The 70015-nt window shown below is 51.3% G+C and overlaps 2 protein-coding genes and 1 pseudogene across 3 annotated transcripts; 1 reads left to right on the top strand and 2 right to left on the bottom strand.

The window, feature by feature from the left end:
- Positions 1 to 4501: 4501 nt before the first annotated feature.
- LOC118576972 lies at positions 4502 to 4645 on the top strand (annotated as a pseudogene).
- A 4506-nt stretch (positions 4646 to 9151) lies between these two features.
- Fgf4 (fibroblast growth factor 4) lies at positions 9152 to 10567 on the bottom strand. The gene is made up of 3 exons (XM_036182556.1): positions 10240 to 10567; positions 9783 to 9886; positions 9152 to 9328 (listed from the first exon to the last, which is right to left on the bottom strand). Exons 1-3 carry the CDS (start codon positions 10565 to 10567, stop codon positions 9152 to 9154), a joined length of 609 nt encoding a protein of 202 aa, XP_036038449.1.
- Positions 10568 to 32103: 21536 nt separating this feature from the next.
- On the bottom strand, positions 32104 to 38113 carry Fgf3 (fibroblast growth factor 3). Of its 2 annotated transcripts, XM_036202422.1 has the most exons (4): positions 38052 to 38113; positions 37217 to 37549; positions 35312 to 35415; positions 32104 to 33249 (listed from the first exon to the last, which is right to left on the bottom strand). In XM_036202422.1, exons 2-4 carry the CDS (start codon positions 37434 to 37436, stop codon positions 32827 to 32829), a joined length of 747 nt encoding a protein of 248 aa, XP_036058315.1. In that variant the 5' UTR covers positions 37437 to 37549; positions 38052 to 38113; the 3' UTR covers positions 32104 to 32826. The 2 variants fall into 2 exon arrangements, with proteins under 2 accessions (XP_036058315.1, XP_036058323.1); XM_036202430.1 differs by lacking the exon at positions 38052 to 38113 and having other exon boundaries at positions 37217 to 37586.
- Positions 38114 to 70015: the final 31902 nt, after the last annotated feature.

The raw sequence follows: 70015 nt of genomic DNA, 5'->3' as shown, positions 1-70015 counted from the left end.
CCTGTTTTCATGGCTGGCAGGCTGGCCTGGGTGGAAGTGTTGAGGGTCCTGCTCTGCTCCCTCCATCTTCACACGTGTGCCCTCCACTCTGCACTTCCCAGCTATGGATGTGACAGGGTACCAAGCCCTGGTGGTTGGAGGAGAGGCCAGTGGGTGACTTTGCATCTGACAATGTCCTCACACTGCACATGAGAAGGTTTTGTTATAGAAAGACTGTGTCTCCAAATACTGGAGGCCTAACCCACCGTGGCTCAGAATGCAGTAAGATGGGTCACTAATATGGGACCCGATTCCACAGAGCTGCTGTTCTTACAGCTAGAGATCAGGGTATAGACATAAAGAAAAGGAACATGTTCAGACACAGGGAGAAGATACAGTCTGGGAGTTGCAGAGCAAGGAGCCAGCCCCAAGGCAGGTAGCACAGCTGTGAACTTCCAGCCCGAGGACATGTGTCATCGGAAGGTGGCCATGGCTACTAACGTCGCTGCTGTGGAGCTCTCTCTGCCTGAGTGGCCTGAATCTTCCTCCAAATGCCTTTCCTTTCTTTTTCTTATTTTATTTTGAGACAGACTTACCATGTAGCCCTGGCTGGCCTGGAACTCACCGTGTAGACCAGTGTAGCCTTAAATTCTTAGAGATCATGTTGATTCTGTTTCCCAAATTCTGGGATTAACGGTGTGCCCTCCCAGCTTTTTTTTTTTTTTTTTTTAAACAAGATCCCGTTTAGCCCAGGCTACTCAATTTGTAGCTAAAGATGACCTTGGACTGCTCATCCCTCTGCTGTCAATACTCTCACACATACATTTAAAAAAAAAAAAAAAACTAGCCTGGTGTGAAGTGCACACCTTTAATCTCAGCACTCAGGAGGCAGAGGCAGGTGGATCTCTGTGAGCCCTAGGCTAGCCTGGTCTACACAGTGAGTTAGAGATCAGCCAGGGATACCAGAGTAAGACCCTGTCTCAAAACCAATCAGTCAATCAGTTAATACTCAATTGATCAAGAAAACTTAGTAGCTTAAAAAGTACAAGAGTAGGGTTGGGGATTTAGCAAGCACAAGGCCCTGGGTTCGATCCTCAGCTCAAAAAAAAAAAAAACAACAACAACAACAAGAGTAGGGCTGGGTTGTAGTAGCCAAGTGAGTGACAGGGTGCAAGCCTGGCCTGGAAGAGGCTCTCTCTGAATTAGATCCTGTCTTAGTTTTAATGGTCAATTTGACAGAGCCTACAGTCACCTGAGAGTCTCAGCTGAGGAAGTCAGAGCACCACGTCTGTTGGGGATTGTCTTAATTGTTAATTGATGTAGGGGGACCCAGCCCACTGTGGGTGGCACCATTCCCTGGACAAGTGATCCCTGACTAGTTTTTGTTTGTTGTTTTTGTCTCATGTAGTCCTGGTTTTCCTGGAACTCACAGTGATCCACCTGCCTCTGCATCCCCCATGCTGGGACGAAAAGTGTGGGCCACAGGGCCTGGTGATCCTGGGCTATAAAAGAAAGCTAGCAAAGCATGAGCCTGAGGCAGAGTGGGCAGGCAGCACCCTCTGTGATTCCTGCTAAATTTCCCTGGCTGTGAGTGAGTTTTTTGTTGGAAGTGATACTGTATGGAAAAGCAAGCAGGCTTGCCTTCAAACTTGTGCCTTGAGTTCCTGTCCTGACTTCTTGTCTCTTATGGACTGGACTTAGACTTGGAAGCAGAATATAAATGCTTTTGTCTCCTAAGCTGCCTTCGGTCAGGTAGTCTAATAACAGCAACAGAAAGAAAATGAGGACAGGTCCTTTGTACAGAGAAAATAGAAATAAAAGCATCACCAGATATCAAGGTAGCAACCCTGGTCTGTGTGCCCTCTGCCACTCACTCACATCACCCTGGTCTTTGTGCCTCTGCCACTCACTCACATCACCCTGGTCTGTGTGCCTCTGCCACTCACTCACATCACCCTGGTCTGTGTGCCTCTGCCACACATTCACATTACCCTGGTCTGTGTGCCCTCTGCCACTCACATCACCCTGATTTTGGGTATCTGGGTGTGTCCCTCAGGGAAGGGACTCTGTCTATTGAGTTTGTCACTTATGAGGTTGCTGGGAGTCTCTTCCTCCTAGGGCCACTCTGCAAGTGCCTGGGTGACTTGCTCCTGTCTGCTTTGGATTGCTTATGGCCAGGGTGAGAAAGACCACCACTCTGCAGGGTGGCCCTGCTTCTCCCTGAGCAGGTGCTGTATTCCCAGGAGCCAAGTGCTTTCCAAAGCTCCTACTTCCTGGCACTGGGACACTGAGGTAGGGAGACCAGGAGGTAAAAGCCAGCCTGGGCAACACAGTGAGATCCTGCCTCAAACATGCAAATGAGCAAGCAAAACGTTCTATTTCTACCCCATCCACAAAAATAGAGCCCCATGGACAAACTCAAGCTCAAGCAGTGAGAAAACATACAGTCAGGAGTGGTGGTGTACGCAAGCCCTTGGAAGGCAGAGGCAGGCCATCGATGGCCTCTGAGGTCAAGGCCAGCTGGGATAACCCTGTCAAAAAAGGCAAAACAGGGGGGGAATGGAATTTGATCTGCGAAACTAATGGCTGCGAAGTTCTACCATTGTCTCCGTGAGAGCATCCCTCTGTTTCTTTGTCCCATCTTATCTTCAGCACCTGGACTGGCCTTCCCCCAGCAACTGAAGTCTCTTGGGCCAGTGGTCCTTTTCCAGGTTATTGGAGCTCTGTCTTGCCCCAGCCATGTCCAGCAGGCTGAAGAGTGCAGTGTTTGGGACAATGGAAAGCCCATTGTCTAGGAAGGCCAGGGGACCTGGAGGAGGAGGAAGGGCCCAAGTACCCTCCTTCTGCGTTCTCCAGGAAAAAGGGACTTGGAAAAACTGGCCTGGGTGTAAGTGGCTTTCCTCTGCCAGCTCTGGAGCCTGGAAAGTAATGAATACCCCTCTGAAGTCCCTCTTTGCTCTCAGGATCCAGTAGGAGCTGGTAGCCATCTGAGGACCCCCAGTGACTGAGGGGGTCCTCACTTTGGCCCTTGATACTGTGGGGGTCCCCTCAGGACACAGGCTGATTCTGCTTCTGTCAGAAGATTTAGGGCCAGCAAACCTGCATACTCCACTTGTCCCCGGAACAACCATGATCAGCATTGGGCTAACACAGGACAGCTAACCAGGAGCCCAAGCCAGAAAGATTCCATGGAATAGAACCCCCCAAAGTTCCCTTTATAATTTTGTTGTTGTTTTTCGAGACAGGGTTTCTCTGCATAACAGTCCTGGCTGTCCTGGAACTTGCTTTGTAGACCAGGCTGACCTAGAACTCACTGAGACCCTCCTGCCTCTGCCTCCCAAGTGTTGGAATTAAAGGCGTGCACCACCACCGCCCGGCTCCTTTTTTCATTTTTAATTGTTGGTCTTTAATACAAGGTCTGGTGTAGCCCAGACTAGCCTTGAAGTTACTATGTAGCCCTGGCTGACCTTGAACTCCTGATCTTCCTGCCTCTGGCATCTGAGTGAAGGGATTACAGGTGCTCACAACCACACTTGACAAGCTCAGGCTGGCCACCAACTCACTGTATAGGAAGATGACCTTGAGCTCCTAGCCTCTACTTCCCTACTGCTGGATTTCTGGTTTGTTTGGTTTTTAAGGCAGGGCTTGACCGTAACCTGGGCTGTCAGGCTCAATGAGGGCTCTTAATGGAGCACTCACCTCCTGGTACTGCGATGCATGCCTCTACTTCCTCTTGGGACAACATAGGACCTTGGGTGTCCAATCCTGTAGTGGCTCAGAACACTGAAGGTGGCCTGCCTCAGAAGTCACACAGAGACATTTCTGCCAATGCTGACATGAAATGGAGGTGCACAGATGATACCTCTCAGTGAGAGGACAGCAGAGGTGGCAGCTGACAGAGCTGTGCCTGACCCTGTCCTATCCAGGACTCCAGCGAACCTGGAGCACATACATGCAGGCTGTTCAGAAAGGGATGCTCTGGGCTTGGCCAGCTGTCCAGGGCCTCTGACTGCTTTCCATGCTATGAGTGGTCCTTTAAAGGAATGAGGCCACCTGCCAGGTGCCATCTCCCTCCTGAGTCACATGCTTTCCAAACTCCTCTAGGGATGGAAGTGAAGGTGGAACAGCTCTGGCTGACCACACCCTGCGGTGTGTCGCCCCCGCCCATCACTCAGGTGCTAGTGTAGTCTGGCTCATGTGGAACCCTGACTGGGTAGCACCATGCAGTTATTCAAGGCAGCTTCAGGTGGCCCACAGCTCAGTGTGCCAGCCGGCTTCCCTCATAGCCATTGTCACCAAAAAAATCTCTATTTGGCCACAATAACTCTTTTGTTGCAGTTGTTGTTGTTGTTGTTGTTTTAGAGACAGAGTTTCTCTATGTAACAGTCCTGGCTGTCCTGGAACTCACTCTGTGAACTAGGGTGGCCTCGAACTCGGAGATTTGCCTGCCTCTGCCTACCAAGTGCTGGGATTAAAGGCGTGTGCCACCACCGCCCAGCCCACAATAACTCTTTCACACATGAAGTTTCCCTGAAGAAAGGGGTCAGGGGAGCTCCAGATTCATCCACTGCACTCCAGATGCGCTGAACTGTGCAATTCCCCCCAAGTGTGAGAATCTGGACCTTATAACTTGTGGTAATGAGGACTGTGCAAGCTCTCCCCTTACATTAAAAAACCAAAGATCGCCAGGCGTGGTGGTGCATGGCTTTACTCCTAGCATTCAGGAGACAGAGGCAGGCAGATCTTCGGGAGTTTAAGGCTAGTCTGGTCTACATAGTGAGACCCTATCTCAAGTAAAACAAGCAAACTCGAAAACAACCCAAAAGCCCTAAAAAAATCAGGCAGTGAAATGACCCAGTAGACAGGCAGCTGCCAAATCTGATGGTCTGAGTGTGATGGGGGGTAAGAACTAAACTTTGTTCTGGTTTTGGCTTTTCGAGACAAAATTTCTCTGTGTATCCCTGACTGCCTGAAATTCGCTCTGTGCATCTGCCTGCCGCTGCCTCCCAGGTGCTGGAATTAGTGGTGTGGGCCACCATTGCCCGGCTAAGAACCAACATAAACAAACAAAACAGGGTTTCACTTGGTTGTCCTGTAACTCAGTATGTGGACCAGGCTGACTTCAAGCTCAGAGATCCTTCTGCCTCTGAATACTGTGATTAAAGGTATGAGCCAGATGCCTGACCAAGAACTGCCTTTTTTTTTTTTCTTTCTGAGAAAAGGTTTATGTGTTACCCTGGTCTGGAACTTGCTTTGTAGACCAGGCTAGCCTTGAACTCACAGAGATATGTGCATCCGCCTGCCTCTGCCTCCCAAGTACTGGGATCAAAGGTGTGCACCACCTTTGACTTTCTAAATTGACTTTTCTAAATTGTTCTCTCCATGCACATATCCTACCCTGAAGCCCATGTACAACAAACACAAGAAAAATCTCAAAACTAAAACAAAGACTCACTTGGCTCCACTCATTACCTGCCACAGAAGCACTGATACTCCTTCCTCTATTGTTAACGGGCCTTGACCCCCCAACTCCCTTAATTCCTCTGTGCTGGAGGTTGCCAATCCAAAATCACCAGTAGGCCAACAATGGGCTGCCACTGGCAACCCAGGTCACCTTGATTGGCTAGAACAGCCTTGCTGAGGACCCCAGGAGCCAGCAGGACAGGTGTGGACACTCAAAACCCCAGCTGTTTCTATGTGCCAACAGCACCTGCACCATTCTCTTGGGGTGCTGTAATGAAGGTGGCTTAGGGCCTCAGTATGTGGCATCAGCCTGGAGGCTGGGAGTCTGAACTGGCTAGGTGGACCCTCCAGAGTTGGGTAGGACCATGCCTTTCTGCTTGAGGTATTTCTCTGGCGTTTGCCTTGTGCCTGGCCTCCTTTGCATGAGGACAAGCCTGCCCTAGTCATTTATTATTACTACCACCACCACCTACAACTACTGTTATTATTGAGATAGGCTCTTACATAGCCCAGGCTAGCCCCAAACTCACAGTGTAGTGGAAGATTGCCTTGAATCTAGGATCCTTCTGTTTTCATCTCTCAATTGCTGGGATTGTGGCTGTGCATCACCACACCCTGTTCATGTATGCTGGGACCCAAGGCAAGTACTCTGCACCCACGGAGCTAAACCTCCAGCCTCAACTTTCTTTTTTCCCCCTCCTTTTTTGGAGACAGGTTTCTCTGTGTAGCCCTAGTTGTCCTGGAACTCTCTCTGTTGACCAAGCTGGCCTTGAACTGAGACCTTTCTGCCTCCCGAGTGCTTGGGTCAACAGGTGTGCACCACCACCGCCCAGCTCCTACTTGACTTTTTAGAGACAGTAGCTCAGACTCCATTGTGGACTAGGGTTCCATCTTAAAAATAAGGCAAAACACTCTCTGGTTTTAGCCAGATGTGGTGGTGCAAACCTGTAGCCTCAGAGCTAAAGGGGATGAAGCAAGATTTTGCCGGTCAGACCATGCTACCATACCCTGTGAAATCCCATCCCCCCCCCAAGAAATGAACAAAACTTTACTAAAACAGGGGAGATCTGTGGCCTGCTATCTTTTATGACTTGTAACTTGACTCTACCTCCTCACTGAGAACAGTTAGATGAACTGAAGTCAAACTCACATGTATGTAGTCTCTTCTGCCCCAGTTTGCTTTGGTAAGCATGTACTCACCAGGGCTGTGGACAGACTCACAGACCCAGGTTAGTGACCAGGTAGGCAGCAATAGAGCCCCACTGAGGGGATACCTTTGCCTCCTGGTCTGTTTTCAAGGCCACATTTGTGTGTACACAGCTAGCTAAAATCTGTCTCCCTGCTCCTATCCTGCTCAATTGCAAATAGAAAAAGATGAAGCGGACACAGGGGCTTCAAGACACATTTGCCACTTTAATATCTTTCCCGATCATTCCCATCAGTCTCTCGGGGCTCTCTATACATGATTGAATGTTTTTCTCGGATCAAGCATCCAGTGTGCACAGCACATACTATTCTGGGTCGACACCTGTATTAACTACAGACCGACTCGTTAGTAACAGGGGCAGATACAGAAACCTTAAACCCATCCCACGACAAAATTCCGAAGGTACAGCCTTGTCCCTGGACACAGAAAAGGAAGCTGACTGAGGAAAGGGAACAGGTGGTCATGGAGGACCACAGCCTGCCTGAAGCAACATAGTTGCAGAGAATCCCATCCCGGCAGGGCAGGTGCCTGCTGCCCCCGGTAGCCTCATCACTTGGTTGACTCAAGCAGGAGGCCATCCTGGGCTACAGAACAAGACCCTATCTCATCCCTGCCCCTCCAAAAAAGAGGGAGGCTTAGCTCTGTTGGTTTCAATCCCCAGCATCTAACAGCACATGGCCGGGAATACCTTTAATTTCAGTGCTTTGGAAGTGGGGGCAGGAGGATCTGAAATTCAAGGTCATCCTCAGCAACATAGCAAGTTCAGGGCCAGCCTGGGCTATGAGACCCTGTTTTTAAAAAATAACAAAAGACCTCTCCCCCAACACTCTTAGAGTCTAGGGCTTGGCTTCAAAAACACACGATCTGTATTGTCCTGTAAGCTAAACAGCAAGGGAAGTTTGGGAAGTACTCCCAACTCAGCTTTGGGGCGTGGCCTCTTCCTTTTGGGGCTGTGGTGCAGAATAGTATTTTAAGTATCCGATTAGCATTCAAACAAAGAGTTTTTGAAAGGAATGTGAAAGACAAAAAAAATGCCAATCAGATTTTCCCCGTCTTGCTGTCTGTAGCCTCCCATAAAGTTAATTTGGGATGTGGCTCAGAAGCCTCCCAGCAGAGTCTTAACATCTTGGGGATAAGCATTCAGGGCATTCACTGCAGTGAGCTAAGGTCATTTTGTATAAACTCCAAAGAGTCATTCATTAAAATTAAATGTTCACCCTCACCTCAGCCAGCCCTTTTTTTAAATGCCGCCAACCCTGCCTCTTCCATCTTGGTCTCAGCGACAGGGGTTACATTCGTAAAATATATAAAGAAAAATACAAGGGTTACTTGACTTGGTGACCATATAGTGCACTCTGACAGCTGGCCGCGCATATTTTCACCATGAATACCCCTTACTAAAAGTAAATCATTGGGTAAAGATAGCTGGAACGTGACAAGAGTCGAGCGGGCGCACGATGTTACATGTGGCAGAGAAGCAGGCAGCCGCACCCGCCGGCAGTCTCCAGCTTGATCGCCAGGGGCTCAGGAACTCTGAGGTAGATGGGAATAGAATGCATTCACACTGGGACTGCACCAGAATGCAGACTCCTGCCGGCAGATTGCATTAGGGCTGGGAAGGACAGTTCACTCTCAAATTATGGAGTTCCATTACAAAGCTCTCCCAATTCAGGGAAGCCTGTTTTTCTATTTCTCAGTTTGATTTTCGCAAAATACATTCTGTTATATCCTGACAAGCCATCCTCTATCACAAAGTAGAATTTCATCCCTAGAGTCTTGAGTTGTGGCACACACACCTCCTTGTCCATGCCCAGGTTCCTTTCCAGGCAATTGAAAAGTTCCAATGGCTACAAGCCTTGTGCCCTGTTGGCCAGTCCAAAAAAGGCAAACAAGAGTTTATAAAGTTGTCTAAGGGTCTCTCCCATCCGGTAGGTCGAGGAAGATTGACTGCAAGAGAGTTCAAAGATCAGTCTTGGAGATCTAAAAACAGAGGCAGGAGGACTTCCAGGACGCACTTCTGTCCCTGGAGTAAACCGATCCGTTCGGGTTCATACCAAAGAGAGTCGAGGGAGCGGCTGCTTCAGGATGCTCCAGACTGGAAGGAGCAGAGTGCAGGGTCCTCTTCTCACTGGCTCAGAGGCCCTAGGCAGGCCTTTCCAGACACAGAGAGGCCCAGACACCCTTGGAATCTGATGTCACCGAGTTTTAAGACTCACACATGAAATAGCAGCACACCCTGGGCTCTGATAGTGAAGGAAGTCCATCCCACTGCACCAAAAAAGTCTGAGCTTCATTGGATCTGTTTTGTTCTTTTGGTCACTTCCCCCACCTCCCAGAAAATGAGAATACACAGAATTAAATAATTGGGCATCCGTATATACATATTTAAATAATTAATTTAAATATCTTACACCTGTTTTTGCAAACAATTCTCCATGGAGAGAAAGTGCTCCTCCTGAGGGGTAGAGTGTGCTTCCGAGGCTGAGGCAGGGCTCCGGAGGGTCACAGTCTAGGCAGGAAGTGGGTTACCTTCATGGTAGGTGACACTCTGTTCCCTTTCTTGGTCCGCCCGTTCTTACTGAGGGCCATGAACATGCCGGGGTACGCGTAGGATTCGTAGGCGTTGTAATTGTTGGGCAGAAGAATCTCTTTGAATTTACATTCGTCGGTAAAGAAAGGCTAGGAAAGAGGACATGGCGTGAGCAAGGGACCTGTTGCAGGCGGGGCCCAAGAGGTCTTTCTAGGCAGGGTGTCAAGTCTGTCTGTTCCAGGCTTCAAGGAGGTGATAAACTCAAGCTAGGCGGAGGAGCACAGCTCACCTGCCCTGTCCCTATCAATCTGCTTGCTATCTCCTGCTGCGAGTGAGTTCTGCTTGTTGGGACTCATCTCTGCTGGGCCCGCCTCTCTCCTAGGATGAGTAAGTACCCACATACGGCTGGCAGGAATAGGGTGGCAGTTCCTTTGGTCTACCTCTGGCTACTTTGGCTGAAAACCTTGAGACCTAGTAACTAGACACAAGTGCGTGCGTGTGGGTGGGGTGTGGGTTTTACAGTTCTGCTAGCCCTGCACACTGTCCCCAGCAGGTGCCCAGCCAGACTCCGCAGGTGCCCAGCCAGACCCCCCAGGTACTCACCACACCGAAGAGCTTGCCCCTGCTGCTCATGGCCACGAAGAATCGGCTGGCCACTCCGAAGATGCTCACCACGCCCCGCTGCACCGGGGAGAGCTCCAGAAGACCTGGAGGGCGAGACACAGGTCAGAAAAACGTAGGTGACTCTGTGCCCATACAGACCCCCACCTACAAGCCTCTGGAGATCTCGATGCTGGGGTGAGTGGGAGTGAAAAACCCAAGGTCTCCAGCGCAAGCACTAAGAGCCGGTAGCCCCCAAGTCTGGCGTCAATCTGGGCACTTGTCCCAGTCTCCCGTGGGTGCCGACGGGCGAAGGCGCTGGAATTCGGCACCGGGAGCCCAAGCTTCCGAAGGCGGGAGGCGGGGCCCGGCCAGCGGGTGCGCTCCTCGCGTCCAAAGGGACGGAGCTCTATCTAGTCCGCGCCCGGGTCCCCACCCTCCCGGCGCGCCCCACACTCACTGTCGCCGGTGTCCGCGTGCACGCCGCCGATGCGGCCGTCGGGCAGCACCTGCAGGTGGAATCCGATGCCTACGTTGCAGTAGAGCCGCCGCAGTCTTTTGAGGCCCAGTAGGTAGTCCCCTGCACCACTGCGGACAGCCGCCTGCGGGGGCTGCGCGGCCACAGGCAGGCGCGCCAGCGAGCGGGCCACCAGGCCGTCCCAGCCGCGCCCCAGTTCGGCCGGTCGCGTGCCGTTGGGTGCGGCGGCCCCTCGGCCCACCAAAGCCACCAGTAGGGCCAGCAGGACCCCGGGCAGCAGCGTCCCCGTTGCCGGCCCGCGCTTCGCCATCGCGGCCCGCGGGCCGTGCGTGCGCTCGAGCGGCGAGCCGTGAGTCCGGCGAATGCTGCGCGCCGGTCGAGGGTGCGGGAGCAAACGGACCGGTGGCGGTGGCGGGACAGTCCCCGCGCGCCCAGCCCCGCCGAGCAGCGGTATATATAGCCGGTGCCCCCTCCTACTCGCCGGCCCGCGGGGCGCTGGTCGCCTGGGAGCCGGGGCGCAGGCTGCCTGCCAATCACCGCCGGGGGAGGAGGCGCGGGCCGGGCGGTGGCTACTGTCACCTGGAGAGACCCCAGCCCCTTGCTCTTGGCTCCTCCCAGCACTGGAACCTGTTGGTCCCACCCCTCGGCTCTTTGCTCCCCAGGGCATCTCCCGTTTTCCTTCCTTGCGGCGGCGGGGGAGGGGGGGGACCCTTGGGGATCCGCCAGAATCTGGATCCTTTCTAGTGCGCCAAGAACTGGCCTGGGCTGAGGGTGGAAAGCAGCAAGCCAACTGCGGCTTGGCTATCAGGGGGTAAACTCCAAGTGTGGCACGATTCGGGGAAAGCAAGTCTAGAGTGGTCCCAGAAGCTTGGAAGTTTCTGGGTCTGCCAGGTGGAGGGATGAAGCCTGAGCAGCAACCACGGAGTAGGCGCTTCTAAGAGAAATGAGTTAAGGCCATCCGGGGACAGCACAGACCTGCGCTTCCCTCTCAGGCAAGGACAGACAACTGGCAGGGCATTAGGCTCTTGAAGCTATCAGCCGTCGTCCGTCCCCCCCCCCCCCCCCCCCCAGACTCCAGAACAAGGATTTTCAAGTGTGGAGACCCGACCTTCCCAACCCCGGAGCACTCCAACCCGTGAGGGCTCTGGAAGGGTCCCTTCCCCCACCAGCACCCCACCCCCCACTGTGGCCATTATGGCTTGATGGGGCGGACTGAGCAGAGCCTTGGTACTGCTCACCTAGGTGTGAATGTCTCTGTTCTGTGTTCTGTGGTATCTGAGGAGCCTGGAGCCAGCAGGTGACCCGGCCACAATGCAGGGGGCTCAAAGCCTGCTACACCCCTTACTGCAGAATCAGTACCTGCCACCAGAGCCTCCTCAGGGTGCTGTGACTTCCTCCTGCCCTTTCTCCTTGGGTTTACACCAATCATTCCTGGACCTTCCTCAGAACACCAAAGGGAATGGAGCAGGGTCCCAAGACCCAGAGGGGGCACACTCTATCTAGTCCTCAGTGGGGGTTACATGTCTCCAAATTCCTTGATGAGGCACTCTGACGCACCTGGCAGCCTGGGATCCCCGAGACCTCCGGTGGCTTGTGGAGTTCCTCCTGGTCTTTCAGAGGCGAGACAGACACACACACACACACACACACACACACACACACACACACACACACCCTGCTGGGACATATCCCTTCCCATCTATGGGTCCCTGATTTCCTTGTTGTAAAGTGTCATTTGGGTTGCAGGCCTTGATGGGGCACTCTTGGGTGCTCCTTTGGGGAGCAGGGACCCAGGCCTGAATCAGACTCTGCACTAAAGCTGCTGCTGTTGGCAGGCAGGTTCCCCCACCCCCAACTCAATTTGTGGATGCATCCCTGACTCTGTGACATTGCAGAGGGAGCGGCTGGCCACCACACTTTATGGGTGCTCTTGATAGCAGCGGGGGAGGGCTAGGATTGGGTACTATCATCCAACTGATCTGGGGTCTGGTTCCTGGCTGGGGCCCCACAGCCTACAGTAACTGCTGCAGGCCCCTTGTCCTCCATTTCCTCAGTGTCGGGAAGAATATGGGAACATGGGTAAGGATAAAAGCCCCATGGGCTGACCCCAGCCTGTCATCAGCTTCCAACCTTCTCCCTGGAAAGAAGATCCACAGATCTTCTGGCCCATGATTCCTCCTGCTTAGGCTGCCCTAGGATAGCAGTCTCTCAGGATACCTGCTTGCCTCCACTCACTCTACCTGCAGCCAATTCACACCTTTTAAGAATCTTTTTTGGGTCAGGATTGGCAGTCCATACCTTTAATACTGGCACTCAGGAGGCAGGGGCAGGTGCATCTCTGAGTTTGAGGCCAGCCTGGTCTATGTAGTGAGTTCCAAGCTGGCCTAGGCTATAGAATGAGACCTTGTCTCAAAAGGGAAAAAAAAAAAAATCACAACAAAAGTCTTCATTTATTATGTAGCTCTGCACTGCGGAGATTGTCACTATCGTGATGTGGTCACAGTCTGGGCCTACCTCCAGAGCTTGGGACACAGTAGGTGTTCAATGGCTACTGACTAAGCCAGGCCTGGAGCCTGTAACTGTGAGGCTCAGTGCTGAAACTTCTAAGTGCCTGGGACAGACAGGGTCAGGCGATTTTGGCTTAGCTGAGTTCAGGCCCTGAGCCCTTCTGCCTTGCCACACTCCTGAATGTCTAGTCTATCACCAACTTGGGACACAGGAAGATCCAGCAGCCACCAGCGCTGGGTTCAAGTCCAGCCTCTAGTCTGTTGATCACAAGTGACCCTTTTTTTTTTTTTTGCAGATTGTTCTCCATGTCCCAGTCTGCAAAATGCATGGAAGGAATGGTGGCAGCTGTGGGCTGTGGGTGTGACTCATTTGATAGCATGCTTATCTGCCATGCATGAAGCCCCAGATTCCAGCACTGAATAACTTGGGCATGGCATGGCATGGCGGCACTCACCTACAATCCCAGCTCTAGCAGGAAAATCAGAAGTTCAAGGTCATCCTCAGCTACAAAGAGGGTTGAGGACTAACGTGTGCTACAGAGTGCCAGCAGAGGCAGAAGGGGAGGGGGGCTTCGAGAAGAAGCTTAGCAAAGTCGGGTGGTGGTGGTGGGGAGCCTGGTCGACGACAGCATGTGTCAGTTTCTGAGGAAGAGCCAAGGCCTGTTGAGAGTCTACACAAAAATCACACTCCAGGAGGCTGTGAGTGGAGGCTGACAGGTGAGCAGGTGGGGCAAGGCCCAGAGTTGGAGCCTGCAGTCAAGGCCCAGGCGAATAACACTCAAGCGTGTGACCTTGCACGACCTACCCTTTAGAAAGTCCCAGTGTCATTCTCTTGAATAGCTACTTCTCCCTGGGAGCAGGGCTTCAGCTAGCAGCCAGTTCAGCTGTGAAGAGTTCAGCAGCTCCATCTTCATAAGAATAAGAATGCATGAACATTGGGTTCGAGGCCTGATGGGGGGAGGGGGCTGTCCTCTGGGCAGGGCCCAGGGTAAACTTTACAAATCACAGCTATGCTTTCCCAATTTAAATTCATCTTCTGGCCTCAGCAATCCCTTTATGCAGACGGGGCGGTGCGGGGAGCGGGAGGGCTGGCAGGTGGGTCTAACGAGCCTCAAAGAAGGTGATACTTCAGGCCCTCCCGAGCAAGGAGGAGGTCAGCTAATATTTCACTTTAAAAAAACAAAACAATGTAAAATTGGCTGAGCCTAGTAGCGCACACCTTTAATCCCAGAACTCAGCAGGCAGAGGCAGGAGGATCTCTGTGAGGCCAGCCTAGAATTTTAGGCTAGCTAAGGCTACATAGGGAGACCCTGACCTTTAAAAGAAAGAAAAAGAAGAAGAAGGAGAAGAAGGATTGCCCCCCTCCAGATAAAGACACATTGCACGATGTTCCTAAGCCTGCACCTAACTTCAAATCCAGGAATCCACACCGTGGAAGGAGAGAACCGACTTCATTGTGCTGCCTCATCACCGTCCGGCTCCACAGGGTTCTCACCTCCCCAGACTGAAACTATGTCCCCCTCAAATGCTGACTCATCCTCCCCCACCCCCTTACGCCCACATCCTGTGGAGCAAGGACTCTAGGGACTCCGGGGCGATCAGCCTAGCAGTGTGTGGCCCTTTGTGCCTGGCCTGGCTCACAGCTTGGAATTTATTCAACTTATTCAGCAGGTACAGCTGCAGTATGTGTCTGAATCCCCTACCTTTTGAAGACTGAATAATATTCCACTGCTCAGGTGGCCATATTTTGTTCCCCACTTTGGTCTGTCTGTGAACCCTTGGGCTTCTATCTTGGGGCTGCTATGACATGCTGTGCTATTACCCCCACCCATGTCCATATACTTATCTGACCCCGTTCAGCCCTTCCGCAGAATGCTGGGATACATGCTAATTCGACATTGATATTTTGGGGGGCACGCTGTCCTTTTCAGGCATTATCCTTAGCAAAATTGGGGGTTGAACCCATGATGTCATACTGTGAGGCAACACCCTGCCACTGAAGAACAGCCTCAGCTCATTTCAGATTTTTAAAAAAGATTTGTTTACTTTTATATGTATGAGTATTTTGCTTGTATGTATGTGTGTGTGTGTGTGTGTGTGTGTGTGTGCTACATGCATGCAATACCCATGAAGGTAGAAGAGGATGTCAGATCCCCTAGAACTGGAGGTACTGATAGTTGTGAGCTGCCATGTGGGTGCTGAGAACTGAACCCCAGTCTTCTATGAGAGCAGTAAGTTCTCTTAACCACTAAGCTGTTTCCTTAGCCCCTGTTTCAGATGTTGAAAAAAAAAAATTCCAGGCCTGGTGGTGCACACCTTTAATCCCAGTACTTGAAAGGCAGAGGCAGGTGGATCTCTGTGAGTTTGAGGCCAGCCTGGTCTGCACAGGGAGTTCCAGGTCGGCCAGGGCTACACAGTGAGACTGAGTCTTAAATTTTTAAATTACATTTATTTATTTGTTTGTTTGTTTATTGGTGTGTGGTGTGTGTGTATGTGTGGTACACATGTGCAGCATGCATGTGGAGGTCTGAGGACAATTTTTCAGAAGTTGGTTGGGTTTTAGGGATTGGACTCAGGTTGTCAGGCTCGGCAGCAAGTGCTCTTACCCACCAAGACATCTCTACAGTCCCTCGGGTGTTCTTCCCTCACACAGTCTCCATGTAGAACAGGCTGACATTGACTCATCACCTAAAGCCTTCAAGAACCCCAAGCCTGGCTAAGGACATTTTAAAAAGGCATCTTGGGGTTGGGGCTGTAGCTCAGTTAGTAGTGTTCTTGCCTAGCACACAGGAGGCCCTGGGTTCAATTCCCAGCACCCCATAAAGTTGGGTGTGGTGGTGCTAATATACGATCACAGTACTTAAAGAGGTGGAGGCAGGAGGATCTGGAGTTCAAGGTTAACCCTCTCTACGTGTGGAGCTTGAGGCCAGCCTGGGTTGCATGAGACTTTGTCTAAATAAACAAAATCACCATTATTTCTTGGCAACCACACTTCTAGGCTTATGGAGGTGTGTGTGTGTGTGTGTGTGTGTGTGTGTGTGTGTGTGTGTGTGTGTGTGTTTATTTCTCCGTGAAGTCCTCTCTGTCCTGGAAATCACTCTGTAGACAAGGTTGGCCTCACAGAGATCCACCTGCCTCTGCCTCCCAAGTACTGGGATTAAAGGAGTGCTCCACCACCTCCTGGTTGCTTATGGAGGTCTTGTGCCCAGAAATTGCCTTATGTTTCTTTGTTCTTTTTGCCCTGGAGCTGGTCCCACCAGGTCTGTGGATGGACTGCAGCAACTCCTGTGATTGTAGATCAGTAAAGCAGACACCCACCTCCCCCAAGCAGCTGTGTGGCTCCTGTACATGTTAGAAGCCCATGGCATCCAAGAGAAGGCCTCAGCTTCCTCACCTGTCAGATAGTGATGTGGAACCTGTCACTTTGGAGACTTCTCAGAGGTCTAAATGGGTCCATTTGTGCTTGGTTCTAGAAAATGCAGGCTATCAGAGACGCCAACATGCTGCTGCCTTGCCTGTGCGTGGTGTCTAGGCCATGTGGTCCACACTCTCCTCAACTGCCCTGGCCTCCTGCCTTGCTGGCTAGCAGCGGTTTCATGGCTCTCTGACCATCTGGGTTCTGATCTACCTTCAGTGTTGATTCCCTACAGGTTTAGGACCAGGCATCTTCCCCACAGGCTTAGGACCAGGTAACTGGTAAAGCCCTCTATTCTGGGTAAGTTCATGCCATTAGGTGTGGGTAGCTTAGCCAGACTGATCACTGCCTTTGCCTGGCCAAGCCCTGTCAGATGTCATCTTATTGTCTCCATGGCAGGGAAGAGTTCACTGCAGTGCACAACACTTGACAACCAGCTCAAGGTCACAGGTCACAGAGACAGCTAGTAACAGCACAAGATTCAGTTCTGCCCTTGGGTGCCTAAAGCAGGTTCCAGGCCACTCTGTTCCTGCCTCAGTTTCTCCTCCTGTACTAATGATGTTAACCATGTTTGCTACGTGGACAATAGGAGTTCCAACTGTGCAGGCCTGAGTAGGGGTCAAATTTCATGAGGTGACATGATCACCAGGAGCTACCTGCTCACTGGGAGGCCACAGATATGACACTCAGATCCCTCATCCCTCAGCAAATCAAAGACACTAAAGCCAGGAGAGACTCTGCAAGGCTCCAGAGCAGGACATCCTTCACTACCTCCCCACCTCCACTCTCAGAGAATAGTAGTAAGCAAGACCAGGAGAAAGCTGACTGAGATTTTCTGCCCAGTGCCCATCCCCATAAGTGGGACAAGTCTTTACTACAGAGTATCCATGCTGACAGTCCTGGGAAAGGCACACATCAGAAAGACCCGAGACTGAGAAAGAGTGGCCTTCAGGAAGTAGGTGCCCCAGGTGCCTGAGGAATGGGTGAGTGCCAGGCAGATGTAAGGATGGTGGGGAAGGTCTGTGAGGAGTGGAGGGTGGGTCTTTCCAAAGGAGATTCATAGCTTGAATCCCTGGTCTCCATTTACCCCATGGATGTTTCTGGAAGTGTTCCCAGGGCTCAGGTCCCCAACTAAGTCTCAGTGATGGAGGGCTAACACTCAGAAGGCTGAGGGCAGCAGAGTGAGGGAGTGGCTCCTCTCTCTCCTGCTTCTCCTCACAAGCTTAACAATCAAGCCTTGGTTTCTCCTGAAGATCCAAAGAGTCTCTTCCTGGTGTGGCACAGAATGGGAGAAGATGGAGTTTGGGCATGTGTGTGTTGTGGGGGGAGGCTAGGAGTGAGGACCTACCCACTCTTTTGCTCACAGCCCTGGCCGACCTCAGAGGAATTACATGGGGATGGGAAAAGGTCATTTTAAAGGTCAGACTTGTCCAGGGTGTGCCCTGCCCCCAGCCCTGGATGGACTGAGCCCAAGGAAGGTTCTAGACAAGGCTCTTACTGGGAATAACATCCTGCCCCACATGGCTCCTTTGCTTTTCTCTTTCTCAAAGGGGGAAGGAAAAAGGGCAGGAAAAAAACTCTTTACAGTTCCCTGTATGGCATGACTTCCTCAGCCTAGAGGAATATTCACAGGTTCCAGGGCAAGGAATGATGATCTTCCAAATTTGGCAGAGACTCTGAGCAGACAAGCCCTTCCCTGATGGGCTATGTGATTTGGGGAAGTCACTCACCCTCTCTGAGCCCCATTAGTTTTCTGTAAAGTTGGAGCTCTAATGTTGTTTCCTGGTGAAGTTTTAGGAAATCTGTCATGAGACAGGTTGGTCCCCATCAAACAGAGACCCCACAAATGTGACTCAGTGGGCTCTCTTCCCTCCTCTGCTTCCTTTCCTTCTTTGAATCAGAGTCTTGTGTCGTAGTTCAAACTGGCCTAGACGTCACATCAATTCTCCTGCCTCAGCCTTCCACCACACCAGGTCTCCCTTGTACCTTTCAAAATTGAAATGCAAATTTTATTGTAAATTATTACAAACCCCATAACCTCTAGCACATCTCAAACACTGAAACTGTGAAAGACAGTTCTTCCATAACTTCCATGATTCATCCAATTGTAGAGATGGAATTTGATGCAGTGATTTCTGGAACAAAGTCATCTCATTCACAGAGGCTGAGCAGATAGCATTAGCATTATAACTGTGCACCTGGGTCTGTATGCGCATGCCGTGTGTGTAATGCCCTTGCAGGCCACAAGAGGGCGTTGTACCCACTGGAACTGGAGTTACAGATGGTTGAGAGCCACCATGTGGGTGCTGGGAATTGATCCCAGGTCCTCTGCAAGTGCAGAAAGTGCTCTTAACCATTGAGCTATCTCTCTAGAACTTTGTTCTTTTGTTTGTTTGAGACAGGGTCTCACCATGTAGCTCTGGCTGTCCTGGAACTCACTCTGTAGACCAGACTGGCCTTGAACTCACAGAAATCCATCTGTTTCTGACTCTGTCTCTGCTGGGATTAAAGGCATGAGCCACTAAGCTTGGCTCTCTAGAACTTTTTAGTGTCTCATACACACACACACACACACACACACACACACGCACATAGACATGCACACACATGCACACACACACACACACAGACATGCACACACATGCCACACACACACACAGACACACACATACACACACACAGACACACAGAGACACAGACACACACACACACACACACACACACACACACACACACACACACACACCACAGTGCTTATGTGGAGGTCAGAGGACAACTTATGGGAGTCAGTTCTTGCATTCCACCATGTAGGTTTAAGGAATCAAACTCAGGTCACCAGACTTGGTAGAGAGTGCGTTTACTGGCTGAGCCATCTACCCACCCCTCTCTATTATCTATCTATCTGTCTATCTATAGAATCTCACTCTGTAGCCCAGGCTGGCCTTGAACTTTCAGAGATCTGCCTGCCTCTGCCTCCTGAGTGTTGGGATGGCAGGTGCAAGCCACCATTCCTATTTTGGTGGTGCTGTGGATGGAACCCAGCTCTTCTTGTGTTAGGGAGAGCTCCACAATCCCTCTTTTCATTTATCGACAGTGCAAAGACTCTCTCCCTCTCCCAGGTGGCAAAGGATGGGCCAGGCGCTCCTGGTTTTGCTCTTCTTGACTCTGGACTGTCTGTGCACACGCTTGTGTAGGATTCGTGAGAGAACACTAACTGTATCCACCACTCCTCCCTTGGGCCCTCCTGGCCCCGAGCAGAGGGAAGAAGGAGGTGGCTGGTGGCCCTGTTCAGGGACAGTACAGGACCCTTTCTGGGCTGCGTCTGTGGGTTCTGTACCAGGGTGTCTGCCAGCTGGAAGCTGCATGGAGACTTTTGTTCAGAATGACTCCCTGTCCTTCTGGCTGCAGTTGAGAGGGAGATGGACCTGAGGGCTGCACCGCTCATTCACCAGTCCACGGGGCTCTCTGCTCTGTCATTGTGTATGTTTGGGAGATACAGTCATTGAAAACAAAACAAAAGAAAAACCCGAAGGCTCTGGACTTCTGCTCCCCAAGATATTCGAGGTGCTCCCTGGCACAGGTCAAACCACACTCCAAAGCCACATCACTATCCAGGGCTGGGAGGGTCCTGTTGTTCCAGCATTCGGTGCCTCAGGGCCTTTGCACCTGAGCCCAGATCAACCTTTCTTTCTTTCTTTCTTTCTTTCTTTCTTTCTTTCTTTCTTTCTTTCTTTCTTTCTTTCTTTCTTTCCTTCCTTCCTTTCTTTCTTTCTTTTTTTTCAAGACAGGGTTTCTCTGTGTAGCTTTGTGCCTTTCCTGGAACACTCTTTGGAGACCAGGTTGGCCTCGAACTCACAGAGATCCACCTGCCTCTGCCTCCCAAATGCTGGGATTAAAAGTGTGAGCCCCCACCGCCGCCTGGCTCACCTTTCTTTTGTTAAGTAGAAGAAAGACGCTGAGAAAGAGAAGGTGGAGAAAAGGGAAGTCCTAGGCTCACAACCGTTGTCTCTAGAGCCCCTCAGGGTGCGTCCCAGTTCCCTCTCTTGACAGTAGAAGGTGTGGGCCCAGCTCAGCTGACTGCAGGTGGGGCCTAGGGAACTTTCCTTTCCTGGCTTCACTCCACCTTCACCTCTGGGGAAAGACTGGCCTGCCCTCGGGTCAAGCTCATCCCGGGGACCACAAAAGTCTACAAGAGCACTTGGGGGCAGGGTTGGGTTCAAAGTTCACAAGTGCTCTTCTGGGACAGGGTTGAGTGTTCAGTGTGGGAGCCGTGGAGTGGTTCAAGGTCACCTGCCTGCACCCTACTCTTGCCCCTATGACCCCAGGAGCATCCCCAAAGGCCCAGTATGTTCACAGGTCATGGGAGGAGGAAGGACTCCACCTGCTCCTCCACGGCCTCAGTTTACCTGGTGATCAGCCAGCTAGCTCAGAGATTCTCTGGATGAACAGTGGAATTTGCCCCAGTGATAGGTGCCACAAGACAAACCATCCCACTTGACTCGACCATACAGGGTAGAGTATCTCTGTTGGCCCATTGATGGGAACCCCATCTTCTCATGCATCCCCCTCACAGCTGTCAGTGGGCAGTGACTTGTCCCCCTTCAACAGAAGAGGTGAAGCTCAGTGGGAGGGCACCACTTAGCCAGTCTGGTATCTTGGAGGCAGGATTTGAGTAAATTTGGCAAAGTGGGGTCTTACTGAGCCACATGGGTTCTGGAAAAGCCCCTCTAGAGAGCTACAGAGATGGGTCCATAGTTAACTGCTCTGTGGCTCTTGCAGAAGATTGGAGTTAAATTCCCAGCACCTACATTAAATGACAGCTCACAACTGTAGTTTTGTCTGTCAGCTCACAAGGGACAGTCGCAGGAGCCTGTGGCTGACGCTCCAGGGACTCCAGCTATCTCTGCTGGACTCTGAGAGCACATGCACTCACACATCCACAGCCCTGCCCCCCACAGGTATTTAAAAAAAATCTGACCTGGTGCAGTGGCCTACACCTTTAATCCCAGCACCCAGGACGCAGAGGCAGGGGGATCTCTGTGGTTGCAGGCTAGCCTGGTCTACACAGTGAGACCCTGTCTGAGAGAAACAAACAAATAAACAAAAACCTTTTTTTTTTTTAAGAAAAAAAAGTGCTTCCAGAACTTGACACTGGCTCTCCCCAGGCCCTGGGCACCCCACTGCCCTGCCTCACTGGAGCCTCAGAGACTCAGGAGGCCTTGCTATGTGACAGACACTCTATTTCACACCTTGAGTAAGGCCCTGGCCTCTCTGTCCTCCTCAGGGAAGGGGTTACATTCTCACTCCCTCATAACCATAATTTAGAAAGAAGGGGAACCACCTATCCCTTCACCCCCAAACCTGGGGCCGCTAAGGACACCTGGCCCAGCCACCACTCTGAAGCCAGCTCCTTAGGTTCTGAGGACCTGGCCAGCCCTCCTAGGCTTCCCCTCTCTGACGTCAGCCTGTAGAGCTAGGGACACTGGCCCCATAAAGCAGTCCGAAGGCCATTCCTGGGCCCCTGGCCTGGGTGACAAGCAGCCTCTGCCTCCTGCTTGCTGACAGGCCACACGTCTGCTCTAAGCCTGCATGCGATGCCGTCTAAGCCAGGGCAGACCCGACTGCTATTTTGGGGTCTTCTTTCAACTATTTTGGCAAAGACCAAATGGCAGCCTCCTTTAAAATAGCTGCTCTGAGCCCAGGGGTCACCCCCCGGGAACCAGGTTGCCCAGGCCGGATGGCTTCCCAGCCACTCATTTGAGTTAAATGCAGACCCAGCATCTGGAGCTCTGAACGACTCATAGAAATCCTGACAGCAAAACCATTGCCAAACCGAAATAAAGCCTTGCTGGTCCCGACGGCTCTCAGAGGAGGCTCGGCCATACAGATGCTCGTGTCCTTGGGATATCACCGGGGCAGCTGGTGGAGGTGGCCAGAGTGTCAGGGAGACTTGCCTCTGGCCTCCAAGCTGATCACACATGTGTAGGTCCCTTGTGAACGTCTGTCTGTGGACAAATGTGTTCTGCTCAGAGATGGGCCAGGAACCCCTGAGATCAAAGAGTCCTAGAAAGAGCAAACCAGGCTCCCCCAATGCAATGTCAATCCAACTAAGGCTGTAGAATTTGCTAAGATGTCGACCACTGCAGACCTGGTCCTGAACACTGGCAATCTGTCCCCTAGGTTGCCTTCCTTTAGTGTAGGAGTGACATGGCTCATGATGCTCTGCTACCTTTCTTTATTTTCTGGCCCCTTCATGATCTGTCTACACATGTGGGACTGACCTAGGGCAGACATGAGCTCTTGGAGCCCTGCTTTAGTTCTGTGAGCTTCCAAGAGGCCCCCAGGACAGCCACCTACCCACAGGAGGCGTGGGATCATTTTCTTTTATGTCTTGGGCCTGCCATGGTATCAGGCCAAGAATCTGGGGAATATTTGACTGGAAGTTCACTTAGCCATTCAACAAACACTGGCTGCTCTTCTATTTATTTATTTTTAAAGGTTGATTTTATTATTTTTATTTATATGTATGTGTATGTTTGTATGTGTATATGTGCACAGGTGTTCAGGTGCCTGCACAGGCCAGAAGCTGTTGGATTCCCTGAAGCTGGAGTTACAGGTAATTGAGCTATTTGACCTTAGTGCCAGAACTCTTGGCCCTTTTAACCATGGAGCCTCCTCTCCAGCCTCCCACTGGCCCACTTTTTAAATTTAAACATAGGGTCTCACGCAGCCCAGGCTGGCCTCAAATTCACTATATAAGACATTGACCTTCTGATCCTTGTACCTCCATCTCCAGGGTGCTCAGATGAAAGATGTGTGTCTCTATGCCAGGCTTTGCCCACCTCGTATAGATTATAGAGGAGTTCTTGTAAGTGAACAGGGAAACTGAGGCTCACTGAGACTGGTCACAGGTAAGTTAAACTAACACAATGTCAGCCAATAAGATGCACAGGAAGGTCAACAGGCTCCCATCTGCAATCTCAGCCTCAGAAAGCCGAGGCAGAAGGATTACTGTGAGTTGGCCAGCCTGGGATACACAGTGAGACCCTGTCTCAAAACAAACAAAAAGACACATACTCTCCTCTCCTACCCAATGTGTCACCTGCAGACCCTCAGATGGACTCTGGGGCCCGAAAGGAGAACCCTGTTGGTGTTTATGTTCCTTTGCTCTGCAGGGATCAGGGAGGCAGCAAGAGCAGGTCAGCCATTAGCCACCAGGCAGCTTGCCAGGAGGAGGGTATGGGGTGGGCCTGTACCTAACCTCTAGCTCGGACCACAGTGGGGACAAAACACTGAGACCCTGGCCAGGCCTGTCTGCTTATTGCCAGGGCCTCTGCTAGGGCCTTCCCACCCCCAGGGCCTTTGCTGTTCCTGCCATGTCACTTGTTGAAGTTTGTATGATACAGTTTAAAGACATCTTCCAGTTTTACCTCTCTTGCTGATGTAGGGATGGTGTGGGCCACACTGCTCTGGCCTTCCCTCTCCACTGGGTTCATGGAGAGGGTGCTTAGGGGAGGGGAAGGAGCAGAGCAGGAGTGGGCATTTTGTGTGGCAGTGTGTAGGCCTACACCACTGTAGCAAGTCTTTTTCTGTCCCGCCAGCCAACTCCCAAATAATGACACAGGGACTTCTTATTAATTATGAAAGCTTGGCCTATAGCTTAGGCTTGTTTCTAACTAGCTCTTATAACTTAAATTAACCTACTTATATTCTATCACATGGCATTGCCTCTCTTCCATTTTGTGTCTCCTGGCTTCTCCTGTGTTCCTAGATTCCTCCTCTTCATTTCACTCTCTGCCTGGAAGTCCCGCCTATACATCCTGTCTAGCTTTTGATCATTCAGCTTTTTATTATACCAATCACAGCAGTACATTTTCACACAGTGTATAGATATCTCACAACATTCCCTCTTTTTGTCTAAATAAAAAGGAAAGGTTTTAATTCTAACATAGTAAAACTATATACAGTAAGAACAATCACTAGGTAAGAATTACATTTACAGCCGGGTGGTGGTGGTGCATGCCTTTAATCCCAGCACTCGGGAGGCAGAGGCAGGCAGATCTTTGTGAGTTCGAGGCCAGCCTGGTCTACCAAGTGAGATCCAGCAAAGGCACAATGCTACACAGAGAAACCCTGTCTTGAAAAACCAAAAAAAAAAAAAAAAAAAAAAAAAAAAAAAAAAATTACATTTACAAATGTCCCATCTATCTGTATTTGGCAAATTTAGAGAAAATATTTTATTATCTATCCTATCTTGGTGAGTCAAAAGTTTTGTATGTAATTTACTTTCTATTCTAACTTGTATTACTATCTTTTTAGACCTTAAAACATTTTTTTAGATAAACAACTTTATCTATTATGTCTCCAAATCTTGTATGCTTTATACCTCTTTTGTGAGTTTCTTTTCTGAATTTGATAACAAGGAAAACTTGTAACTGTAACTATCTAGTCTTTAACCCCATCAAAGACCTGAGATGGATATAATATTACCTGAGTAAACAGGAAGTACAGAGTAAACAATTTTCAAAACTACAGAAATGACAGAGATAGCATCTTTAGGGGACCCTGAGAAAATTGGGATAATGGTCAAGTCCTGGGAGAGCTAGCTGGATTATTTTTTGTTTAGTCTCTGTGTGATTGCAAAGTGTAGAACTTATCTGAAGTCTTGGCTGGATAGTCTGTGAGGCTGGACCATTTCAGCTAGCAGCTTTGCAGTTGTTCTGGATGCAGAATTTAGAAGAGACAGCAACAGAGGCATTCTGAGAGGCTGGATCACCTGGGCTACTTGTCTTCATTGGTATCTGGTGCTTTTTTTCCCCCCTGAAAATACATAAACTTTTAAAGGCAATATATACATCTGCATTAACACAAGTATGGAATGTGTGGTGTGCACAAGTCAGTTAAAGATGATTTTTTTGTTCTATGTTTGCGCAGGTAAAAGTCATCTGTTAACTTTTTAATTCTGTTTGGACTGTATGACCAAACTGTATTATAAATCTCCATCCATGCCATGTGAAAGGATGGCATGTAATAGTAAGTCATGAAGCTCTGAAGCCAACAAGATTTATCATGTCTCATCCAGCCTCAAAACTGTTCGCATAGTAGAGGGATCAGCGTATACATCACCTGTCCTGTAGTTTTTATTGGATTTTTTTTCATGTCTGTAGTCAAGATTTTCAGGAGGTCTCCCCCAATCAAATTGATCTTTATTAATTTTGAAGAGAACCATAACTTTTTGTTTCCTGTGGAAACAAAGGCATAACCTCTCCCCCAACACAACATATTTTCTGACTTCCATTTTGAAACTAAGACATTTTAAAAGTATATAGGTTGGTTTAATTTAGCAGTTTCCATAATCCAATGTCTCTCAGCAGCTACGGAATTTTATTTTTTTTTAAGCTAAGGACCGAACCCAGGGCCTTGTGCTTGCTAGGCAAGCGCTCTACCACTGAGCTAAATCCCCAACCCTTGTTTTGTTTTGTTTTCTGTTTTAATTGTCTGGAGAGACAGCTGTGGGTGCTGGGAACCAAACTCTTATATTTCTGGTTGTGAGCCAGCCTAGCCTTTAACAGCTGAGCCATCTCTCCAGCCCGAGACCCTGTTTTAAAAAAAAACAGAGGGGCTGGAGAGATGGCTCAGAGGTTAAGAGCACTGACTGCTCTTCCAGAGGTCCTGAGTTCAATTCCCAGCACCCATATGGTAGCTCACAACCATCTGTAATAAGATCTGGCATCCTTTTCTGTATACATAATAAATAAATCTTTAAACAAACAAACAAACAAAAAAACAGAAAGGGGCTGGAGAGACGGCTTATCAGTTAAGAGCACTTTAAAAAAATAGGGTGGGTGGTGGTGGCACACGCCTTTAATCCCAGCACTCCGGAGGCAGAGGCAGGTGGATCTCTGTGAGTTCGAGGCTAGCCTGGTCTACAGAGCTAGTCCAGGACAGGTATAGTGATATTTTATTTGTATTGAAATGTGATTTTATTTGTATGTTAATAAAGTTGCCTCGAGGTCAGAGCAAGCCAGAGCAGAAGCTGGTGCATGCCTTTAATCCCAGCACTTGGGAGGCAGAGCTAGGTAGATCTCTGTGTGTTCAAGGACATAGCCAGCATGGCCGACACACACCTTTAATCTCAATACCAACCATAGAAGACTTGGAGGTCTGTACAGACAGGCAGTGACGAGGAGGTCATGTGGCTGGGTTTACAACCAATGAGAAAACAGAACAGAAAGTCTATAAAAATGATAGGACACACAGCAGTAGGTCTCTGGCAGAGAGGAAGAACAGCAGAAGCAGTGAAGGGTAAGGTTTCCCGCTCTTGCTCTGACCTCATGGTTTTTAACTCTGCAATCGGTTCTGTGTTTCTTATTTAATAAGCCGGTTACATCTACAGACAGGCTCCAAAGCTACAGAGAAACCCTGTCTCGAAAAACCAAAAAAAAAAAAAAAAAAAAAAAAAAAAAAAAGATAAACAATAAATTAAAATAAACATAAGATAGGGCTTCCTGACTAGAAAGGCTGGCAGGCATTGGACCTGGACATTATATCTAGTCAGTCCAGGACCCTGGCATTATATCTAGGCCATCTGGAAAGCAGAGCCTTGCTAGGGGGGTTGTATTTGAAAGCCACTGTTGGTTGGTTGGTTTGAGACAGATCTTGCTTTGCAGTCCAGGCTGACCTCAAACTTGCCATCCTCCTGCCTCAGCCTTCTGAGTCTTGGGATGATAGGTTTGTATCACCATGCCTGACTAGACCCCTAGTTTTAATCCAGGGTCCTAGGCAGGAAACTGAGTGCCATGTGAGCCACTGTGAACCAGCAGGGTCTACACCCCACCGGTGGGCCTGACCACAACCCTCTCCTCCCCCACCCCGGGCAAACAGTTTCTTCACTCTGAGCCTTGGCTCCTCTTCTGTCATATGGGGGAAACTGAGGCAGTCAGTCATCATGGCATGGCATGGAAAATGTTTCCAGCCCCACTAACAGTCTCATCAGCCACATCAGCCACCTCACACTTTGTGGCAAGAGTGGACCCCTACCTGGCCTCCTGCCTACTCCACCTGCCTTACCAGGTCCTGCTTCTGTGGATACCCACCCAGGTAGTCAATCTTGCAGAGACCTCACCAGAGTCCCCATCTGGAAACAGTGGACCCCCACCCCCAGCCAGTCCCCACCTGAACCCATTTCCTGAGACCATTGCCACCTGCTGGCGAGTAGTGGTACTGCATGGGTTGGCCCTGACCCTACAGCAGTCACAGGAAGACCTGGGAGCCCGTGCAATTACCTCAGACCTATCCAGATGTAACTCAGGAAACTTTCAACTCAGCCAGGCCAGAGGGTTCACCTCTGTCATTCCAACACTCTGGAGGTGGAGGCAAGAGGATGGCCAAAATTCCAGATCAGCCTGGGTTAGAGTCCCAGCTACAGGTTCCCATCAAAATAACCTGCACAGTTCCCTTGCCTGAGGTGGGGCCTTGAAAAATTTGTGTTCAGCATGTTGCTCTGTCACTGATGCCCTTTCTAAAATATTTTCACCTGGAGAGGACCCCACCCTGGCCGGGACATGTGTGGGTGTCTGTGTGGACCTGTGCCTTGTCTCCTGGCAAAGATCTGGAGCAATCTCAGAATTCCACACAGCTCTGGCCTGTTTGTTATTTGTTTTCCTTTTTTTGTTTTGTTTTTGTGACAGGGTCTTTCTACACAGCCCTGGTTGTCCTGGACCTCACTATATAGACCAGGCCTGGAACTCACAGGGATCCTCCTGTTTCTGCCTCTCAACTATTAGGATTAAACGTGCGAACCACCACACCCAGCTAAGCTCTGGGGTTTTAAGAGCTGCAGGCTCTTGCAACTGGGCTCTATTGCCTTGTCTACCCTCTCCACACCACGCAGGTAGCAGGACAGACCTTGGAGTTCCCAGATCTTGGAACCAACCCCAGTATGTCTCTTACTGGCTGTGTGGCCTCAGGAAAACCACATCCCCTCTCTGAGAAGGTTTTCTCATCAGCAAAAGGCCTCCAGTGACAGAAAACAGCGGCTGAGTGTGTTCCACCTTTGTGCCCACTGTCCACGCTCGAGTGTCTAGATCATGTCACAAGTTCCAGGCTTGGGGGCATGGACTGCAAGTCCCAGGGGCTCAGTAATTAAACAGCCTAGTGTCTCACCTTGGTGGGCAAGTGGCAGAGGGTGGCCACAAGTGAGTAATCAGAGAAGGAAAATTGCAAGGCTCTATGGGAAAAATTCTAGGGCAGGAGTGGCCGTGGGAAGACACTCTCAGAAGTGAATGTTGAGATGGGGCCTATCTGGGGACAAGCAGAGGGTAGAGTGCCCTCGGCACATTCAAAGGAGCTTGGGAACAAAGTGTGGCTGGAGTGGTGAAGGTTAGCAAGGGCCAGGGTTCATGAGGCAAGGGTGAGAGGGCAGGGACCAAAGAGGTGCTGGTGCCCATCCTGGGGAGAAGAGGTGGCCTTGTTGTGAGCCCTAGGATGCAGCTGGATTGAAGTGTTTTCCCCACTTTATCTTCTCTCTCACCTCCCTCTGTCTCCCTCGGTGTGTGTGTGGTGTGTGTGTATGTGTGTGTGTGTGTGTGTGTGTGTGTGTGTGTGTGTGTGTGTGTGTGTGTGTATGTGTGTGTATATGTGTGTGTGTGTGTGTGTATGTATGTGTGTGTGTGTATGTGTGTGTATATGTGTGTGTGTATGTGTGTGTATATGTGTGTGTGTATGTGTGTGTATGTGAGTGTGTGTGTGTATATGTGTGTGTATGTGAGTGTGTGTGTGTGTGTGTGTGTGTGTGTGTGTGTGTGTGTGTGTGTGTGTGTGTGAAGCCAGCCATGAACTCCAGTGTCTCCCACTATCACTCCCCACTTACTTTTTTTTTTCAAATTAGGATAAGTTCCCTCTACATAGCCCTGGCAGGTCTAGAACTCTCTATGTAGGCTGGGCTAGCCTCGAACTCACAACTCACAGAGCTCCAACTGCCTCTGCCTTCTGAGTGGTGAGATCCACCTTAATTTTTGACACAGGTTCTCTGTGAACCTAGAGTTGAGTCCACTGATGCAGCCAGCCCAGGAGATGTTCCTGTCAGTCTCCTTAACATAGAACTGGGCTTACAGGGGGTACCACAGTGCTATGCTTTTACATGGATATTGGGGATTCGAACTCAGGTACTTAACCTTATACAGCAAGCACTTCACTCTCTGAGCCATCTCCCTGCTCCCCCCAATTCCTTTCTTACTTAGGTGTCCTGGAGCCCAGGCTGACCTCAGACTCACTGTGTAGATGAGGATGACCTTGGATTCTGATCCTCCTGCCTCCACCTCTTGAATGCTGGGCTCTCAGTTGCACACCCCCACACCCAGTTTACGTGGTGCTGAGGATGGAACCCAGCGCTGCTTCGCCCATGACAGGCAAACACTCTGCCCACTGAGCCGCATCTCAGCTCTGCTGCCCAGCCACTTCTGGAAAGAACACTGCAGCAGTCACAGCCCCCACATCACAGCACTTCAGGTGTCCACCTGCCAGGCCTCTGGTGGGCAGTTCAGTGACATTCAGCCATCCCTGCATCTATCTGCAGAACTTCCTCCTCTCCCCAAACCGGAGTTTTGTCTCTATCAAACACATCCCCTCCCCTCTCCCAACTACTCCTGGCTCCTTCATCCCATGTCGTTTCTGTAGATCTGACATCTTGAACACGTGGCCTGTGACCCGCTTATGTCACTCAGCATCAAGCCTTCATTCAGAATTTTCTTCCTATTTTAAGGCAGAGTAATATTCCACAGGCGTCTGGCTGCATTTTGTCTGTTTGGGGATGGAAACTCTGGTTGTGCCCCCTGGGGCCTCACTGAGTGATGCTGCTGTGAGTGCAGGGGTTTCAACCTGGGCTGGAGTCCTGCTCTCCTCACTCCTTTGTTTGTTACTCCCTGATGGTTACTCTGGGCCCAGCTTTGTGTTCTCACAGCCGCCACGCCACCGTGGTCCTCATGACAGCTGCGTCATTAAATGTCGACTCCTGACAGGTGTTTGACCTCTCAGGGAAAATCTCCAAGGAGACCTTACTCACAGAGCCTGAGTTCCCAGTAGGATGCAGGGGCAGGCATTGGGAAGGGGGGGGGTGTTCTTACCATCACCACCCGCCTCACCCCTGCCAATCTTCTTCTGGGGCTCTGACCTGCTCCAGTCTCCCCCCACGTGGAAGGAAACACAGCTTCCTCACATGCCCGTGCTACCCCTAGGCTGAGGCCTCTGATTCCTAGGAGTTAGGGTGACTTTGAACATGGGGCAGTATGGGATCTTCTTCCTTTTAGGGTCACCCAAGGCCAGGCAGCCAGGCCTGGTACTACTGTGCTGGGGGAGCTGGAGCAAATGTCACAGCTGCATTGGGGTGTGGTTCAGTGGCCTGTGTAGCATGTTCTAGACCCCAGATCCCATCCCTAGTGCCCCAAAACACACTCACCCCCCTCCCACAATCACAACCAATCAACAAACAAACAAAAAAAGAGAAACAAAATGTCACCAACCTGGTGGTGGCTTGAACACCAGAAATGTATTATGTCACAGGCCAAAGGCCAGAAGTCCAAGGTCATGAAGTGGGCAAGGCCAGCTCCTTCTGAGGGTTCAAGGCTCTCTTGCAGTGCCCCCTGAGCTGCTGGGGCTCTGGCAGCCTCCAGCTACTTAGCTGTGGAACCCTGACTCAGCCCCAGGTCCACACATATTCTCACCAGTGGATCTTTGTGTGCCTCCCCATGGGTCTCCTTTGGGTGTGTCCCCCATACCACCTATGGTCAGATCTCCCCACCAGGACCCTTCCCTGAGCCTGCACGGCTTCCTGTAAGCAACACACATCTAGTACAACCCCTCTTTGGAAAGGCTTTGTTGTGTCAACCGGGGTCAAGTGGTCAGGATACAAACTGAGCAGGGCATGAATGTACTCTTCCCTTCCTCCTAACCCAGGCCTGGTGTGAAGCCATTGGCCTCTCAAGGGCAGGGGTCAGCTGCAGAAGTGGCCCAGACTCCTTGGGGTCAGTTTTAAACAGTAGCTCACAGACACTCCCCATCCTCCCACCCAGTCCCAGGGTGGTGCCTGGCTGCTGAGGTGCCTGGCTCATCCTGGGAAAAGTAAGTCCTGTCACCACTGTCACCCTGGATGCCAGTTCAGTGAACAAGTCTGGGGCCTGGGGCCTGCTGAGGGGCTGGAGCTGTGCTGATGCTGGGGTCAGTTCCATAACAAACTTCTCACAGAGCTGAGCCTGGTGAGAGCCTGGAGCCCTGGAGGTGGGGAGCAAGAACAGAGGGAGGAAGGGACCTCTGCCTGAGGTGCTTCACCTGCTAAAAACAGTCCCCAGAGAGACACATCACTTCTAGGGTAGGATGTTTCCTCTCCATGGCCAAACTGATTGGATTCACAATCACTTAGGAGACACACCTCTGTGCTTGTCTGTGAGGGTTTCCAGAAAGGTTTAACTGAGGGGAGGCCAGCTCTGAATGTGGGTGGCACCATCCCATGGGCTGGGATCCCAGATTGAATACAAAGAGGAGAGAGTGAGCCGAGCACCAGCATTCCTCTCTCTGCCCCTTGACTGTGGATGCATGTGACCAGCTGCCTTGGGTCCTGTTGCCATGGCTTCCCCACCGTGATGGACTGTACCCTCGAACTATGAGGCTAAAAGGAGAAAGAGCCAAGCACCTCATCTCTCTCTCTGATGAGCCCCAGCAACCCTCTCTCTGCTTCCTGCTCCATGGACATGTGAGCAGGCTGCCGCAAGCTCCTGCCGCCACAGCCTCGGACTGCCCTCATCACCACACCTTCCCCTCACCTGAGGGACTGTGTTCTTCAGACTGTGAGCCAAAGTAAATCCCTTCTCCCATATGAAGTGTCTTGTCTGGTGTTTGGTCACATCAATGAGGAAATTAACACGAGGGAGAGGATCCTAAAACTGAGCAAACCTCTTTTCTCCTCTCCATCCACACAGACTATACACTTGGAAACACATTTCACCCATACACAGAAGCCGGGAAGTCAGAAGTCCAGGGTCAGTGTGTGTTGCATGCCTCGTACACACACATATCCTCTTGGAAATACAGCAACACTCTTCTACACACACTTGTGGATATTTGCAAACACAAGAACTCATGAATGCTTGCACATGCATGCATGCAGCACCTCAGCCCTTTCTCTGTACATAGCCTGCCTGACACATTGCAGTGAAGCCCACAGACCACTGCCTTCCCCACCCTCAGCAGAATGTCTCAGTCAGAGTCTGAAGGTATCCTCAGCCTGTATCCCAGCTGTTAAATAGCAAGACAGGGCGACACATTTAATGTTTGAATTACAGCCCCTTCCACTGCCCACTGCCTCAGGTTGCCAGGACTGCCTGTCGCTGGCTGGGCTCCACCAGGGCTTTGGGTCACCCCTGCAATAAAAGCTCCCTCCCATGTAATCCCACATACGTCTTGAACTTTGAGTCTTCCAGGAGCTTTGATTCAAGTCCCTCAGCTGCTGGCACTTGCTCTTTGAAAGCCACCAAAGACAAGCAAATTCTTGGTCCCCCAAGCAGCCAACCCAGTGATGAGGTGGGGAGGCCAGGCCTCCACGAGGATCCTGGGTGCCTGGAGGGGTTGACCTCAGAGAGTTCTTAGGGAGACCGTTCAGGCCACAGCTGATTCACCTGTCTCCAGATGGGTGCCTGGAGTGGCCCTAGGAGAGGAGGGTTCCATCTTGCCATGGTCTCCTGGGCTCTGCTTCTTCTGCCGCTGCTGCCGCCGTTGTCTGGGCTGGCTGCCCTCTCCTGGGGCTTGTGACTGGCTGCTCTGCAGCAGCCTCACCATCTCATGGTCCTTGTGGCCCAGCACTCGGGGCAGGAAGAGGGAGGACTTCTGTGTGCGGCGGGTCTTGAAGCCCCTGCGTGGCCGGCCCTTGCCATTCACAGACACGTACCAAGGTCTCTGGGCACCAGGCTGCCGCCGAGCCCCGAGCCCGCTGGGCCCTGTGCCATACAGGCGGGAGGCATACGTATTGTAGCCCAGCTCATGGATCCGCTCCACAAACTCACACTCTGCATTGTAGTGCTCCTGTGGGACAGAGGCCACAGATAACAGCAGTGGGGGCCGTGTTGTCAACAGGACCATACCTCCCCAGTGCCTCCTACTCTCTTGAGGCTGCCTGGACCAGCTGTCCACACCTGCCAATGTCTATGCAGCCTGGCCAGCCTACCTTTCCCAAGACTATGCCCTGCTCCAAGTGACTTCCCTCCAGTAACCCTCCTATGAGGATGAAGGGCAGCTTCCCCCTTTTGCTGTAGCATTGGACTGGGCTCAGTGCTTAGAGTGTGGTAGATAGAGCATGATGGAGGTGGTTGAATGGGTGTGTTGGTGAGTGGATGGATGGGTAATAGATGAGTGTTGGGTGAATAGATGTGTGGGTGGGTGGGTGGAGCATTGGTGGGTGGATGAGTGGGTGTGTGGGTGTGTGGGTGGATGGATGGGTGACTAGATAATTGGTACATAGGTGGATGGATGGATGGACAGATGATGGGTTGAGTGATTAGGTGGGTAGATGATAGATGTCTGGGTGGATAGATGGTTGGGTGGGTGGATAGATGGTTGGGTGGGTGGATGGGTGCATAGGTAGAAGGATGGATGAGTGGATAGATAGCTGGCTGAGTGGATGGATGGATAGATGGATAGATGGATGGGTGGATGGTAGACAATGGACAGACCGGCTGGAGGGCAGAGAAGCTACAGGCCAGTTATCCAATCCCAAGGCTGTTGCAGCTCCAGGTGGGAAGGGACCTGGCTTATGTGACAAGGTGCTGCTTCTGGCATTAGGCAGCAGGAGGTGAGGTGAGGTGTGTGTGAAAGACAGCAACTCAAGGAGCACACCTGAGGACTTGAGATGGATTGGATATGGGGCTAAGAGAGGAGGAGGTCCATCATGGCTCCTGGTTGACTCAGCTGGAATCAATGACTCAGCTGAGACCATGAGCAAGCATGAAGGGTGTGCTGATTTCAGTGTGTGTCGGGAGAAGGATCCTGCATTCTGCCTGCTCCTAGAGCACTGGAAGTTCTGGGCAGCTGTGATCTATGACTTAGGGAGATGGAGACTGATTGTGGGGTTGTCATTGGCCCATGGATGCAGCACATGGGCAAACACGCTAGGCACTCAGGGAGCCAAGGACAGGCCTGCAGGAGAAGCCTTAGAGGCCAGCTGGCAGCCGAAAGAAGCTGGGGCCTTATACCTAGGTCTGTCTGCAAGTTTATGAGACCATCTCTGATGGGGTCTCTGGAAAGTGCTGCTCCAGCTAGCTGGACCCCTGACCTCACCATCCCCTGCTCCCCTGAAGACAGGAAACCACAGTCATGTCTCCACCTCACTATGCTCTTCCCTGTGGGCAGGAAGATATGAACTGTCACTGAGAACACCTGAGACCTCAGCTCATAGGAGATTATCTGGGGGAGGGCCAGGTTCATATGTAAAATCAGCTGAGTTCACTTCCACTAGAGTGGGACAGGATCCAGGGTCCAAGAGGTGGGGAAATCCCCAGCCCAGCTCTGCAGCAGCTGGGACCCATTGCTCGGCCAAGGGTATGTGTCCATCACACCTCAGGAGTGTGGAGGCACCTGAACATCTGCTGCCAGGTGGCCCCAGGGAATGCCCTGTTTCCTCCCCCCAGTGCTGGGATGACCAGACAATACTTTGGCCAGTTTTGATACATGGGTGCTGGGGATCCCCTCAGGTCCTCAGGCTGACAGCCATTTCTCCAGCCCTTCAGTCCCCTCCTAAGTCAGACAGCTCTTGCCTTCCCAACCTGAGAAGCACCCATCTCTTCCTTCCACAGATGCAGGGCAGGATCCTCCCCTCCCTCAACTGCCCAGCTCTCTTGGGTTATCCACGTGCATGGAGGTCTGGGACCCTGCTGCTATACTCTCCTGTCTCCACTGGTGTGACTCAGAGAAAGAGACTGACTTCAGACACGTTGGACAGGCATTCAGAAGCCATGGGATCTGGACCACCTTGAGTCTGGCATGACCTAGGGCCAAGCATTCTACTGCTCATGTCCCTTCTGGCCCCCAACCAGATGTTCAAGCCAGATAGCTATTCCATCAGCACCTGCCCACTAGTGATGGGACTCACCGAAGCGTACAGCCGTCCTCTCTTGTTCATGGCCAGGTACCGCCCAGAGAAGAGCCCTTTGATGGCCACCACGCCCACTTCCACCGCAGTAATCTCCAGGATGCCTGGAAAGAGTCAGGAAGGGTCCATCACCTGCCCTACCTGAGCAGAACCTCAGCCTGTGCTAACACTCACCAACTTAGGAAGCTGGGACAGAAGGGCAGCCACGACCAAGCAAGCAGGTCATGGTGGAGGGGTTGGAAGTCCTGGTAGGAAGAAAGCATTAGACAGGAGGTGAAGAAGGGGACATTCGGCCACTGTGCCAAAGACCTTAGTCCTAACCCCAGAAGAAGACACAATGGGGCTGTTCTGCCCCTGTTAGGCACCTTGGGTGCCACACAGGCAGACAGACTCAGTCTGTATTCGGTGAGCTCTTGTGAATCGGCTTGTTCTAGCAAGCTGAGGCTGAGGACAAGTGACTTGTCCAAGGCCACACATAATGGTTCGGGGATCCAAACCCCGGGGGCAGATGAAGCTCCTGAGAGGAGGTGTCTGAGACTCCTGTGGAAGCCAGTGCTTAATGCAGTCCAGCCAGAGTGCTACCTCCCTCCACAGGCAAGGGATTCAAGTATGAGTGCTGAAAGGCAGTCTGGGGCAGAAGCGTCTAGGCGCAGAAGGAAGGTGCCCCCGGGCTCACCCAGGCCCAAGAGTAGGTACAAAAATTAACAGTCCCGAGCTCAGATGGCAGTAGCGGCCAAGACAGACCACCTGAGTTCAATACCCGGACCCACATGGTGAAAGTAGAGAACCATCTCCAGCAAGTGTCCAACGACCTCCATACATACATCATGGCACACAAATAAAATGTGAAACCAACTAAGCAAAAATCCTCCAGGCGCCTTTCCGTGAACAGGATAGTGCTTTTGGGAGGGGAGGCCAATGTCCGTTGGAATAGTGGGTCGAGGACTCACTCCCTTTCCAGGGAGCGCATCTCTGGCACCCGCCCCGGTACCCAGCATAGTCCAGATAACCAGGACCGGTTGAGGTTCTACCCTAGCCACGGTTTGGAGGGGTGCAGGGTGAGGCTTCTAGAGCTGGCGCCAGAAGAGCACTCGCCTGGGTGCCCCCAGGGGCGACTGTGAAAGTGCCCCTCGTCTGCATCTGGGGGCGCTCAGGACCAGGCAATTGGGGAGAGGCGGTGCGTGAGGAGCCCCGCGCGCTTCAGGCCAGGCAGGGGCTGGTCCCCAGGACGCCCCCGCGGGGCTGCGGCTTTAAAGGAGGAAGCTGCGGTTCCTGCAGCCGCCCGCGCCCCCCGCTCAGCTTCCTGCGCCCCGGGCGCGGTGAGCTCTGCACGGTTTCCCTCCCACGCGGCGCTCAACACTCCGGGTCGAGCTCGGCTCGCGTGTACAGCACCCACCGAGCCAAACCCTGCAGTAATCGGGAACCAGTGCTGGGTTTGGTCTAGCCGAGCGCGGGCCGAGAGTGCATGACAGCTGCACCCAAAACACGAGGGGACTCCTGTCCTGTCGCGCGCTCGCTTGCAGGGCTCAAGACGAGGGGCAAGCCCGTCGCCAGACTCTGCGACGCGGAAACTGAGCTCTGCCCAGGGGAGTGTCCTTGGAACATCGTTTAAGAGCAAGGAGGACGGCAGGGACTGGCCATGCTCCCCAGGGTCGTCAAAACAATAAAGAGGGCGATAAATCCTTGTCCAGCGGCTTTTCACTGAGAAATACAAATGTGTCAGAACCGTGGTCGCCTCCCGCGCAGTCCCTGGGGTAGCGTGATGGGCGAGGCATGTCGCTGGGATCCGTAGCTGGGACCGAGGCCTCGTCTTCGGACCAACCTCAGCTCTGCTCCCACCTGGGACTCAGCGACAGGGGGTCGAGCCCGCCAGACCCTCCCGCCCACCTCTGGCCGGACACTCACTGTAGGCGCTGTTCTCCAGGCTGCCGTTCACGCGGCCGCTCGGGTGCAGCTGGAGGTGGTACTTGGTGGCGCAGTAGAGCTTGCGGCGCCGGGGCGCCCCGCCGAGGTGCTCGTAGACTCCGCCGCGGCCGCCCGCATCGCGCCGCAGCCGCGTCCCGGGCCCCGTCGCGGGCCAGCCGGGTTCCAGCAAGCTAAGCAGCAGAAGCCAGATCAGGCCCATCCCGGCATCGCGCCCGCCGGCGGCGGCGGCGGCGGCGGCTGCGCCAGCGCGGGGCTCACGGAAGGCGCGGCGCTGGGAGCACACGCCCGTGAGGCAGGCTGTGCGGACTGCGGCTGGGAGGGAGAGAGGGGGAGAAGAGGACAGAGAAGAGGTGGGGGACAGAGGAGGGAGGAAGTCAAAGAGGGAGGGGAGACAAGGAGAGATGGGGAGAAAGTGGAGATGGAGAAAGGATCGGGTGCAGAGAGGAAAAGAGAAATGGGGAGAAGGTGCGGAGGGAGGAGAGGAAGGTGGAGAGGGAAGACTTCGAATTTTCACCCAGGAATTGGGGGGAGTGTTCCCTTGCCGCACACCGCTCTGAAGAAAGGGCACTTGGCAACAAAAGGCAGCCGTGGTCCCCGGCAGGGGCGCGGGGCTCAGGCCGGGCGTCGCCTGCTCGCAGCGCCCCGGCCAGCGCCGTCGGGCAGCCGTTCCTCCACCGCGCGCCCTGCGCCCCCTCCCGCCTCTGAAAGGTCCCCGCCCCGCCCCCGCCCCCAGACCAATTATGCCTCGGAAAATTATAGAGCGAGGCCTAAAGGCAGCCGCCCCAGGCCCTGTCACCCCCCCCTCCCGCCTTACATCAATCCTGGGTGCACAATGGGACCGCGGATGACTGATGTCTGCGCAAACAACTTGCGGGAAGTCTAGCTGACAAACGCTCCTGAAAGGCGGCGCCTAATCCAGAGCGATTGTGGAGGGCGGCGCGTGGGGAACCCCGGGTTGGGTCTGTGCAGGTCGCTGCCTCTCATATGAGCCGCTGAGCTGTCCTCAGCTGCCCAGTCTTGTGGCCCAAGGGCCCAAAGGACTCTTTGTGTTGTAGTTTCCTACCTGACTGGAAGGCACCAAGGAGTGAACAGGAGTGGTCTGTCCCAACGGAGGTCCGGAGAGGGGACTGGGCAGATAGGAGGAGGGACAACAGAGTCAGAGAGCCCCAGAGCCTAGAGTCCTGGAGGCGCAGGAAGAGACAGAAATGCGAGTTGGGGAGGCAGGTGACAAATCCACTAGAAGAGCTAGAGAGATGGGAGAGGTGGAGAATTACCGAGATGCAGATGAGCAAAAGAAGAGAAGCGGGAGAAGACGCCACAAAGCACCTCAGCATACCCACCTGGCAGACCCAGTAGGAGTCTAGGCTCAGCTTCCTGGGCCCTGGGTTCTTGACTTCAGTTCCCTATCTGCTAGGGGCCTCAGAGAAGGACTTCCTGTGGTGTCAGAAAAGGTCTCACCCCACCTGGCCAGCAACTACCCTCATATAGGTGTGCTCTGGTGAGGTTACCCTGAGGGCCCAGTGGCCTGGGTCCCAGCATTGCCTCCCAAGTTGATCCTGAGCTCTGGGAAGAGTCAAGTGGGAGGCCCCCTATGATGTGAGATGCTGAGGCATGTTGGGGGACCTCCATGGTAAGGAAGCTGTTAATAGCACACACTGGGGCGTTTTCCACCTGAGACTTCATACACAGGGCAGCAGGTCCTCAGTGAGACCTCTCCAGCATGCTGAGTACACATGTCGCCGCCCTCCACCCCCCCCCCCCCCCCAGCTGAACATCCTAATGATCTCCCAGAGCCTCTGTTCTGGCCAGGGCTGCAGACTCTGCTCCAGGACAGGCTCCTGAGAACTCTTGAACAGTCAAAGACTAAGCCACGGAATTGCTAAAGCCCTGGAGTCAGGCATTGATAGACCCTGCTTTATAGGGGACAGGGACAGCTGTCAGGACAGATGGGACGGCAGGGCAATTTGCCCTGTGTCTTGATGACCAGCACTGGGCTGGCACATGCTGGCTGCCCAAGCTCGTAATGACACAGAAGAATCAGAAAGGAAGACATCTCCTCTCTGAAGGCCTCTAGAACAGCTCCAGGAGCCAGCTCCTGCCCTGTGCCTGAACAAGAGAAGCCCTGTGCCAGGTGTGCTGGGACAGGGCTGCCATCTCAGCACTCAAACTGTGGAAGCAGGATGATCCTGGAGTTCAAGGCTAGCCTCAACCACAAAGCAGATTTGAAGCCAACCTCTGCTTTGAGACCCTGTCTTAAAAACAAACAAACAAAGCTAAGAAGGGTCAGTAGAGATGGCTCATTGGTTAAGAGCACTGGCTAGTCTAGCAGAGGACCTGGGTTCAGTTCCCAGCACCCACATGGTAGCTCTCAAATGTCTGTAAAATGTTCTAAAAGATCTGACATCATCTTCTGGTCTCTGAGGACACCAGGCATATAGTTGGTACAAATACCTACATGCAGGCAAACAAGTAAACAAACAAACAAAAACTCAAAACCAAAACCCATACACACAAAAGTAAACACACACGCACACGCACACACACACACACACACACACACACACACACACATACACGAAGAGGGAAGGAGGAGTGGGGGGGCTGGGGAGACTGGTGTGATGTTTTCCTTTGTTGGTGTCTAGGAGGAGCCAGAGGAATCCCACTGGACAACCTGGGCTCAGAGCTTCTCTCCTGATCCATGTCTGGACCCCCACATTTCCTGTTGGGGGTGTCCTTTACTCTGTCTTCTTCTGGACAGCCCAGTGCACTGTAGCTCTCCAAAATGCATTCCTGAAGTGAATGAATGGGCTGGCCCATACAGTGTAACCCTCTGAGACTTTGACTTCTTCGGTATATGAAATTCTAAGCCCCGGTTAGAAACTCAGTAGAGCGTCCCCTGCTAAGATTCCTGACACTGCCACCATCAGTGACCAGATCGTGGCACTACCACAGGGACCGCAGGAGCCTTTGAGAGTAAAGGACTTCAGTGGCCCAGTGGGTGATCCAGCCCAGGCCCTCCTTCTGGTCCTGGCTGACTTTGACCTGTTCCTCAATTGTCCCTAAGGCATCCACACTCCTGGCCCAGGGTCTTCCTCTGGGCCCTATGCAAGTGCCCATGGGTCCTTCTACTCACCTCCCACCCTATAGTTGGAAGGAACTGCCTTCACCCCTACCCCAGACCCCACCCCAGACCCCACCCCAGCTCATCCCTGTGATAGAGGCCTTGGTGTAGGTAGGATTGTACCCCCAGCTCATATCCCTAGCCTGCTTCCTACAGCCTTCTCTTGTCTAGTGAGGGTTTCCTGCATCTCTAATCACCTGCCTTCTTGGCCTTGGATGTCCCTAGACCCTCCCTCAGGCTATGGATGGATCCACTGCTTGGCCTTAGATGCTGCACCCCCCCCCCCAGCCTGAGTGTGCGCTCAGCTGGGCCTCCATTGCAGTCTCCCTAGGCTGGGCTGGGCTGGGCTGGGCTGTCCTCATACGGAGCAGAGCCTAGCAGAGCATGCAGGGGGTGGGGGGGGCATAATATGGTAATGGACACCCTGTTAATTGCTTCCAAATGGCCAATTGCAGCCGTTTGACTAATTGGTCTCTTCCAGCTTCCCCTCTCCTGGCCTGGACACCCCCAGACCTGGCCCAAGCCTATTTAACACCACTTCCAGGGCCTCTGCTCCGGAAGCTCCCTCCTTGGTCTCTCTTGGCCTGGACCTCCACCTCCAGCTCCTGCACCTAGAGAGAGAGCTAAGGAGAGGAGGGCCAGGGACAGTGTACCCTGTGATCTCCTAGGCTTTTGGCCCCAAACTCACTCTGTACTTCACCATTAAAAGCAGGGGGAAAGAGACCCAGCCTGCTTTCTGGGTGCTGACCTGGAGTCACTGTACCCCTGAAATCCTAAAAGTAGCCCACCTTAGTCCTATCAAGTCAGAGGTGAGCCAGCTGGCTCAGGAGCACACAGCTGGGAGGTGGGAGCCATCTGTGTGCCTCAGCTGGAGGCATCTTCAACAAGTCAGGGCTGACTTAAGCATCCTTTGTTTGAGTCCCTGGACCTTTGCCTGTGGTACTGCATGGGTAGTACCCTAAAGCCCAGGCTCTAGTTCAGTAGAGCCCTTCCTGCTTGCTGTGGGGGACTAGCCAAACACCTTCTACAGGTGCAGTGGGGCAAAGTGGGAGATGAGGAAGGACCCTGGACCACACAGGGGTGCAGATGGGCTTTTTCAGCCGGCCCAGGACCGTGAATGCCAACAGTGTGTTTTCAGACTCTCCCTGATATGGACACACACAGCACAGAAAGGCCCTAAGTCCCATCTCTACCCAGAGCTCTGCCCACATGAGACAGGGTGGACTTCATAAGTAGATAAAGGAACACAAGTTCCTAACAGCCAGAGCTTCACCCCCAGGCTAATAGGAGTACACAAACTGAGGTGGTTAACTGAGGTGGCTACCTCTTTTGGCTTTTCAAGACAGGGTTTTAATTTTTTTTTTTTTTTTTTTTTTTTTTTTTTTGTATAGTTGTCCTGGAACTCAATTTGTAGACCAGGCTGTGGCCTTGAACTCACAGAGATCTGCCTGCCTCTGCCTCTTGAGTGCTGGGATCAAAGGTGTGAGCCACTACCACCCAGCTTAATGTGGGCTCTTAACACCACATGAGAGAGTACCCTTCCCTAACACACTTAAGAAACTTGGGGTGGATTCTGCTCCAGATGTGGAAATGAGAATTTGGGTAACAGGTAGGGGCCAATGGGGGCAAGAGACACCCAGGAGGTAGCTTACAGGGACCTTCAAATTTCCATCAAACACATTTATTTTTCCTTGTAACTTATTTGTATTGTTTCAATACTGAAATACTTCATTGAGATATTTAACTTAAAGTGGATACTTGAATCACTAAAAATAATTATTTTTATGTCACATGAGTGTGTTCCTGCATGGATGTCTGTGTATCACATGTGTGAAGTGAGGCCAGAGAAGGGTGTCACATCTCCTGGAACTGGAGTTGCAGACAGATGGTTGTGAGCCGCCATCTTGGTGCTGGGACTCAAACCCAGGCCCCGGCAAGAGCAGCCAGTGCTCTTAGCCACTGAGCCATTTCTCAAGCTCCCCCCAACCCCCGCCCCACTTTTTTTTGAGACAAGGTCTCATGTGGCTCAGGCTGGTCTCAAACTCACCACCTAGCCAAGGATGATTGTGAACTTCTGACCTTCTGATTGCATCTGGGATTCAGGTGTGCATTACTGTATGCAAGGATTTCTTTCCTGGAAAATTTAAAACGTGTATTTATTTATTGTGTGTGTGGGGGCAGCGGCGGGCGGGGGTGTGTATCATGGCTTACATTTGAAGGTCAGAGGATGACTGGGTCCTAGTGATTGAACTTGGGTCGTTAAGCTTAGCAGTAAGTTCCTTTTCTGGATTTACCATCCTGCCAGCCCCCACCTTTTTTTTTTTTTTTTTGAGTATTTTCAGTCCCTGGTTGGTTGAACACACAGGGTCCACTCACCCTACTGAGGGCCAAACCTCACTGGAATTTCGAGGGTCAACTGTGCTTGAACACCAACCCAGCTGAGATTCTGCCACATGTCTATGTGAAGTGGTCCTGAGCCTATGAACCCTTCCAGGCCTCAGTTTCCTTATCTGTTAAATGGAAACAGGCAGCTGGTCGAGGGGGGCACACCTCTACTTCTAGCACTTGGGAAGTAGAGGCAGGCATCTCTGTGAGCTCAAGGCTAGCCTGGTCTATGTTGCAATTTCCAGGCCAGCTAAGTCTACATAAAGAGACTCGGTCACAAAACAAAACATAATATGGAGACAGGCCTCAGAATGGTGGTAAACTGTAAATGACGGTCTTAGAGAAGCTTTGGGACAGTCTGGCCAGTGGGATGTGGTCTTTGGTGTGAACATATGGGATGGATTCATAGAAAGATCTGGAAGATAATCAAGACAAGAAGTGAAGTCTTCAGGGTAAGGGTATAAGAAAAAGGTGGGATCAGCTGGGTGTGGTGACACACACCTTTAATTTCAGTACTCAGGAAGCAGAGGCCGGTGGATCTCCATGAGTTCGAGGCCAGCAAGGCCATCAGGTCTACAGAGTAGATCAGCCAGACTACATTTGAGACCCTGCCTGTCTCCAAACAAAGGTGGGAAGGAGCTCCACTCTCGGGCTGGAGGGAGAGCTTCTGGTGAGCACCCCAGCCTGTGAGTGGCTGTTACTTCAACAACTAACAAGACAGTTACATGTTTCCTGAGCTAACACCCATGAAGCCCAGATGCAGCCAGGGACAGGATTCGGCCCTGGCATCCAGATGGGCTCTGCGGCCCCTGCAGTCACTATTTGCACAGAAATGGACAAGGTGCACCAAGAGTCAGGTGTGTGGCCCTTGGGGCTGGACTTCAGAACCAGAGGACTTGCTTCTGGTAGCAGATACTGAGCCTGGGGCCACCATGCAGATTCTTCTAAGAAAATGATTTAGTACAAACAAGAGCAGCCCTTTCAGGGCTGGGGGAGATGGCTCAGTGGATAAAGAGCTTGCTGTACAAGGCTGAGGACCCAAGTTCAATCCTCACACCCATATAAAAGCTGAGCCCTGGGAGGTGGAGGCAGGAGGATCACTGGAGCTCCCTGGTCAATCTAATTGCTCAGTTCCTGTAAGAGACCTTGTCTGAGAACAATGTGGGGTTTGGGCTGGAGAGGTAGCTCAGAGGGAAAAGCATGTACCACTCTTGTCAAAGACAGAAGTTAGGTTTCTCGCATGGATGCTGGGTGGCTCACAACTGCCTGCTACCTCAGCCACAGGGAGAAGCAAGGTCTCTAGGCTCCAAGGGTACCTGTATTCACACGCACAGGTACAGGTGCACATGCACATTTGTGTAAGACATGTATGCATGCACATATGCATGCACATACGCATGCACGTATGCACACATGTACACACACACACACACACCCCTTTCCTGCTGGACATGCTGGATACCTACATGTGGGATGGAGTAAGGGTTTCTCAGAGTCCCTTGCTTTGGGGCCACTTCCCAATTCTACAACAAAGCAGACCCTAAAAGATGAATTCAGATCTAATGACTGGATGGCAGGTGGCTTAAGCAAAGCCCCACTTGATTTCAAGAGGGAACCTGGGGCCACCCAGGACATGGCCACTTCATTTGTCCCAAGCATGCACAAGGTAGCTAATTGGCTGACATTGTTCTCTCTTGAATCTCAGATCCTTTGAGGCCTGGATTCTGCGGCAATGGGCTGAGCTCAAGAGGTCCCAGGAAGAGTCTCCCTACTGGGCTGTTCAGAGGTACCTGTGACCCTCCTGGGGATAGGCTGTCTGGGAGTCACAATGGCCTTTGCCATCAAGCTTTTACCCTCAGCTCTGCACCTCACAAAGCCTCCCTCTCCTCAGAAGCAGATCAGGATCGGAAACCTCCTAGCTTTGCTTCGTTCTCCAGGTGAAAAGCAAAGCCATAATCCAATCCCAACACCCTGACCTTTGACCCCCCATGCCATACTTGTTTTCAGGGTGGGGGTGGGGTGTTCCCTTGGGGTGCAGCCCCCCTCCAGCATCCCTGTCAATCTCCCTCCCCTTTTGTCCCTTTGTCCCTACAGCATTTGATATCACCTGGGAGGAAGGAGTGGCCTCCTGACCTCTACAAATTGGCCGCTGTTTCCCAGACCCCCTGCAGCAGCCTTTAACCCTTCCCTTGCCTGCCTTGCTGGGTCTGCACCGAAGCCCGTGGGGCATCAGGGCTGGTGACTGTCTGCCCAAACAGCCCTTCATTGGCAAAGAACTCTGCCAGATCACAGGCCTGCCCAGTCCTCCCTTCCTACATGGGAGGGTTTCACAGGAAAGCCTGGGAGACACAGGGTTCCAACATGGAGTCCTAGCCAAAGCAGAGGGAAGTATTGGCTACTAGGGCTGGCCTTTGCCCCCTTGTCTGGTGGCTTATGTCTCCTGAGATGTCAATGTTCCTAGCTACCTTTTACTGGGGGGCTTGTGTCCCCTCCACACTCGATGGCCTTACTTACGACACGCCCCCACCCCCACGTTCCCAGATGTATTTTGCTTATGGCTTTTGAATTTCAATTCAGCCTTTCCCAAATCTAGAGAAAGCCCAAGTTTTATAGCTTGACACCCACCTGCTGGTGACAGTGTTCAGTCTCAGGGATGGGGACAGTCAGACACCTGTAGACATTGCATCCCCTCAGGCTGTTTCTTCTTCCATGCAGACAAGCATGACATTTATTTATTTATTTATTTATTTATTTATTTATTTATTTATTTATTTATTTATTTATTTGGTTTTTCGAGACAGAGTTTCTCTGCATAGCTTTGGCACCTTTCCTGGAACTCACTCTGTAGCCCAGGCTGGCCTTGAACTCATACAGATCTGCCTGGCTCTGCCTCCCAAGTGCTGGGATTGAAGGCATGACATCACCACCGCCCGGCGCATATTTATTTTTACAGCTACATTGCTGAGGTGTAAGGCACTGTGAGCACACGGGTCAGGTTGCTGGCTTAGACATCCTGTCTGTTCAGCATTCTGCAGCTGCAACCACTAGCCATTTAGAATGTCATTTTATTTATTTCATTATTATTTTTTGTTTTGCTTTTAAGACAGGGTCTCGTGGTCCCAGGCTGGTTGTGTAGCTGAGGATGACCCTGAACTTCTGATGCCCCTGCCTCTGCTGCTGAACATCATTATGCCGTGTGGTGCGGTGCTGGTGATCCAACCCAGGGCCATGCAAGCACTGGCCCAACTCTATGACAGAGTTGTTTAATCATATCTCCCCACCCCTCAATCATTCACATTGCCCCTTCTCTCCCGAGCTCAGGGGCTCTCAGTGCCTGTCACTCACCTCATGCATTTGTCTGCTCACATAGTTCATACCAGAACTCTTCTGCAGGGCCTTTTGTGAACTGGACCTTTTCCCTTGAATCAAGGAAAGAGCACACTTCCCTCCCTAGCTCCCCTCGGCTCCCATAAGCACCCACAGGTTGCTTAGTGGCTTGGTGGTGGTGGGACTGACCCTTACCTGAGGCTCCCAGAGTGTTTATATGCAGTTCCTCAGGGCCCAGCCAGGCTGGCCTGGCTTCATCTGAGCTGGACTCTGAAGCCTGGAGTTGATCCTTTTGGAGAGGTTCTTGAGAGACTGCCAGTTCTAGCTGGCCTGACTCTATTGCTAAGTGGGCCATCTGGGACACCTTCACTATCATCTGGACAGGATTTGGGATTGCCTGGGAGATGCTTCATGCAGGTCTGTGAGGCTGTTTCCAGAGAAGCTTAACCAAGGGGAGAACCCACGCTGAATGTTGGGGGTGGCATCCCATGGGCTGGGGTCCCAGACAGAATCATAAGGAGAAAGTGAGCTGAGCACCAATATTCATCTCTCTGCTTCCTGACTGTGGATGCTGTGTGACCAGATCCCTTAAAGCACGATGAACTGTGCCCTCAGAACTGTGAGCCAAATCAAGCCCCTTCCTTCTTGCCGCCCTCCCTTCCTTCCTTCCTCCCTCCCTCCTTTCCTCTCTTCCTCCTTCCCTCCTCTCTCTGTTCCTTCCTCTGCTTCTGTCAGGTGTTTCTCACAGTAGTGAGAAAAGTGACTACCGCACTGAGGGACCAGCAGATCCGGCAAGGACAGTGCACCCTGTAAGGTTGCCGGAAATCTTTTACAGCACAAGCCAGGCAGGGCCTCCACTGGGTCCTAGGCCTATCCACTGGGTCAGAGGACCTCCTGCACAGCTCCAGCTGGGGTGAGGCTGGCCTCCCTGACTTAGTGTCTTCTCCTACCTCTTTTCATGTCCACATACGGGGAACTGGACAGCTCTAGAAGCTTCTCCACCCACAGGCAGGTCTTCTCTTTGGGCCTAGTCTGCCGCGGTGATAAACACTGACAGAGAGCAGCTTGGAGGAGTTTGTACTCCCAGGAAACAGTCCATCAGGAAGGACGTCCGGACAGGAATCTGGAGGCAGCAATTGTAGAGGAATGCTGCTTGCTGGTGCTCAGCCTGCTTTCTTTCCTTTGTTTTCTTTTTTCTTTCTTTCTTTTTTCTCAGTTTTTTGTTTTTCAACACAGGGTTTCTCTGTGTTGTCCTGGCACTCACTCTGTAGACCAGGCTGGCCTTGAACTCAGAGATCCACCACCTCTGCCTCCCAACTGCTGGGATTAAAGGCGTGTGCCACCACAGTCCAGCTTCAGCCTGCTTTCTTACACAGCCTGGGCACACCTCCTCGCAGGACTGGCACTGTCTCCAGTGGCTGGGCCTCCCACATCAATCATCAATTAAGACAGGTCCTCACAGACATGGCCTTAGGCTAAGCTCATGGAAGCAAGCTGAGGGGACCTCTTCTCAGCTGACTTTAGCATGTGTCAAGTTGATAACACTTGACATAAATAAAACTTACCAGAATACCACTTCAATTAACCTAATCAAGATGATCCCCCACAGCTGACAAACAAGATTTGTTATAGAGCCTTCTGCCCACTCAGGCTGTGCTGGCCAAGGAGCCATGGGTAGAGCAGTCTGTCTGTCTTTAGGGCTCCCGGGGCTCCTCATACATCTGAGGAAGGAGGGTACTAGTATAAGTACTGAGCTCTGTATAAGCTATCTTTGCCCCAGGACGGGACTCCATCACGGATCTTGGGATGGGGAAGTGACTGGAAAGTCGTGGAACCAGAGTCCACCCTGTTTGGTAAGGGCACATTTGTTTCTCCCTAGGCCCTTAGTGATGGTCAGGACAAAGTCCACCTGGGAGGATGTCTGAGAGAGGGACAGCCTTTCTCTCCACGAGCCTCTTGTGTGAGCTCCCTTACCACACCTGGCTCTTCCTTCCTGTCTCCAGGACGCTTGCTGAGAGCCCTCAGCACCTGCACCTGTCTGGAGTGGCCTGCCTCCCTTTAACTCTCCCCACCTAGAATCCACGTAACTAAATGGTCAGGGGCCTAGAGTTGGCAAGGCCCATGATATCTAAAAGCCCAATGAGTGCTGTGCTCCTCAAAGTGGCCCCATTGCAAGCACCCCAGAAAGCAAGGACAGTGTCGCCACTGTACAGACAAGGAACCTGGGCACTGAGCTGTCCAAGAGTGGGTCATTCTGAGCCTGAGTCCGTTTTTCTCTCTGTGTGTATGCAAGTATTCATGTCCATGTGTGTGCACATATGTGCTCATGCATGTGTGTGCTTACATATGTGGAGGCCAGAAGTCAACACATAGCATCTTCCCCAATCACTTGCCACCAGAGAGATACAGTCTCTCACTGAATGTGGAGCTCAAAGATTCAGTTATATCAGCGGGCCAGTAAGGCCTGGGGATCCTCTAGTCTGCTCCCTGGGAGTGCTCCACTATGCCTGGATTTTTACATCCATTCTGGGCATTTGAAAAAGCATGCTTGTGCAGCAAACACTTTACCAACTGAGCCATCTCCCTGGCCCTTAGTCTGACCCACTGCACTGTGCTGACTGTGTGGAACACCCCTAGGTACTCATCTGAGGGGGGTGGCCTTTTATGGGCAGCTCTCTTGTGCATACCAGGACTCAACAGCCTCAAGTTCCTTGGCATACTGGGTCCACAGAAGCTGTTTGTCAGCTTCCTTTGCACCCCAAGGCTGCCAGTCCTACCCCAGAAGGTTTTGATTTGCTGGGGGAACCCTGCAGCTCAATGTATATTTCTCTGGAGGTTTGCCGTGCACTGGCCCTTCAGCAGCTCCCAGACTCTGAGACTCTGGGAAATGCTCGATTGAGTTACACACCACACAGCCCACTGCCCAGCCTCTGCCTCCTTCGTCACATGAGGTCACAGTGTCCCTTTGCGTGGGTCCGGTTACCCACCGGACATTCCAGCATGCCCAGAGAAATGCCATTCTTCTTTTCGGGACCGCCGAGCATCAAAGCCCTGCGCAGATGACTCCTATTCGCTGGGAAGAGATAATGGCTTCTTGCTTCCATGCAGGCACCCGACCACAGCTCCAGAGTCCAGCAGGAATTTGGAAGTGACACTTTAAAGAAAGTCATTCATGGGGAAATGAGTTATTTTTGTTGCAAAGACAATGGACTTTAGAGTGAGGAGAGAAGAAAGGTCGCTCCCGCCCCCACCCCTCCCTGCCAATCACTTGCCTCCTGGGTTTTGTGTCTTCTTTGGTCTCAGGTAATGACTGGTGTCATGTTTTCAAGTGAAGACCTGGATATATCTTGTCCTCCATTTGAGAAGATCCACATACAAGTCCTTGTGCTTCGGACTCTGCTCTTGTGTTCCCCGAGGGGCACACAGTCCTCACTCTCTGAGCACTTCAGTGAAAGGTCCTGAGGGAGGCTGTGGCTCCACCTCTGCCAGGAGTGCTGGCTGCCCTCCGCTGCTGAGCACCTGTAGGCAGGGGCCTTGGGTTCTCTGAGCTTCTGAAAAGGAGCTGTGGCTGGTCCCTGCCCACTAGGATGGTTATGGGATTAAATGAGCTAACATTTATTTATTTGAAACAGGGTCTTGCTATGTTGCCCTGGATGGCCTAGAACTTGCTGTGTGGACTAGTGTAGTCTCGAATTTACAGAGATCCATCTGCTTCTGCCTCATGAGTACTGGGGTTAAAGGCATACATACACCGTCAGGCTCAGCAATATGTCTCTATTATTATACATTTATTATTGACTGACTAATTGATTGTGTGTATGTGTGTGTGTGTCCACAATGCCATGTGAAGGTCAGAAGACAATGCTGTTTGGTTGGGTGTGGGATGGAGGAAGGAGTCTCCCTGTTGTTGGCTCAAGCCTGCATGCCTGGAATCTCAGCACTCAAGAAGATGAGGCAGGAGGATTGTCATAAGTTGGGAGCTAGCCTCAGCTATATAGAGAGTTCCAGACCAGCCAAGGCTAAAGTGGAATCCTGTCTCAAAAAGTCAAAAGCTTAAACCCAAACAAATTAACAAAGCATTCATGATATGGAGTTGTTAATGTCTGAGAAGCCGGTGCAGACATGATAATCTTTCGGCATGAGTATGGAGCAGAGGCAGACCTCCATTCAGAAACCTTGAGAACCAGGAGCCCCCTCTGTATGATTCCTTCCTTACAGTTGAAGGAAGGCCCAGAGAGGTAAGGACTCAGGAAAACCACACAGCTACCCCTGGCTTGATTATCCTGGGTTCTATAAGAAAGCAGACTGAGCAAGCCCCCAGGAGCAAGCCATGAGGAGCAAGCCTGGAAGCAGCTCTCCTCCATGGCCTCTGCATCAGCTCCTGTCTCCAGGTTCCTGCCCGGCTTCCCTCAGTGGACTATGATGCAGGATACGTAAGCCAAACAAACCCTCCTCTCCCCGAGTTGCTACCCACACAACTTGTCTTGAAATAGGGAGCAAGAGAACCTAATGCTTTTGGTCTCCATGTTTCAGCAAAGTGATAGTAACCCTAACTAAAACAGCGAGAAAGGGCTTGTTTTAGCTCACCATTCCAGCTCATGGCCATCACTACGGAAACTCTTGGCAGCAAGAGCTTGAAGCAGCTGCTCACGTCACACCCACACTCCGAGCAGAGAGAAGTGAACTGCTCTTTTGCAGTCTAGGACAACCCAAGGCATGATGCCTTCCATACTCAGGACGCGTCTTCCCACCTCAGCTAACCTAGAACTACCCCACAAGCCAAGCTGGCCCAGACAGTCCCTCACTGCTCTGCTCTTCCCAGGTCATCCTAGTTTGTGTCAAGTTGCCAAAACTACCCCCTCCCCCCATGGGCAATTAGGGGGTTCATACAGCCGGGTCTGGCTCATCCCTGGACTGCTGTCTATACAGCCTGCTTCCTCCTGAGCTGACCCGAGTTCACCATGAGTCTCGGGGCTGTTGTGTGAACTGTCTGTCTGATTGTTAAGCAGCCTCTGGGAAACGTGGTGTCTGTCTCCACTGCTGCTAACAAGCCAGCTTGGGACTCAGCGCATCACCCTGATTCCACCAGTCAGGACGAGGGGAGCTGCTGTGTGCCAGCTCCCTCAGGCTGCTTGGCCACAGCTGGAGAGACAGGAAGGCTGAGAGAAGGACAGCAGATGGAAATAGAAGACAAGAAGGCTACTTTCGCTCCCCAAGCTTGACCAGCTGGTGCTGGGGCTGCCATGCTGGACTCGGGGGCACTCAGTGTGGGGGTGGGGGCTTCTGCCTTAGAGCAGCTTTGCTAAGAAACAAAGCAGGAACCATAGGGCTTTCTGGGAGGGGGTGCCTCTGCTGCCACCCACAGCCACTCTCATCCAATCCTGTTTGTTACAAGCAAAACACAGTCACCAGGACTTGAGAGGAGGGGGCACAGAGCCACTTCTCCATGGGAGGAGGATCAAAGACCTGGTGGCCATTTTTTAAAACCCCATCAGCACTCTGCCTGAGGACCAGTGACAAGGGAGCATTAGTTCCTTGTCACCAGGGTTTATGTGAGCTAATGGAGAGAACCTAGATACCCTCAGACCAAGGACAGTCTCCATGATACCCCTACCTGGCCATCTGTGGGCAGCTGACCTCTACCTTCTTGGTTCCCGGTGTTCCAGGTCCACCCCCAACCCCTAGCTGCCCAGCCTAGCCAATAGGGCCTCTTTTCCTGCTCAGGCTGTCAATCAACTAAGGTGAGACAAACCACAAGGTGGCCTGGGACGGCCACCCAGGCATGGGCTCTCCTAGTCCAGTCCTGACACTTGCAGAAGGTCTTGAACTCTGACCCTCAATTGCCTCAATGGTGATACAAGACAGCCAGCTGTTCCTGCCAGCAAAAGGTCATACACCCGTAAGCATACTGTGCAGCATCTATGCAGCATCCGCCTAGTAGGTGGCCACAGACATTTGCGGGCAGTATCACAGAGTGAGCAGGACAGTTTCTCTGGCCTCTCTGGGCAGCTGTCCTCTGTTCTGTCTATGTCCACGCTGTGGAGCAAGCCTCTGACGTTCTGGAGGGACAAGGGCCTCAGAGATCATTCGAAAGGACTCCTTCCAACCCTGCTTCTTTCCCCAAACTTAGCTGGGCCAAACACCTAAGGCAAGAGGGGTAATCATGTGATGTGTGACCTCACAGCCCTCCAGTGACACCTTTGACTCATCCAATGACTCAGAGGTGTCGTTGACTCTGCTTTATAGAACAGGAATCTGAGATTCAGAGAACCAGGGCCACTCAGGGCCACCAGGGCACTAGAAAGAACCCACAATCTAAAGTCAGCTGAGATTCCTCTCAGCCAAGCCTTGATCACTGTGCTGTCCTGCCTCTGCCACCCAGAGTCTACCAACCAACCTTGGAGATGCACTCTTGCCATGGAGACAGTGCACAAGCCAAACCTTGAATAGCTTCTTTTGGTTTTATGAGTTCTTTTCTTTACAGATAGGCTCTTATGTAGCCCAGTCTGCCCTCCGATTCATTATATAGTTGAGGATGACCTTGAACTTTTTATTGGAGGCAAGGTCTCATTCAGCTTAGGATTGCCTGTGTAGCCCAGGCTAGCTTTGAAGTCTGCCCTTTCCTGCTTCACCTCCTGAGTGCTAGGATTCTAGGTATGCGCTCCTGTGCTCAGTTTATGAGCAGGACTGAAGTAAGGGCCTTATGCACGCTAGGCGGGCACTCTCCCAACTGAGCCCCACCCTCAGCCCAGTTTTCTTTTGCATGCTTTATTATTGTCACTGAGTGACTTACACTGAATTCCCCTGTGGTCGTTCCCTAACCCACTTTGTGGAGGAGGCTCTGAAGCCCAGGGAGGCAGGGCAAGGGGCCGAGACTCCCTTGCTTGGCCATTGTTGTGCGGACCCACCTGGCCCCAAGCCTCATATTCTTTATCCTCCTGTACCAAGCAGAACATATGGACAAAGGGTTGACCATGCTCAAGCAGCTGTCACAGAGCAAGGGCCACGTAGCTACCTTTTCAAGTCCTATATGGCATCATTATCCACCCTCATGGTGTCTGGAAACTGAGGCATGGGAATTCCCTAGTTGACACAAGGTCCTATGGCCCTGGAAGCTCCTGGCATTCATTTCTCCAAAGGTCCTACCCTGTGGTCTGGCAGGTGTGCAGGCTGAGAGTGTGGTGGCCCCCCTCCAGGCTGACCCAGCTGGCCTAGGCTGGAGGCCTGCCAAGTCATTCCGCCTCCAGGGGCCAGAGAAGCTGCTGCAGCCTCCTGTGGGAACCGAGAACTAAGGGCAGGTGAGGAGCCAGCCGCCACTATCCCCAGAGCAGACCCCGGCTGGCAGCCCAGCTCAATGTCATCCTTGAGAGTCAGGGTCACAGGCCAATATTCTCTCCTGAGACACAGCCTCCTTTCAGAGAGGCACTGGGATCCCTCAGAGCAGCCTCACCTTGCTGAAGCCCCTCGAAGCTCCTTTGTTGTGACGCTCACTTGTGATATCAAAGCTTCGAGGCCACAATACCACTGAAAGCTGAGTCACCCAGGTTCTGTGACACCATCAGGTCCCTCCTGCTGCCTAGCGCTCCCAGCGCCAGATGAAAAGGAAATCAGCGGCCATGGGTGGGACGGTGAAGCTTGGGGAGGCCCCTCAATGCATAAAGGGGCCTTGTTTTCAAATCAAAAGGGCTGAACAAAAAGCTGGGAGAAGAAAGGACAGTCAGGGCAGCTGCTGTCTGGCGCACCTTCACAGCCCGGGTGCCAGGCTGGCAGGGTAGCCCCTCCTCCTTGCACAGCCTCCCTTTGGGCCTAGGCTACTGCAGAGCTGCGTCCAGGAGAGGGGACTCTTGGCTTTGTGGGGCGGGGTCAGAGTCAGATGAGTGAGTGGTCAAGCAGCTGAAGCTTCCAGAGTCAGAGACCAGGGAGACTGGAGGCCTGGGCAGCCTGGCACCTGTCCCAACAGCAGCCATCACGCTGACAATGGTGTAGCAAGAGGGTCAACAGCACCACTGCAGCATCCCATCTGAGCAGACATCACGGCTGTAGCTAAGGTGTCCACGCTGGGTGACCAGTCCCTGTGATATTCTCAGTGCTGGAGACAGCAGGAATCTTCAGGACTCATCCCCTCATGTCAACGTCAAGCTGAACACAGTGGCCTTTCCTCAGACAGTGACGTGAGTCTGATCCCCAGGGCACAGGAGGATGCCTAAAGGGGTCAGGAGAGTACCTTTAGCTAAGGAGCTAGACATCCACAGCTGGGGCCAGAGCCCCACTGCCAGGCTGCTGCACTGTGGGTGAGGCAGGTGGTCAGTGTGGAGAGGGGGCCATGCTGCCAGAGCAAAGGTTTTCAATCTGTGGCTCGAGACCCTATGGGGGCATCAAATGACCCTTTCACAGGAGTTGCATATCAGACATCCTACATATTGGGATTCATAACAGTAGTAAAATTACAGTTATGAAGTAGCAACAAAAATAATTTTATGATGGAATGGGGGGTCACCACAACATGAGGAACTATATTAAGCTTAGCATTAGGAAAGTTGAGACCCACTGTGTCAGACAGATGACCAATGAGAACTCTCTGCCCCAGTTAGACTGTTTTTTTTTTAAAGACGTTTGTTTGTTTGTTTGTTTGTTTAGAGACAGGGTCTTACTATGCAGCCTTGGCTGTCTTGGAACTCACTAATGTAAATATGTAGACCAGGCTGACCTTGAACTCATAGAGATCTGCCTGCCTGTGCCTCTGCTGCCTAGTGTTGAGATTAAAGGCATGTGTCTGCCTATTTAGTTTTTTGAAACAGGGTTTCATGTAGCCCAGGCTGGACTTGAACTTGCTGTGTAGCCAAGCAAGATTTTGAAATTCTGATCCTCCTGACATAGCCTCTCCAGTGCTGGGGATGTCACACGTACACCATCACACCTTGTTGAATCCCAGAGCTTCATGCCTGCCAGGCAAGCATCTATCAGTGGAGCCCCATCCTCAGTCTCCCGGTTGAACCCTTAGAGATGGATTCCAACATGGGTCCTCATGCAGTTACTAACTTAATAACCCAGAAAATCCAATGTACATCAGACAAAGCTGGCTCAGGAACTACAGCTGGTGAATTCCAGTGATCCAGGACAGGCCCCAGAGCCAGGCTTCATACCTCCAGACCCAGGCTTTGCCAGATGTTCCCAAGTCTGCGGACATTAATGAATGCTTAAGAGTGGTTTGAGGCATTGGAAGTCAGGTGGCAGCTGAAAGCCACAGCTGCCTACGCTTATCTCTAGAATCCCCAGGCTCCTTCCCTCAAGGGGCCTGATGGGAACAGTTCACTTGTACCACTGGGTGCACATCATCATGTGCCTCATTATTCAGAGAGCAGCACCAATGCCCAAGTCCTGTCTGATTGTGCTGATGACGCTGGGCAGCAAAAATTGAGGCTCCCCATCACAGGCTTTTTGTTTTATTTTGTAAATTGCCTTTCCGAAAGCATTCTGGCCTGCTTTGATGTGGCCCTTGGCTAGCTAACCCTCATCAATAGGCAGGCCCCACCTAGGAAGCCACTTTGAAAAAGAGTATCAGTCCACAAGACAGGCTGGGGCTGCGGTCTCAAGCCAGGGGGAGCAATGTAGAGGAGGGATTATGCCTCCATGCCCATTCTCAGAACAGTCCAGTTAGCAGTCACTAAATGGGCATGGCAGAGAGGTGGGTGGTGGCTAAGAGCAGCAAGTCCGATTCTCACTTCAGGGCGACACTTTCCAGCCATGTGCTGGTAGTGGGTCACTTCATCTTTCATGAGCCTCAGTTGCTGCCCTTTCAAGTAGAAGTGGTGAGTAGTGGATACCATAGAGGAAGAATGGAATGGCACCCATAGCAGGCAAGTGTGGTGCCTGGTGTATAGGAGATGTCCGTAGGCATTGCAGTGATGGTGGGGTGAGGGCAATGGCAATGCTTTTGTCACTGCTGAGGATGGGAGATACTGGTGAAGAAGATAGTGATGGTGATGATAAAAATAGTTGTGGTGACAGAGATCATGATGGTGGTGACAGAGATGATGTGGATGATGGTGATGGAAATGGTGGTGGTGACAGTGATGGTGGTGGAGGAGATGATGATGATGGAGATGGCATTGTGGTCAACATGATGGTAGTGGTGGTGAAGATGAAGATGGTGGTGGTGGTGGTGGTGGTGATGATGATGATGGAGATGGTGTTGTGGTCAACATGATGGTAGTGGTGGTGAAGATGGTGGTGGTGGTGGTGGTGGTGGTGGTGGTGGTGGTGATGATGATGATGATGGAGATGGCATTGTGGTCAACATGATGGTAGTGGTGGTGATGGAGATGAAGACAGTGAATGGGGAAGAAGATAATAATGGTGATGAAGATGATAGACAAACACAGCATCATTAGTGAAGACAGGAAGACAGCCTTGATAACCTATGACAACCTTGTAGTGTTAAGAAAATAATGATAAGATGGTGAAGCTGATGCTAGTCAGGAGGGCTGGTTGCCGTCTTGTTATTCTAGCTATCTGGGACTAAGACAGGAGGGTCATGGGTTCCAGGCCAGCATGAAAAGAAGGATTTGGCATGTAGTGCCCTGGTAAAGTATTTGCCTGACAAATATGAGGCCTTGGGTTTAAGTCCCAATAATGTGAGAAAAGTTGATGAAGGTGAAGAGAATGGAGATGAAGAAGATGGAGATGAGGAGAATGGAGATGAGGAGTATATGTATGGGGAGGAGGGAGATGGGGAGGATGAGCATGGAAACTAGGAGGATGGGGATGGGGAGGATGGATGGGGAGGTGATGAGAATGGGGAGGAGGAGGGTGAGGAGAGGGGGATGGGGACAGTAAAGATGGGGAGGATAGAAACGGAGATGATGGGGATGGGGAGGAGGGGAGGGAAAGTGGCATGGAGATGGGGAGAATAAGGATGAAGATTAGGAGGCTGGAGATGCTGCTGTTGGAGTCCTGTTACCACTGCAATCTGAACAGGTAAAGTAAAGGAGGGGACATCCAAGTCCATGACACAGTAGATGCAGAGCCAGCCCAGAGTCCCGAGGTTCCAAGCTCCCTTCCCAAGCTCTCCTTCCATAGTGTCTTCCAATAGGACTGAAACAAGCAACTGGTCTAAAGACTCATGGGTGCTCAGAATATGTGTAGCAGCTTCCAGCTACATCTTCCATGTGTCTCTTTCTCCCTTCATTCTGTGCAACAGAAACCTTTGTGTTTGGTGTGACCATGTGACTGGGGTCTGACTAACAACATTTAAACAGCAGCTAGACAGGATATTAATTTTAATTTAATTTTTTTTAAAGATTTATTTATTTATTACGTATACAGCATGTGTGACTGCAGGCCAGAAGAGGGCACCAGATCTCATTACAGATGGTTGTGAGCTACCATGTGGTTGCTGGGAATTGAACTCAGGACCTCTGGAAGAACAGCCAGTGCTCTTAACCCCTGAGCCACCTCTCCAGCCCTAATTTAATTTTTTTTATGTGTGTGCTCATGTTCCTGTGTGTACAGATGCATGTGTATGTGGAAGCTGGAAGTCCATCTTGAGAGTCTTTCTTCAGGAGCCGTCTACTTTAATTTTGGGTGCAGATTCTCTCAGCGGGACCTGGTACTCACCAATTAGTCCAAGTTGACTGGCCAATGAGACCCAGAGAGTTCTGTGTTCTACCCAGAACTGGGGTGACAAGTGTGCACTCAATGCCTGGTTTTTGTTGTTGTTGTTGTTGTTGGTTTTTTGTTTTTTTTTTTGTTTTTTTTTTTTTTTTTTTTTTTTTTTTTTTTTTTTTTTTTTTTTTTTTTTTTTTTTTTTTTTTTGTGTGTGTGTGTGTGTATGTGTGTGTAAATGCCAGGATGCCAACTCAGCTTGCATAACAAGCACTTCACCCACTGAGCTATGTCCATAGCCCTAGATCGGCTTTTAAAATAATGCTTTTGGCTGGGGTTGTAGTTCAGTGGTAAGTGGCATGTATGAGGCCCTAGACTTGTGTGACACACACACACATACACACACATGAAATTTTAGAAAGTATTAAAGGCTACATCTGACTTTCAGGCTCTAGAAAGGTGGGGGACAGCAGCTAGAAAGCCTCTGGGATCTTCCAGATTTCAGGGGCAAATGCTGAGTCTTCAGGGGCCTACACAATACCAGCCAGGCACCTTAGGGCTCCCAATGCTCAGTAAGGAGAGGTGATGTGCCCTCCACATCCCTGAAAGGACTAGATCTGATTCTCCTGAGAAGCAAGAGGCAGTGTGGCTTGTGAGACACAGACATGGTGCTGTGTAAATATTTGGAAAATTGGGTGTGATGTGTAAGTACAAGAACAAACCCACCTCCTTTTCACCCCCTGATTCTTTGGATAATGAAGTAGGAACCCCACCTTCTTGTGCACCTGCTCATAGACAGGACGGTGGGTTCTGCAGAGCTGAGGTAGAGGGACAGGATGGGAAAGGGAGGCTAGTCTAGCTTTAGTCATGAATCTGCACTCACCTGGCCCTGCAGCATAAACCCTGGGAAGCCCACAAAATATCTGCTACCAATTGGACATCCCCAGGGACAAAGACCAGCTGGGAAGCACAGAAGCCCAGCAGGTACTTGCTCCCATCCATCTTTGATCAGGGCTTGACATTAAATAACATTGTAGTTGGGTATGAATGTCCCACAGACAAGGCTAGCTGCAAAGCCAGGTGTGGCAGCTCAAACCTGTTATACTACTATTTGAGAAGCTGAGGTGGGAGGATTGTTAGGAGTATAAGGCTAGCCTTGTCTACATAGCAATAGCTTGCTTAAAAAAATGAAAAAACAAAACAAAACAAATCAAAACAACTCCCTTACCAAGTGTGGTTGTACACTTTAATCCCAGCACTTGGGAGAAAGAGGCAGGTGGATCTTTTTTAGTTCAAGTCCAACTTGGTCTACATAGTGAGTTACAGGCCTGCTAAGGCTACACAGTGAGATTCTGTTTCAATGACAGAAACCCTCAAACCAACAAAACCAACCCAGTGTCTGGGGTGAAAGACCATAGATCTCCATGCCCTGCTTCTCTCTGCACCTTTGTAAACATCATGTCTCTCCCTGATTTCCACCTGTCTGATTCCTGGCTCCAGGCCACTGGGTGTCAAAGTGGGGAGGGGTTCACTGAAAAGGGAGGAGTTTCCTGCAAGAGCCAATCCTGAAAGTCTTCCCTGGATCATGACCCTTGCTGCTGAGCTCTTAAGGGCACAGAGACTTCTTGGCACCCAAACCTGCCCTCACCTATGATTTCAATCACACACCTCCAAGGCTATTAATTCCATGATGCACCCTTGCATGTTTTGAGCTCCATGACTCTCAGGCAGAAGAGTGCTGTCCTTCAGGTGGGACATCATCCATGGCAGGCCTTCACTAGGACCCTGACTGCTCATGTCACTTTGTCCTTGCTATATCTTCACCAGATAGGAACTTTGATCTTCCTTTTGCAGATGGAGAAACTGAGGCTCAGAGCAGTGATTATTGTGTTTGCCTTTGGCCACAGTTCCTCTTCTGATCTCTTGACATTCATCCATGTGATCTCCCAGTGGATGCTACTGCATGCCTCACCATGTTCCCACAGACACCAGCTCTTCTTCCTAGGGAGATTTCTGGTGATGGCAAGAGCTACCTGTCTACTTTCCTTCCCTCCCACCTTCCCTCTCTTCCTTCCTTCCTTTCTTCTTTCCCCATTCTTCATTCTCTCCCTTCCCTTCCCTTCTTTTCCTTAAAAAAGAAATTATTGCTGGGGGCTAGAGAGATGGCTCAGCAGTTAAGAGCACTGGCAGCTTTTCCAGAGGTTCTGAGCTCAATTCCCAGTAACCACATGGCTCAAAATCATCTATAATGGGATCTGATGCCCTTTTCTGGTGTGCAAGTGTACACGCAGATATAGGACCATGTACATAAAAATAAATAAATCTTTAAAAAAATTTTGCTTTGAGTGTGTGTGTGTGTGTGTGTGTGTGTGTGTGTCTGTGTGTGTGTGTCTGTGTGTGTCTGTGTGTGCATACATATGCATGTGTGTAGGTGCATGTATACCATGGAATGTGTGTTGAGATCAGAGGACAACTTCCAGGGGTTGGTTCTCTACTTCTCTCTGGCAAGGGTGTCTTGCTGCTTCTCTCACTTTGTTCTCCATGTCAGCTGGCCCATGAACTTCCAAGCAATCCTCCTGCCTCCACTTTCTATTTCACCATGGAAGCACTGGAGTTCCAGATTTCACTACCACATTTGGCCTTTTCTTTATTATAATTACTTTGTTTGTTTGTTTGAGACAGGGTTTTTCTGTATAACAGCTCTGGCTGTCCTGGAACTCATTCTGTAGACTAGGCTGGCCCCAAACTCACAGAGATCTGCCTGCCTCTGCCTCCCAAGTGCTGGGGTCAAAGGCATGCACCACCACAGCTCAGCATAATCATTTTTTACGTGGGATCTGGGGACTGAACTCAGGTTGTGAGGCTTGTGTGGCAAATGCTTTTACCCTCTGAGCCATCCCAGTACCCTTCCTTCCTTTTGCTTTTTGTCTTTGAGACCAAGTCTTGCTGTGCAGGGCCAGGCGCCCTCCAACTTCTTCACCCACAGAACCACATCTCCAGCCCTGAAAGTAGAATTTCTTTACTTCACAGAGCGTTTTGTTGTGTTTTAATTTAGAGATGATTTTCAAATTAAGGAAAATTTGCACAGGTCATGACTAAGAGCCCCCTGCCCCCATTGTCCCCTAACACAGACACCTCTCTGCAACTGAAGAAGGGGGTCACACCAAGCTGCTCCCCACCACCCACATCACTCTGAGCTCCTAGGTCCCTTCCCGTGTCCCTGTCTGTCCCAGGCAGGGTCCTCCTGCTCCTTAGCCTGCCCTGTCTCCTTAGGGTCCTCTCTCTAGGGGCACTTCTTTAACTCTTCTAGACTTTCCCACACAGTGGAAGTGTTCCTGTTGTCCACTGGGTGGAATGTCCCTCAGGTAGGGTTTGGCTGTTTTTGTTCTGGGGTTGGAATCCCGCCCATCTTCACCCCCAGCCCCTGCCCTAGCAGGTATCACAGAGCGCTTACCTCTGAGCCAAGCAGCCGGTATCTTCTTAAGACTCGCTGCTCCATCTGCCTGCAAAATATACAGATGGACTTGTTGACTGTTGGCATCCTCTCATGGAAGGAGATGTGGAGAGGGTCTCAGGATCGTCACCTCAGATTCCAGCCACTTCTCCCAGATGTTGGTATGCAATCCTGACCCAGTTGCATATGACCGAAAGTTCATAGGCTGGGAAAGGCACGCCACTCATGTGGCTCTGCTGGGTGAAGACTTCCTAGTGTGGCTGCTTTGGGCCCACCCACCCCTGGGCCACCTACCCCTCATCAAGGCGCTGTCAGTAAGCCCGTAAACTCATTGCTTCTCCAGCGGCATTCTGGTGGAACCTAACTTTGATTTGTCATTGGGACTTTAGAAGGAGATGTTGCTGCCCAGTCCTCTCTACCCAGGGAGAAATTTCTCAAAACACTGAGTTATACTGGGGGTGGGATGTGTCTACAAATGGTGCCCCAGGTCACTCATGACAGTGGTATTTACTAGGGTCTCAGCTAGGGACTTCTTCCTCTGTGTCCTTCCATTCTTGTGTGTGTGTATGTGTGTGTGTGTGTGTGTGTGTGTGTGTGTGTGTGTGTGTGTGTGCAAGGGTCAAACTTCAGGTACTGTTTTTTTCCCCAGGTGCTTGGTTGTTCTTTCTGTGTGTGTACAGTGATTCGGACACAGCCCAGACCAAGTTCACTATCATCACCAACAGCCTGTGAGTCTGCTTCCCTTTTGAGATGGTGTCTCTCACTAAACCCAGAGCTCTCTGATTAGGTTAGCTGCAGCAATACTCCAGTCTCTACATCCCCAGCACCAGATTAAGCATGCACCATCACACTACACTTAAAAAAGAAGTATTCATTTGTTTTATGTGTATGTGCCTGAGTGTGTGTATATGTACCATGTAGGCACAGGAGCCTAGGGACATCAGAAGAGGGTGCTGGGTTCCCTGGAATTGAAGTTTGTGAGCCACTATGTGCCTGCTGGGAACTGAACTCAGATCCTCTACAAGAGCAGGAAGTGCTCATAACTGCTGACCTAGCTCTCCAGGCCTCACCCTAGGGTTTTTGTGTGGGTTCTGGGGGTGGAACTCAGGTCTCACACTTGCATGGTGAGCACTGTACTGAGTCCTCTTCCCAGCACAGGTTTTTTGTTTTGTTTTTGTTTGTTTGTTTGTTTGTTTTTTTGGACAGGGTCATTTGTAGCCCAAGGTGGATTTGAACTGAGCTAAGTAGTTGAAGCTGGCCTCAAACTCCTGATCCTCTGGTCTCTATCTCCCAAGTGCTGGAATTATAGGCATGCACCATCACACTTGGTCCTATTTTAACTCTTGCAATCAACAGCTATTTCGGGTTGACATTTCGAGGCCACACAGACGCTTCATTTCTCGAAAGCCTATAGCCCTTGGTGTGGCCTCTGTGGACACATCTCAACTCTGCCAGCCACTGTGCTCTTATATCAGCTTCTACCTTTTGGCTTGGTAGTTTTTGAGACAACCTCTTACTCTGTGGCCCAGGCTACAAGATCCTTATACCTCTGTGCTGGAACTCCAGGTGTTTGCCACCATGCCCAGTGCCTTGGAATGGTTCTTAAGCCTGACACTGGACCCTGGATGAAATAGTGGCCCCAGCTGTGGGCAGAACTTGCAGAAACTCAGCAAAACAAAGAGTGGCCTCTTGCATGCTGCAGTGACCAGCAGCCCTCATTCCAGCATTCCCAGAGATAACAAGGAGCTGGTGACCCTTTCTTCAAGCACTAAAGAAAAGCCAACCGACCCCACAAAGACGAGGGTATGAATGGTTTCTGCAGCTACGGCACTTCCTTTGAGGTCGGCACAGATCGGGCTGAGAAAGCAGCTTGCCCTGGCTCAGAGTCTTTCTCTGGCCTGCTGTCCCAGCCAGGATCCATCCATCAGGCCACAGTGGGGTGACCTAGTGCAATCCTAGAGAGATGTTTAAAGGGACACATTGCCTGGTGTCTGTGCAAATCAGAGGCCTAGCCCCTAGGGACTGCCCCTTTGATGGCTGTATTGAGCACGAACATTCAGACAATCAGCTACTCCCAGGCACCAAGTGGGGAGGTCAGGCCACCAGGCCACTCTGCCCATGCTACTGTGGCCAGGGACTCCATGGCTGCCCCACTCATGATATATGTAAACTCTGACCTTTGTTAGCTACAGAGCTGAACTGGGAAGATCCAGGTGGCTGGGGCACCTCTGGGTCCCTACCTGACTGCATGCTCTTGGCTGGGCTCCTGAGTAGGCCTCCTCTTCTCTCAGGATCCAAAATCCCAGAAGCTACCACCTCGTGTGACCAGACTCTACAGAGGCAGCTTGGCTCTCTTCACCACTGTCTGTTCACAGCAAGCGGCACTGTCTCCTCATGTCACATATGGGAAAGGGGACAGCAGGTGACAGAACCAAACCCATCACAATGTGCAGGCACCAGCATTTACACTCTCAAGTCATCCCAAGAGCTGCTGAGACAGTATCCATCTCAAGACCACCAACCGTGCCAGGAGTCCAGTGTCCTGCCAGGCCCTCTGGAGAAGGCAAGCTGCTTTCTGGGGACTCACTCCCTGTTCTCTGCACAGCACGACTTTGTGTGTCTCAGGCAGGTTCATTTGGTTACTCTCCAGTCCCCACTGGGAATGTCCCAAAGGTTGCTAGGACAAGATAGCCTCGTCTCCCCAATGGACAACAATCCCAACAGGCTGCCTCAAAGCCTGAACCCCAGAGTAAGTGAGTATACTGGAGAGTCCCGCAGCTTGCAGCCCAATCCTCCAGAAGCTTTCCTCTCGCTTGTCCCTCAGGCCACCCTCAGTGAGATCTGGTGGGGGCCTGAGGAGGTGACAGTCACAGCAGGGGGGCCTTTAAGAGTGTCTGGGGTTCTGGCTGCTTTTGTACACACTGAAATTCTTTGGTCACCCAAAGCACAGTCTCCATCCTGGTTCCCAAGGCCTCAGGGTCCCTGAGCTGTCACTGGACTCCAGAGTTCTCAGCAGGGAAGAGGGAGGACAGGAGAGGCCACCTTCTGATACTCAGTAGGTGGGTTTCCTGCAAGCTCCTGAAAAGGGTCCAGTCTGGAGTCGTCAGCCTAGGAGCTCCATGGCACAGTCCATGGAGTCAGTTGGGAATCATGGGCCAGCTCAGCCATCCGTCCTTGCCTCCCCCTGACACTCCTGCATCCTTGGGCCTGTCCAACTCCCTCAAAGCCACTACCTTCTTCAGCTCCTGGATGGTTGCCCGCTTGGGATAGATTCTCAAGTGACACATCCAGGTCTGAGCCACCTTTGATCTTGGTTAAAGGGGATGAGATAGACAATAAAAGAGAGGCTGGGCAGGGCACGTCCTGAGCACCGGAGGAGGATCCAGAGCAGTGCTAAGGCCCCTCCCAAGTCTCCCTCCCCCTCAGCTTCTATTCCAAGGAAGAAGGCAGGCAGGAACCAGACTCCCATCAGGGTAAAGGGGGAAGATGAGGGCCAAGAAGGGAGATGGCTCAGCAGGTAAAGACTCCATCTCCCTGATGGTCCCTTTGTAGGACCTAAAACCTCCTAACAGTTTTCCTTCAGCTAGCACCTGAACTGCTCAGCTCAGCTCTAAGAGCATCTGTGGTATGCGTTAGGATTTAACTGTCAGGTTTTTCTCAGACCACGGGGTACAAAATTATGGTGGGCGAAGTACAGTAACATCTTATAGTCTACAGACTAGGGTGCAAGCTTACTATGCCATGCAATGCAGTAATAACAATGGCTTCCCTTTCTCGTAGAAGACCTCAGAGACCAGGGCTGGAGAAAGAAAGGGTTATTAGCGCAACTTCCAGAGAAGGAACAGAGATGTCACCAAAAGCCACACACTAAGTTTTCCAGTTTGTTTTCTGTAGCTGTGATGAACACCAAGATCAAAAATAACTCAGGTTACAATCCGCATCTAGGAAAGTCAGGACAGGAACTCAAAGAAGGAACCAGGAGGCAGGAGCTGATGCAGAGGCCACAGAGGACCAATGCTTACTGGTTTGCTCTCTGAGGCTTGATCAGTCTGCTTTGTTATAGCATCTAGGACCACCAGTCTGGGCATTGTACCTCCCACAGTGGGCTGGGCCCTCCTACATTTATTATTATTATTATTATTATTATTATTATTATTATTATTATTATTATTTAGGTTTTTGGAGGCAAGGTTTCTCCATGTAGTTTTGGTGCCTGTCCTGGATCTCGCTCTGTAGACCAGGCTGGCCTCGAACTCACAGAGCTCTGCCTGGCTCTGCCTGGCTCTGCCTCCCAAGTGCTGGGATTAAAGGTGTGCGCCACCACTCGGCTACATTAGTTATTAATCAAGAAAATGCTCCATAGACTTGACTACAGGCCACTCTGATGGAGGCAGTTTCTCAGTTGAAGTTCTCTCTTCCCAGGTGTGTCGAGTTGTCCAAAGTTAATTATGGCAGTAGGGTTGTTATGCAGTCTACTCCAGGGAACCTGCACAGGGTCAGACACCGTCTCAGATGGTCTGGACATGGGGCTGAGGAGGCCTCCTGGGAAAGATGATGTTTATACTCATAAGGCAAGAGTGTAATGGTGAGATTTTTGCTGGAGGAAGGGCAGAGCTATGGCGGACACAGGTGGCCCAGTGTACTTTGAGGGTGACACACAGAATCCAGGCAAGAGGGTTATGACTAGAGGCCAGCCTAGGTTAGGTAGCAAGACCCCATCTTTTTTTTAGATTAATTAATTAATTCATTCATTATGTATACAGTATATATGCCTGCAGGCCAGAGAGGGCACAAGATCTCATTACAGATGGTTGTGAGCCACCATGTGGTTGCTGGGAATTGAACTCAGGACCTCTGGAAGAGCAGTCAGTGCTCTTAACCTCTGAGCCATCTCTCCAGCCCCACAAGACCCCATCTTAAAGCAAACGCCCCTAAGTGTCAATCAGCATCCATTTATTACTCTATTCAGGTATTCAGGTCTGGTGTGTGTATGTGTGTGTGTGTGTGTGTGTGTGTGTGTGTGTGTGTGTGTTTGAGCTGAGGATGGAACCCAGGGCTTTGTGCTTGCTAGGCAAGCACTCTACGACTGAGCTAAATCCCCAACCCAGGTGTGTATGTTTTAAGGTCATGGGGTCTAGATGGGTTGGGCTGGGGGGTAGGCATCCATGGTGGTCTTCCCACCACCAGTGTTATGTAGCTGGAGTTTTCCTGGTCCTGCCTGGCCCATGGTCAGGGCAATTCTTTCTCATCCACCAGTCCCACAGCTCAGACAGACCCAACCAAGTAAACACATAGAGACTTATATTGCTTACAAACTGTATGGCCACATCAGGCTTCTTGTTATCTAGTTCTTATATCTTAAATTAACCCATATCTATTAGTCTATAAGTTGCCATGTGGCTCATGGCTTATCGGTACCTTACATCTTGCTTGTCATGGTGGCAGCTGGCAGCGTCTCTCTGCCTCAGCCTTCCACTTCCCAGAATTCTCCTCTCTCCTTGTCTCTTCCTGCCTGGCTACTGGCCAATCAGCATTTTATTTATAGAGAGCAATATCCACAGCAGTGTTATCACCTGGCCCAGTTATCTGCCATTAGGGGCTCATAGTGGGTAACGGGTGATGGAGAAGCTGGATGAGGGGAACCCCAAGAAGAGTAAGCTGGGCCCACTACCTCCTTTTCCTCTCACAGGTCTGTCTCTGTCTGTCAGGGGAAGGTCTGTGACTTGATGAACATGAGGGTGGACTGAGACCTTTCATGACCTTTTGTTGTTTTTGTTTTTGTTTTTCGAGACAGGGTTTCTCTGTGTAGTTTTGGTGCCTGTCCTGGATCTCACTCTGTAGACCAGGCTGGACTCAAATTCACAAAGATCCACCTGCCTCTGCCTCCCAAGTGCTGGGACTAAAGGTGTGCGCCACCACCGCCTTGGCTATGGATCCAGGCCTTTCTCTGTGCCACTTTTGTGCTACTATGGCTGTAGCACAAATCCAGAAAGATACCCCAAGTGCTGGGCGATGAGGGGTGGCAAGGGCCCACACAGTGCTGGGGCAGAGGCGGAATGGGCTGCAAGCTGACGATGGCGCTAACTGGCTAGCACAGCTCCCTGAGTTTCATCCTGTCCTGAGTCAGCCGCTCCACATTCCTGTGTTAGACACTGGCCAAACACGAAGCTTAGACCACTCTGTGCAGGTTGGGCTCTCCCAAGGGGGCTTCTGAGACATGCTGGGTACCATCATATGCTCTAGCAGCAGTCATGAGTGACATCATCACTGTCATCCCATCATCTTCCTGAAGGGCTCATCAGACCCAGGCTCATGATGGAATATGAGAGTGTAGCTGGAGTCCTGCGCTACCAGCCCTCCTTGGGGCCGGATCCAGGCACTCAAGACTCTGCAGTCCTTCTGTGATCAGTGGGAAATGCCTATAGCATGGCTCACCTGCCTCAGAAGCCAGGTGCTCAGGAAAGAAGTCAGGGTGGGTGAGCACTGGCCTGTCTTTGGATGCCGTTAAGGTCAGGACTTCTCATAGGAAAATCGTGAGTTGGGGCTGAGATGTGGCCTAGAGGTTCCATGGTAATCACCTGGGCAAGACAAGGATGATTGACATGGGAGGCTATGTCTTCCCGGAGGACAAAAGCCCCCTTGTTTGGGACCGTCAAGATGGCTCAGTGAGTGAAGGTGTGCTTGCGGCTAAGCCCAACCACCCGAGTTTGATCCTCTGGACACACAAGGTGGAAGGAGAGAACCAACCCCCACAAGTTGTCCTCTGACCCCTCCATGCGTGCTGTTCAGTGTGCACCCCTCCAATAAATAAACATAATAAAACATTTCAAAGGGAAAAACGTCTCCTTGCTAATTGTCACATCAAATGATCAGGGCCTTCCCTGTGGACGCCCTCGACTTACCCTGAATATACATTCTCATTGCAGGCCACTGTTAACCCTTTCCACCTGCTGGACAGTGCCTCCAGGACTGGTTTCTGCGTGGGCTGAGCGCAGGCGGGCCATGGGTCTGTTCTCCCTCGCTGTGAGCCCCCTGAGCTAGCTGGTGTGAGACCGCGGTTGCTTTCATTCTCATACTACCTGGGTGCAGAGTGCATGTCCCCTCCCTGTGGCCACACGGTGGGACTACTGCCAGCTCCATTAGGAACCACATGCAAGGGGTCACCTGCCTCTGAGCCCCCAAAGAGGCCACCTGAATTCTTTACCCACCATTTAAATTTTATTTTATTGTATGGGTATTTCTCCTGCATGTATGTCTGTGCACCACGTGAGTGCAGTGTGCTCAGAGGCCAGAGGTGTGAGATCCCTCGGGACTGATGGGTTCACAGATGATTGTGATCCATCATGTGGGTGCTGGGAAATGAACCCAGGGTCCTCTGGAAGAGCAGCTCATGCTCTTAAGTGCTAAGCCATCTTTCCAGCCCCTTTGTTCACTTTGTAAGTGAGGCAGCCTTGTGGCTCCTATGATTGGGTTTCTTATAGCTCCAGCATTCTCCTCAATGTGATTTTCACAGGAATTCTTGCTGTGGCCTTGCCACCTGTGACTACCCAGCCTAGCTTTGGTGAGACTGGACGAGAGACCGAGGTTCACCCAGATGGCCTTGATCTCTGGTGCCTCCGTGTCCCCACTACAGTAACAGACACAACAGTGGCTGTGTCATCTCTTGGAACTGATGAACCACGGGTGTCCAGTGCTCAGTATGAGATGCTGTGACCCACAAAACACATGTGATAAGCCCAGGGACTCTCATCCAAACTCTGGCTTATCCAAGGTGACAAAAGTCTCTTCTGCAGATGTGTGGGACAGCACAAGGCCCACCATAGTCACATGTAGTTACACAACACACAGTCCCCAAAACCTAATGTATCATAGACATATACAATTTGTCAGTCAAACATCAATAATGGAAAAAGGTTAAAAAACAAACACAAGAACAACAAGTCCAAACCAACCAACTAAACAAACAAAAAACCCCAAACTAACCACTACGTTTTTCTGCCTCCATAATTCCCCTTTTCTTTCTGATAATGCCTGAGACCGACCAGAGGTCAGGTTGCCAGGCCTTTTTCTGGGTTCCTCCTCAGGGGTAAAAACCATAACGAATTAGGGCTTGGAAAATGACTCAGGGATTAAGAGCACTGGTTGCTTCTCCAAAAGATCCAAGTTCAATTACCAGCACCCACATTGTGACTCACAACCCTCTGAAACCTCAGTTCCAAAGGATTCGATGCCCTCTTCTGGCCTCCCCAGACACTGCATGCATATGGTACACAGACATTCATGCAGGCAACACACACACACACACACACACACACACACACACACACACACGCATGCACACATACTAATAATGAATACATTTTTAAAAAAGAAAGAGGTGAAAGATGAAATAGGAAATAAAGAGCAAGATGTTTGCATCACTTAGCCCAGATTAAGGAGCTGCTTCAGGGACATGGTCTTGTCACACCCACGTGAAGGATGGAGATGCAGGATTACAGGATAAGTACAGTAGTCATCTGGCTTTACAGTAATTTGGAGACCATAGAAGCAGAGACTGCTACATGCTGTACCTCACTGCCTGGGACCTCAGTCTTTCTGTATCAGGATCCTTCTCATGCTGTGTGACGATGGGCTGGTTACTCAGCCTTTCTGTGCTGATTTTTGAATGTTAGAGATGAACATAGCAGTTATTGGACTGAGGTGGTTAGGATGTGGAGAACCTGGTGTCTGTGAGTCCTGTGCCTGATGGCTCACGTGCCTGGAGTAGTGAGTGGAGTGTCTGAGAGAGAGAGAGAGAGAGAGAGAGAGAGAGAGAGAGAGAGAGAGAGAGTCCACCCGGACTCTAGACACATGAGTGGGCTCAGACCCACTGACAGCAATGCACAGC

Source organism: Onychomys torridus, chromosome 1 (genome assembly GCF_903995425.1).
Source record: "Onychomys torridus chromosome 1, mOncTor1.1, whole genome shotgun sequence".
NCBI classification, from domain to species: domain Eukaryota; kingdom Metazoa; phylum Chordata; class Mammalia; order Rodentia; family Cricetidae; genus Onychomys; species Onychomys torridus.
This window is presented reverse-complemented; position numbering and strand designations above follow the sequence as displayed.

What these genes read in the sequence shown, in the direction of transcription:
- Fgf4 (XM_036182556.1), bottom strand. Translation starts at nt 10,567, where the DNA reads ATGGCGAAGCGCGGGCCGGCAACGGGGACGCTGCTGCCCGGGGTCCTG. An exon ending in GCACGCGGACACCGGCGACA is followed by an intron (nt 9,887 to 10,239) that starts GTGAGTGTGGGG and finishes CTCGCCCTCCAG; the next exon opens with GTCTTCTGGAGCTCTCCCCG. An exon ending in GGGGCAAGCTCTTCGGTGTG is followed by an intron (nt 9,329 to 9,782) that starts GTGAGTACCTGG and finishes CCTCTTTCCTAG; the next exon opens with CCTTTCTTTACCGACGAATG.
- Fgf3 (XM_036202422.1), bottom strand. Translation starts at nt 37,436, where the DNA reads ATGGGCCTGATCTGGCTTCTGCTGCTTAGCTTGCTGGAACCCGGCTGG. An exon ending in CCTGGAGAACAGCGCCTACA is followed by an intron (nt 35,416 to 37,216) that starts GTGAGTGTCCGG and finishes GACTCTTTCCAG; the next exon opens with GCATCCTGGAGATTACTGCG. An exon ending in GAGGACGGCTGTACGCTTCG is followed by an intron (nt 33,250 to 35,311) that starts GTGAGTCCCATC and finishes TCTGTCCCACAG; the next exon opens with GAGCACTACAATGCAGAGTG.